Genomic DNA, 71142 nt, shown 5'->3' on the forward strand with positions numbered 1-71142 from the left:
GACCTTTCATGATAAGCTGTAGGCCTGCTGCTCCTGTTTTGGTGGCTAGAATCCTAGTCGATCCGGCAGCCGACTACCGACTGCTGATCATGCTGAACTTCTTTACAGTTTTAGTTTACGTAGGCACATTGATAATATTAGATTACATGATTGTACTAGTTTCACTCAGTCAGGGTATAGCCAAGGAATACACACCAATCTACATGTATATCCGATGCACTAGTAACGCCTCAGTCTTCTTTCCTGAGCAAACCAGCTACGATCATTTTCTTCACGTTGTCATGCGATCATGAATTTGATTTTTATTACTCTCCGTCTGAGTGACTCTTATATTGGTCCTTATTATCGGAACATGTTTTTACTTGTACATTGCTGACAGCTCGTGCTTATGCATCCCAGTACATGCACTGGTGTTGCCACAATCGTTTCAAAAACTGTCACTTTCTCTCCACCGACTGGCTCGTGATGATACCTGTGTGATCATGAGTGTGCGGTGTGGCACACTGGTCATGCTTTCGAGTAATCAATATCTCGAGAACTCTCTCACCGTGATGAGCTCAGAATTTAGCTTTTAGGGCATGACAGGTCGACTTAATTAAAACCGGAGGAGTATTTTGGGAGGGAGGAAGAGAGAGGGAGAGACAGAGGGGGAGGGTGGGAGGGAGGGAGCGAGGGACTCCGGAGGGAGGGAGTGAGCCGGGAGGGACTCCGGAGGGAGGGACAAAGAGAGCGGGAGAGGGAGGGAGGAAGAGAGAGAGGGAGAGACAGAGACAGAGAGAAAAGTTGGCACGGTAGTCGGGTACGGTGAGGGAGTGAGTACAGTAGCATGCTATAGCAATCATGTTAGCATAGCATAGCCTTAGCATAGCCTTAGCATAGCCTTAGCATAGCCTTAGCATAGCCTTAGCATAGCCTTAGCATAGCCTTAGCATAGCCTTAGCATAGCCTTAGCATAGCCTTAGCATAGCCTTAGCATAGCCTTAGCATAGCCTTAGCATAGCCTTAGCATAGCCTTAGCATAGCCTTAGCATAGCCTTAGCATAGCCTTAGCATAGCCTTAGCATAGCTACAAGTAGAACGGGACAACGCATACAGTACAGTCATGTACTACTACCGTATTTCCCCGTAAGTTTAATAGTACGTACTGAGTACTAACTTTCGAACTTAGCAGCCACATGAGTACTAACTTTCGGGGGTGGTACTATCTTTCGGGGAGTACTTTTTATCGGGGGGGGGGGGTAAATGACACGCAGTGGGAAGCCTGCGGCTGCGCACCTCTACTACATATATAGTACATTATAGTGCTAGTGTCCGTGCATATGATGTACATGTACATGTATATACTGTACGGTGTCTGTACAGTCATGTAGGACGGGTACGAACTTTACTATCTTTCGGGGGGGGGGGGGGGAACTGTCAATTCGGGGTGATAACCTCGGCAGTGGAAAGTGTATTTTTTATAGGGGGTACTAAGCAGGGAGTAGTAAAATACATTATTATACGTATTTTACTACTCCCTGGTACTAAGTGACAGTAGTAAGTAAAATAATATGCTCTTTATTGCACTCAGAAATATAATAAGGCACCTATTTTGATAGTCCAGGGGATCCGGATGGCCCACGCCTGGTAAAAAGAATAAAATACACGTGTAGAAAAGAATCATAACAAGTACATGAACAGCAGTTCATGACAGTAGTAAGTCATTGCCATTGCCATTGGGGAGAACTAACTTACTTACGGGGAAATACCGTAATAATAGACACCCTTAGCAAAAAACGTTATGTTGTAACGGTATTATCGTAAGGGGGAAAATACCGTGATTTGGGTTCGACCTTTAGCAAGATGCACGCTATTTTTAGTACGCTGTTGCCACGAGAGTAGCTTTGATTTCGCGCGGTACAACCATTTTTGTCACCATATACGCGATACAAGGTGAATTGCGTACGGACTATGCAATATTTGGCCAAAACACGTACCGTTGGTCAAAACGATAAATCAGCCCCCATAACGTTTATACGCTGCAGCTTCAACGCTATTTGGGTGATCAAGGTACGAGTACCGTAAAAAATAGCGTTACCGTTGTTTGCTAAGGGTGTCTATTATTATAGTTACGGTATGTGGCATAGATCTACGGGCGGCGATGAGTGCTAGCTATCGCTAGTGCGGTAACCAGTGGTAACCGGTAGCGCAGGTGGACGCTGCACGTGCGCCCAGCGCCTGTCACAAAAATGTGTCAGGTGCCAGGGAAAAATATTATCCCCAGCTAGCTCAGGCGCTAGCTACATACTGTATGATCTTGATCTACTATACCTCTCATGCTCACGTCATGTCAAGCAGCGAAAAGACTAGATCTACCATTCCCAATCACTAAAATTTTTTTTTTCTTTTTCTTTTTCTAAATTAATGCTCATTAGCATTACTAGTATTGGCATTAGTCGTGTTATTATCAGTAAAATAGTACCAAGACTAAAGAGTATAACCCCGGGTTACATAATTATACTCTTGATAGTACTAACAGACGCAGTGCACGTAAAACTTCTTGCACTTCGTGAAGACATGTCGCAGGATGGAACAGAGCAGCCAGAGGAAACTCACTGGGAGTTGACTGGCGAGTTGGCTCCACCACCTCATCCAACTGTAATGTATGAACATGCTAATGCTGCTGCTGCTGCTGCTACTGCTACTGCTGCGACGCTACCTAGACCTAGTGCCGCTGTGGAACCCAGTGTGGCAGTGGCAGGGGCATTGGTCGAAGACTGTGACCTTGACGTGGAGTCAGCGGGGGGAGCTGGGCTGGCAGCAGCAGCAGATTCGGGCAAGCAGTTGAAGCACAGCTCACGTCCCGGGCGTAAGGAGAGAGCGTCAAAGACGTTTTCTCATTTCGTCGCTATTCCAGTTGTCTCCAGGCAGGCAAGTGACCAGTTGACCACTGTTCCACGGGGCTTGCATTGCACCATCCAGAACAGTCACCGTTAATTCAGCGGTCTAGTCATGCGAATTAAATAAATGAACGGTGACTACAGGACAGGAACATGGGGATGATGACCTCACAGATCAGTCATTATGTACTCAGTGCAGTTCAAAGTTGGTTCATTACATTGGTTTGGTTACTCAGGATTTTGCATCATAATTGATGCCTGTGACCCAACAGGGAGTGCAATCAAGTAGCTGATTTTTTCACATGGCAACCGATGGTGTGAAATATGATCGCACGAGCTCTGCATGAGACCCGTAACCATTTTAGTTAGAAAACCGTGTGACTACCAAGTACTTCGAAGTAGGTCTGTCATACTTTCCACCACAGACCGAGGGCCCCCATGTATGCCAACTGTTCGCTAGTTCAATGGATGATTGAGTCATCTTCCCAAATTTCCTCAGCCTCGGAATCTGTCTTCCCTCTAGCTCTGCCAGGTGAGGGGTCTCGGGCCATGTGGCCAGTTTCTGGCAGTGCCGAAGAATGATATGTGTGTGTGTATGCGTGTGTGTGTGTGTGTGTGTGTATGCGTGTGCGTGTGTGTATGTGTGTGTGTGTGTGTCCACATAATTATATCATTCTGTTTGGGGAGGGGGGGGGGGGCATGCACGTATATGTGTGTATGTGTACGTGCATTGGTGTATGTGTACGTGCATTGGTGTATGTGTACGTGCATTGGTGTATGTGTACGTGCATTGGTGTATGTGTACGTGCATTGGTGCATGTGTACGTGCAGCATTGGCTTATCACTTTGCACGTCTGTTTATAGGTTGAACATTGTGTGCGCGAGGTCCAGGAGGGTCTGATCAAGAAGCGCAGTTGGATGAAAGACGTTGTTGTGCCGCCAGTCAACTTGAATATTCTGCTTCTTTGCATGAACCTGACCGGTCCCGGCAGTAAAGATGAACAAGATACAGCATGTACTATTGCTGCTGGTCCGGATGTCATTATAAGGTGAGATGTACCAAGTAGAGATGATACCTGCGTCCAGTCACCACTCATTCAACTCAGTACAACTATTATGGCCTCAGAACTCTGGTGACTATTGCGCACTAGGATTCGAAACATGTGGTGTCACTGAGTAGCAGTCGTCCAGGCCAAGTGATCGTCCAGGCCAAGTGATCGTCCAGGCCAAGTAATCGTCCAGGCCAAGTGATCGTCCAGGCCAATTGGTCATTTGACCAGGCTTCATCTGTACAGTGTGTGTGTGTGTCTCATATGGTGCAGTGGTATGTTCAGCGATTTCCAATCGATAGGTTGTGGGTTCGATTCCTGACGATTATGGTCACACACGTCTTTCTTCTCTTTCTCAGACTTCACCTGACTGTTCTTTCATTCTCCTGGGTGGTTACCAACAGCCAGTGCATGCCGGAGTATGTGGTGTGATGTGTGTGCGTGAAAAAAATGAAAAAGACCAAAAAGTAGGGATTCACTGGCCAAAAAAAGCCACTTCATAGCTGTGTGGTGTAGACCAGGCTGAATAGTGGCGGTCAATTCTTCAGCCTTGCAAGCTGTTGAATGGTGGAATCCCAGCACAAGCTGCTATGGCTTCTGCTGTAGCATCGCTATCATCGCCTCTGGCGATGGGCGTCCAATGGTCCAATGGTGTGTGTGTGTGTGCGTGTGCGCGTGCGTGCGTGCGTGCACATGTGTGTATGTGTGTGTGTGTGTGTGTGCGTGTGCGTGCGTGCACATGTGTGTATATATATGTGTGTGTGTGTGTGTGTGCGCGCACGCGTGCGTGCGTGTTTTTTCACAGAGCAGAGGCAGCTTTGCAAAGTTGTGAAGGTGACATTGCTGAACTGCTGACAAGTTACTCTCAGCCTCCGCTGTTACCGCTTGGCACAATCTCTAATTACGGACACAGTGACCTGTTCATATCCTCTCCCTCTGACCATGCTTCTTATCACTTGATTCTCAATCTGCAAAGTAAGTTATACACTTATACTTGTACTTCAGAGTAGTAATACGCAGGAGTAGTAATACGCAGGAGTAGTAATACGCAGGAGTAGTAATACGCAGGAGTAGTAATACGCAGGAGTAGTAATACGCAGGAGTAGTAATACGCAGGAGTAGTAATACGCAGGAGTAGTAATACGCAGGAGTAGTAATACGCAGGAGTAGTAATACGCAGGTTTAGCAAGGCGATTTTCATGTTCAGGTTTGCACTCCCAGGAGAGTCGAACTCCATGATCAAGTTCGCATTTCGGAGAATATCAGCAAACAGAATTGCACTTGCATGACGTTGACGGTGTGTACAGACAGTGAAACGTACTTGAAGTAGTAGATTTATGACTGTCCAAAGACGAATCCGATTCGTGTTCTGGCTGCTTTTTTAAATGAAAAGTTGCTTAGTCCATCCATGCCGTGCATATCCTTCAACACCAGAAATAGATTATAGACCTCATAGTTGGTCTATACAGGATATATAGACCTCGTAAAAGACCTCGGGGGACCTCGGTCTATATATCCTGTATAGACCTCCTAACCGGTCTATAATCTATACATACGGGGAGTCAGAACTATACATTTACACTTCCTCCGTTCTGTGTGCGGCGGATTGGTAGTGCTCAGTCTTGGCGGGGTCCTGCATGTTCACGTCGCGTTCTTGTTGGACTGGGTGTTTGCGCTTTCTCTTGTGGCAGAGGTTATCTTGAGACGATTTCAAGAAGTTGGTATCACCGCTGAAAGCAACGATTTGCAGCATTACCGTCCACATGTACCGTTGGTTAAGGACCGCTCTCGTCGCCTCTGGCATAGCTTGTGGAAGTCATGGGCAAAGGAGAAGTTTGGAGACACTCCATTGCTTGCGGTGAGCTCAGGATCATGAGTTATGATTGGTGTGGAACCTGCTTCCAGTTTGCTGTGTGCACACGTGTGTTTGTATGTATGTATGTATGTATGTATGTATGTATGTATGAATGTATGTATGTATCACCGGACCTTCCGCTCGACTAGCGGCCGGACACACCACCGATGCAGCAGGGTGACTAGTACCATTTGACCTGTCCTGTTGGGGACTGCGTAGCCATACTTGCAAGCAAGATCAAGATCAAGATGTACATGTACGTGTGTGTGTGTGTGTGTGTGTGTGTGTGTGTGTGTATTCATGTGTGTATGTATGTATGTGTGTGCATGTGTATGCGCGTGCGTGTGTGAACGTACCGCAAAGTACCATGACAGCGCTCCGCCTTGATTTACAAACTGTGAAAGAAACCCGTGTGGCGGAGTGCAACTAATGTCTGAGTGTACCAAGGTCACAGTCCAAGGCTCTGCACTGTAATTGTAGCTCACTGTCTTTATATGTAGAGCTTGCTTCCGCTGGGGGGGGGGGGGGCAAATGAGTATGATTTGGGGAAGTGTGTCTTGCTCCCTAGGTGGGAGCTTGCGCTATTCCTGCCGACTTGAATTCTCACTTGACTGACTCACGACTGCCATCCAGAGAAGACGAGAAGTCCATCGAACCTTCCACTCGGCAAACCTGCAAGAAAGCAACACTCCCTGCTCACTACACAGTGTTTCGGGGAATTCACCCCTCATCCGTTGAGCTTGAGTAGGCTGAGGAAGATTGTGCCTGAAGAGCACCACATATATAGTGCTCTCCAGGCACAAACATCACCAGGGATACAAACTTACAGAGACGCTCCGTTTCCAGCACGACAAACAACTCGTGAACACCAGATAGCAGCGTGAGTCAGTGTCGCTCATGGAGGTGCTGAACAAATGCTGAGGACCGGCAGGAATAGCGCAAGCTCCCACGTAGGGAGCAACACACAATTCCCCAAGTATCGCCAAAGTCGCACCAACCTCTTCTTCACATGATTTGGGGAGTTGGTGAATTATTTGATGCACAACATGCAATGTGTGCACGGTGTACATGCCATAATGTTCAAACAGGATTCACTCGTCCGCTCACCTTCAAAGCATGACCCCGGTGATTCATGGTGGAGGTGGCGATGGTGGCCTTGGTGGTTGTGGTGGTGGTGATGGGGGGGGGGGGGAGGGGGGCGGGGTACTGGTACTTCAAAGTACATCTACCTACAATAGTCGGTCAGATTTGATATATCAGTGTTCTACTGTCCCAGCTTACACACTATTTTAAATAGACATACATACACACATACATACACACATACATACACACATACATACACACATTCATACACACATACATACACACATACATACACACATACATACACACATACATACACACATTCATACACACATACATACACACATACATACACACATACATACACACATACATACACACATACATACACACATACATACACACATTCATACACACATACATACACACATACATACACACATACATACACACATACATACACACATACATACACACATACATACACACATACATACACACATACATACACACATACATACACACATACATACACACATACATACACACATACATACACACATACATACACACATACATACACACATACATACACACATACATACACACATTCATACACACATACATACACACATACATACACACATACATACACACATACATACACACATACATACACACATACATACACACATACATACACACATACATACACACATACATACACACATACATACACACATACATACACACATACATACACACATACATACACACATACATACACACATACATACACACATACATACACACATACATACACACATACATACACACATACATACACACATTCATACACACATACATACACACATACATACACACATACATACACACATACATACACACATACATACACACATACATACACACATTCATACACACATACATACACACATACATACACACATACATACACACATACATACACACATACATACACACATACATACACACATACATACACACATACATACACACATACATACACACATACATACACACATACATACACACATACATACACACATACATACACACATACATACACACATACATACACACATACATACACACATACATACACACATACATACACACATACATACACACATACATACACACATACATACACACATACATACACACATACATACACACATACATACACACATACATACACACATACATACACACATTCATACACACATACATACACACATTCATACACACATACATACACACATACATACACACATTCATACACACATACATACACACATTCATGTAGAGGCGACGGTTCGATACCGGAACGGCTTGACAGCAAAATTGTGTAGACCCAAACCGATCATCAGCGTGGATTGTTTACTCGAAATATGTTTGTGGAAGCCTGGGAAGCTGGCATGTTGAAGTTTGCTTTGAGGCCAGAGTCGATCGATCTGAACCACTCCTTTGTGTTGGCTCGTTGCCTCCAAGTTGCCCTCAATTGTTGGTGTTTATAGAGGTGGCTCCAAACTGGAAAGGTTTTGGATTGCACGTCAAGTTCACTCCGGGTTCTGAAATTAGGTAATTGCTATCACTCCACGACGGCCAGTACAGAGCACCAATAAGCCTTGTGTGTGCTTCCATTAGTTTTCATTGGTATACGGTGCTTTATTGGCGAGCTGTTTACCTGCGACAAGAAGTTGATTTTTTGAAAGACGTAAAACTCAAGTCGCAGTGGGAAGCAACACGTCAAAAACTCAAATGCTTGGTGTGGCGCTTCTGGTCATCGCAGAGCCATGGAATTTTGGCGCTGAGTAAAACACATCGTAGTCTCACTGTGACATACGTTTTCTAATCAAAATACCAAGGGAGAAAGTTAATATTGAGACCATTCCAGTTTGCAACCTATTTCCTATTTGAAACCGTCTACTCTACAGTACTGCATTAACATACAGAACCAGTGTACACTATAACGCTCCAGGATTTAAAAAGGTGTGAGAGAAACTACTGGTGTTCAAGTCCTAAATGATAATTTACAACCTGATGCATTCTCAAATTTTGCTGATTTCCTAGCCCGGTGTTGTGCTTGGGTAGGCCGCAGTGTGTCGCAGTGTGACTACTACAGTACATTGGTACCTCTTGTGTTATTTCCCCTCTGCTTAGGTTCAGCTGCTTGAAGCCAAGTCTAATAGGGAGCAGCCTCACTCGATTATCGCGTCACTTTCGTTGGGAAAATGGCCGGACAACACACTCGTTGTGGAAGAGGACATGGAGGAAGTGTCATGCAGTCTCGGAGATCCTCTTGCCTCACCATCAGCAGCACATAGCCAAGACAGTGCCTGCGGCAAAGCCAGCAGTGACGGTACTAGCATGCAGGTCTTGGATTGTATGGAAGAGGAGGAATCTGTACCTGGTACGTTGGTGAACACACCTCTGCTGTACCGTGCTGCTTCTACAGCGGGGCTTGTTGAGTGGGTTATTCGTGGATCATATTCTCGGTTGAATCCATGGGTAATCATTTAGACTTCGTGATCAGTGGGTGTCTGTCAGGCAATGTAATTGCTGTCTACACACAACCACAAGGTACCGTATTCAGTTCTGGCGTATCAGCCGCACTTTAAACGCATAGAAACTCTAATATTGCCCCGCTAGGCTGTGGCTTAGACTCCGAATGCTGGATGTGAATCGATCAGCGCTACAGCGGTTCATGCATGTATAGTGTCATTTGACTGCTTTTCATGTAGTGCAATCCATCATTTCACAGACTACACGAAGATTCTACGTGTAGTCTGTTCCGAGTAAAGGACAAGCTAGGAAACTTTTGCTGGAATTTCAGTATTGCTTCTTAATTCTTTAAATATTGCTAACGTCTTGTATGTACCGGTACCCATTAAGCTAGTTTGTATGTACCGGTACCCATCAAGCGGGATTCACAGAAGCTTTTTTGCGACGCGACACGCGATGCGACGCGATCTGCGACGGACGCGTGTGATGCGAACTCGCGAAATACCATCCACAGAAGAAGTCAGCGATGCGACAAAGTCTTGCTGATTTGGGTACGTCACCATGATATTCGCGCGGTTTGGTACAACCTGTACAAATTTATAGGCAACTCTTGAACCTTTGTACAACTTTGCTGTAGAAAAGGTCAAAATCGTATGCCAAATCGCTTGTCGCATCGCATCGCATCGCAAAAGTTGAGCCAAGCTCAACTTCTGCGATGGCCCAGTTGCGGCAGTTGCGTGGGGTGCGACATGGCTGCGATTTGGGGTTTTCCCAGTTCCGCGCCTGTCGCATCGCGTGTCGCATCGCAAAAAAACGCTTCTGTGAATCCCGCTTAACTGTAAAACGGGTAACTATTGCAACGTAAAAATGTTTGCGAATTTTGCGAGAGGCCCCAAATCGCAAACTTTGGACAACGCAAACTCGTGCCACGTAAAGTTCAGTGCAAGGGCTGACTCGACTCTGTAGAACGACTGTAGAACGACTCGCAAACATTAAACAGCGCAAGCCAGTCTCAATTTGTAAAACGCAAACATTTATTGTCGCAAACGTTACCCGTTTTACAGTAAGTTAGTTTGCGAAACAAATTCAATGTCTGGCATGCGCCTTGCGCCTTGTACTCCAGTGGTTGCAATGTCTGGCATGCGCCTTGCGCCTTGTACTCCAGTGGTTGCAATGTCTGGCATGCGCCTTGTACTCCAGTGGTTGCAATGTCTGGCATGCGCCTTGCGCCTTGTACTCCAGTGGTTGCAATGTCTGGCATGCGCCTTGTACTCCAGTGGTTGCAAAGTCTGGCATGCGCCTTGTACTCCAGTGGTTGCAATGATTGTGAGGAATCAGCGGAAATGAATTCTTCCAAAATGCTTGGTCAGAAGTCATTCACCTGACCATTCGAACTCAGTTGAAAATTTTAGTGGCGCCCCGTTACCGGAGAATGGTCCTTAGGGCCGATTCCCACGACGGTACCTGGAGTTGCGTGACAATCCTCATGTGGCACACTCATCTCAGCACTGCAGGAATGTGCCACACTCATCTCAGCACTGCAGGAATGCAGTTCATCCACACAGCATACGTGTACACAAGGATGCAGTGTGACAGGGTCTCACTAGCAAGCTACGTAACAAAAATGGAACTCATAAAAGAGCTGTCTGTGTGCAAGAAAAACGAAAGACGGTATACATTCGGATTCTGCATATTGTGTAGGACCAAACAGAAATGCTATTCACTCACAATATGCGAAACAAACCATACATGGCAGGAGAGAGGCCACTCCTAGCAGTTACTGAGGCCAATCACCATCTTCGGATTGGTATACTGGGACCATTCACCAGTGTAAGGCATAGCCGGCTCTTGCGCACCTCTAGGAACTGAGTTGCGCATGCTTGTAGCTGCATAGCCAGCATTGAAGGACGATTGGCACGGGGTGTAAGGATGGCGCTGCGGCTGTTGGGTAGGCTGGGGTTGAGGCATCATGAGGGCCTCCAACATTTTGAATCCACCCGCCATGTTCTCGGTCATTTTCTTGAAATTTCTTCATATTCTCCGTCAGGGTGTTCATTGTTGACCGGTTCTCATCATCAATCTTGTCCATCCTCTCAATGAACTTCCTCTTCAAGGCGATGTCCTCTTGTGCAAGAGCCAGGGCCTGGCTATCAGTGGAAGATTTTCTCCTTAGCTTCTCCTTGTGCGTTTTCAGGTTGTCCAGCAGCGACCGCCTGTCATTGATTGTCATGGTGCGAGCTGTTGCCCTGGTCTCAACCGTGGTATCTGCCACACCTGCAACGTCTACACAGCCCAAGCAATCACCATCCGAAGATGCTGGTGAAGGCGCGATGATACTGCTGACAGACTCTGGTGGTGAGGCTGGAATGCCAAGGGGAGCACTCTCATTCTCAACAAGAGCTACGTCGACCGTCTCGATTCCACCTGATGTTTGGGATGTGGCTGGACTACCACCCCACCCCAAAGTTTGGGATGTGGCTGGACTACCACCCCACCCCAACCACCCCAAACCCCAAATCGTCTCACAGATATCATAATATAATGTGACTACCCGACCGTGTCCACTTCGTCGGCCGTCTACAACTGCTTCTCTGTACTTGATGCGTACAGCCTTCAGTTTAGAAGCCAGCACCTCCTTCGTAATGTTCCTCCCATGCGTGAGTTTCTTTCCAGACTTTTGGGCATCCTCTGTTGAAGGACACGACTCTTAGTACAGCTCGAGAATATCAAAATACTTAAGACTTGATACTCTCTCAATCCGTTCCTTCCACAGCTTTTGTTGTCTTGTAGTCAACAACACAGGAAAGCAGCAACTCGACTTCATCGTCCTCCCTAACAATGTTTTCCTTTGCGCCGTTTTCCTCCTTCCCTTTGCTTCTCTTTTTGGTACCACTTCTACTTCCGTTGCTTGCCACAGGTAGGCGGTTGTGGGTCCATTATCTGGACTTGACAAATCAACTTCAGCCATGCTTGACTGATGAATGTCAATACGCAAAATTTCCCTGAAGGGGAAAAAAGACCTATTACGAGCAACAAATCGACAAGCTAAGCAGGAAAGAGAAAGCCAAAACTTCACTTGGCATCGCTGTGAGTGTCCTTGTGCCATTCTTGGATCCGCACGTGCTGATTTCGTATTTTTGCGCCGAAAATTCACCAGTGTGGACTGCGTTTCCGTGCACGCAGAGCGTTCTTGTGTTAACACCCGAAAACGCTGCAGCGTTCTCGTGTAAACTCCCGAAAACACATGCAACTTCGCGGGATCGAAAACGCAAAAATGGTACAGCGTTGTCGTGTAAACGCACCCTTAGACCCCAGTGCAGTGGAGCTATTAAATACCGCAGAAAATACGGTACTTATAAAACCATTGTCAGGGGTGTAGCCAAAGCGGCCAGGAAGATGTTTTTTTCTGCGACGCGATGTGTAAGGATTGTGTTGTCCACTAGACTTCATTGCGATTGGGTCGACTAGTCACTTTGAGCGTCGCAAATGAAATCCAGCAAGGTCGAAACAGTTAGCTGTCCGGAGATTGAGCATACATGTACATGACTGTTATTTCAAGATACTTTGAAGTATATGAAGCAGGATGGATTATTTGAGGGACAGAAGGACAACGGCGAGCTCTATCTCCAGTGCATCTCCAGACAGCTAAAGGTTTGACCTTGTTAAGTCACGTCAGCGGAGCTCAGAGTTACTGGCCGAACTGATCGCAATGAAATCTAATGAACAACAAAATATTTTTAAACCGGCTGGAAGCGCTAAAAAGTCGTCGGAGTGCTCCAACTGCAGTAAACACTTGCGAGCTGTGTACGAGGGCAAATACCTTTGATGTTAACCAAAAAGTGTGCTCAACCAAGCCAAAGCTAGGGAGCGCAATTCATGTATACTGGAAAAAATACTTCTTGAAGTAGCAAGCACACATTAGAAAGTAGTTTGAACTTGAAACATACACGGAACAAAAACAGAGACTTGCTCTTCTCATCTGCGCTCTAAAGCTCTGATCTTCCTATGCATTTGTAGATGGAATTCATGGAAGATTGTCCACAGCAAGCAAGAGGAGGAAGCCGGCAAGAAAGACCAAATCGGATGGGCCCAGACCACCTAGACCCACGCATTTTCTTGGTATCGCACTCAAATCTATAAAGGTGAGGTGTCATAATTTGTGCTCGGGCTTACATCAGTTGCCTGGTCACCGTGCCTGCAGGCTACAACTTTCACACCAAGGTTCAACTCAAAGGTTCAACTCAAGTGACAGGAACACTGTAAAAGTTGTAGCCTGCGGGCACGATGACCAGGGGACTGGTGTACGCATGAGTACGTGACCGTTTTCTCACCTGTGTTCGATTGGGAGTAAGGGCCCAACGCTGCATCGCAGCCTATTCGGACCAAAACCAGTCGACTCAGCGTCCAAAAGACTACAATGTATGGAACAATTGCGGTCATCCGTGTTTGTTATAAGAACAAAATGACGCTTTTAGTGACATTTTGCATACAAATCTCCATCTCATACGGCATAGTTACCCAGTTTCGGTGGAAGTGGGCGAGTTCGATTGGGAATAAAGGAGGAAGGAAGCGTCTGAGCTTCCTCGGACCAAGACCATTTGACTCAACACCCCGAGGACAACAACTGGTGAAAATTTGATTTTAGAGGGTATACTTCCCCTTCAAGTTGCAGAGGATTTCCTTGAATTTTTGCATTTCCCCAGAGACCTATCGTGTTGAGACCAACACAGAGTTTTTTTTTTTTTTACTGAATACCACAGTACCATCAGATGCTGCACAGCGGGGGCGGTGGCATATTGGATGGAAGTGGGGGCGGGGCAAAAGTAACTCCTCCGACCAAAGGTCTCGGAATCATCGTTACTCCTGTGCGCCGATACATAGGAGAAAAGAAACATGTGCATCCAAGAGGGGAGCACCGGCTTTGCAATCGATAATGGGGAGAATTTGAGATTGGGAAAGGACAAAACAATAGTAAAAGCAGTGCACCGTAGGAAGATGGAGTGAACTGATAATCGGATTTTAAGGCTGAGCGAAGGGGATCAAAGAGGGGTAGAAGGGAGCTGGAGTGCGGTCAGTATAATTAGGCTGGTGTGTTGGCAGAGATCATAGCCTGTCTGTGGCCCACTCCCACTTGCTGCGCCGCAAGTGGTCGTTGACGTTTTTCTTGAACGTGTGCATGCCTCTGCGAGAAGGGGGAGACTGCAGAAGGGTAGGTGGGAGCTGATTCCACGTTGGGATGAGGGAGTGGGGAAATGAGCGGAGCGTGTTGTTTCGTGCCTGAGGAGGAAGGATACTGGTGAGTTGCGATGGATGATGTGTTGCAGATCTGGTTGTCTCACGAGTAGGCATGCGGTGTTGCGGTGCGGCTGCTGATGGTGGCAGAATGGCTTTCACCATTTCCGGACCCTCCACAAAGTGCAGCTTGTACAGAAAGCAGAGCCCTGCTACGGTACGGCGAATGTCGAGGCTCGGGAGGTATGAATCATCTCCAATTATGTGCAGGGCACGGCGCTGGATGGCAGTGAGGCGGGCCAAGGTGGTGGGGGCTGCGCTCATCCACACCAGCATGCCATACTCTAGCACAGGGCGGACAAAGCCACGGAGTGAGTACTCTACTATGTGAGTCTCTGACATAGAGTATTGTATAGCTTGCTGATCGGGAACTGTTGGGACTGAAAGCATGTGTCCTGAATGTGGACGTGCATGTCCTTATGTTGACGGAGAGTTGTCCACTCTAGTGAGGTGTCAGCTGTACCGAAGTGTCCACTGTAGTGAAGTGTCCACTGTAGTGAAGTGTTCACTGTAGTGAAGTGTCCACTGTAGTGAAGTGTTCACTGTAGTGAAGTGTCCACTGTAGTGAAGTGTCCACTGTAGTGAAGTGTTCACTGTAGTGAAGTGTTCACTGTAGTGAGGTGTCCACTGTGGTGAAGTGTTCACTGTAGTGAGGTGTCCACTGTAGTCAACTTCTTGGAACGCCACCGTCTGCTGAATACTCGTCAGTACGGTTTTCGTCATGGCACCGGAGCTGCAGACCGCCTGACTGTCCTACAGTATGAGTGGGCCTATGCCATGGCACAAGGTGGAGCTATGCAAGCAGTTGCCATGGACATAGCGGGGGCTTTTGACAAAGTGTCTCATGCTGGCGTACTTTACAAGGCCCACCAGCTGGGGATAGGGGGGTTCACTGCTCGCATGGCTTACCCACTACCTGCAATGTCGCACCATTAAAGCTGTTGTTCATGGCCAGAGCTCATCGGTGCACCCTGTCCAGTCTGGCGTCCCACAAGGTAGTATCTTTGGACCTACTTTGTTCCTCATGTACGTAAACGACATTTCAAGCTGCTTGTCGCATGGCACAAACCTCAACACTTTTGCTGATGATACCACTTTGTACTCCCTCCTTGATCAAGCCTCGAATGCCTCACTACAACGCAGCCTAGATGAGCTTCATGCCTGGGGCAAGAGATGGAAGATTGCGTTTGAGCCATCGAAATCGCAAACTATCACTCTGTCGCACCAGCGGAAGGATACAGTGACTCCCCAGCTGTCATTTGGTGGAACTCCTCTCCCACCAGATGAATCTGTGAAGGTGCTCGGAGTGATGTTTGATTCTAAACTGAGCTACAGACTCCACCTTCGGCAAGTTGCATCACGTGCTAAGGGCCGGGTTCCACTGCGGCTCCGCTGCTCCGCGGCACTTGGCTGCATGCAGCGGAGCAGCGCGGTTCCATTGACACTCGCCATTCGTGGTACCGCGGTCGTGGTCTACACTTTTTGATGACGTTTGACCTGCCTGCGCGCGAAAAAAAAATTCTCATGTTCTGGCCTGCGCAACGAATTAAAATTAATTTTGAATTTTAAAATTCTGGCGTACGAAACAATGCAAAGTACGGGAAACAGGTCGAGCCGCGACTGCGGCTCGCAGTTTTTGGTCAAGAATCGTAGCAAAAGCTCGCGGTGAGCCGCGGCCTCGCTGCTCCAGCTCGAGCCGCGGTCACTATGGTAATGATGACGTTTCAAGCCGCGAAAGACGAGCAGCGGAGCAGCGGAGCCGCAGTGGAACCCGACCCTTAGCAGCGGCTGGGCCTCCTGCGGAATGCAGCACCCCTCCTCAGCCACGCGGGCAGTCACTGTCTACAAAGGATTCATCCGGCCAATGCTGGAATATGCCCCCCTTTGCGTGGATGGGATCAGCTCCCTCACACCTGGCCATGCTGGATGCTGTCCAGCTCCGCGCCCCATATGTCATTGGCCCTGGTACCATTCTTCCCAGCCTCCTTGTTCGGCGAAAGGTCTCTGCTGTCTGCCTCTTGTGCAAACTGATGTGTGGCCATGGTCTGCCTCAAGTTGCAGCCATGTGCCCCCCGCCGGCTATACCGCCACGTTATCGCCGCACACGAGCAGCCCAAGCACAGCACCATCCCCACCAGCTTCAGCTGAATCTCTCGCCACGAGCTTCTGACTACCTTCTGCGCTCTTTCCCATACTGCATCGTGCCAGTGTGGAATAGACTGCCACAGCCTCGGGCAATTCTGGACAAGCAGCCAGCCCGGAAACACCTGCAGAGCTTCAAGATTGCTGCATACCGTCACCTGCAACAGAGTGACTGGTGCTCTGCTCATGACTGGTGCTAGCCATGCACATGTATCACACTGGCCTGCCATCAGTGGACGCAAATCATTATGTTGACCCTCTTCTAAAAGTAGCATTATAGTCATAGCGACGATATGCCGCAGAACTCTTTCTCTCTCTATACTTATATCTCTCCACCTCTTTCTCTCTCTTTCCCTCACTTACCCATCTCTCTCTCTTTCTTTCTCTCTCTCTCTCTCTCTCTCTCTCTCTTCTCTTCTCTTCTCTCTTGTGCACTCTCTCTCTCTCTCTCTTCTCTCTTTTGCACTCTCTCTCTCTCTCTCTCTCTCTCTCTCTCTCTCTCTCTCTCTCTCTCTCTCTCTCTCTCTCTCTCTCTCTCCGCCATTCCTCTCGCCCCCCCCCCCCCTCTCCCATTGTGCTTGCTGTGTATGCCAATCCCGAGACCCTTGGTCGGGGGAGTCCACTGCATCTCACCAGCGCAGCTCATGTAGCGCCTACACACCCATGGTTTTTTGGGTTTTTTTTTGTTGTCTTCGTTTTGTCTCCCCTTGTCTCTCCTTCTTCCGTAGGTATGTGCAATGTGATAAAAAAAAGTGAGGTGTACACTGTAGTGAAGTGTCCACTGTAGTGAAGTGTCCACTGTAGTGAAGTGTCCACTGTAGTGAGGTGTCCACTGTAGTGAAGTGTCCACTGTAGTGAAGTGTCCACTGTAGTGAAGTGTCCACTGTAGTAAGTGTTCACTGTAGTGAAGTGTCCACTGTAGTGAAGTGTACACTATAGTGAAGTGTCCACTGTACAATGTAGTTAGATTCTGTTCTACAATCATGTAGTTTTGGCTGGTGCTAACTGTGCAGATGCTTGTCGTGCAGGGAGGACAGACGTGTGCATTTTCTTCTGCTGGGAGGACAGTTGTACATGAGAAAATATACCTAAAGTCCATTCATCGGAATCTGTCCCGCTGGCTTTTGAAAGTCGGATTTGGGCCTAATTGAGGATCAAAAACCCACTTTAAATCTCAAAAATTTGGGTTTTGGATCTGCTTCTCCATACGTTTTGCTATGGCATACCTGTCCTAATTTTGTAAAACCTGGCTGAATTTCTATTTCCCTGTTCTTGGACTTTTCTGGCCTCAAATGTGGAAAGGAGTAATTGCCTGGGTCACACAATGCAGGATGTACTGTTGTTTTCATGATATCTACAACTATGTGATAGAGACACCAAAAGGTTAGGGTGCCAGTTTCCAATGAATGGACTGTAAAGTACGTGCTTTCATTTGCCAGGCTATTTTTGGACATGGCCCCTGTAGTGTTTACAAATTACACCCCATGCCCTGCTCACACTTCAGTCTGATACAAATATGGCTAGTGTTGCAATTAGCGTTAGCGCTAATTGCAACACTAGCCGCCATTATAGTTAGCGGCTAGCACTTGATCGTCGCTATATTCTCCTGCAGGTTGGGTCTATATGCTCAGTCTTTTTCTTTGCCCATTAACAGTATCGAGCACAAAATGAACTGATAAGAGCATGGCTGAAAGCACTCAAGTATGAGTTCTTTGGGATGGGATAGCCATTGCAACCAGAACAAAATAGAATTCTTGCTGGTGTGTTGCATCTTGCAGGTACGCAAGGCTGTGGAGAATCTTCAAGCGGCAATTCTTGCTGAAAATGGACGCTTAAAGTTTGCCGTGGAGAATCCTGTCAAGCTTCACGTTACATTCTTCATGTTGACACTGGGTGATGGGATATCGGAAGAGAGTCTAGCAAAGATTGCCAGGTCAGTGAAGGTGGATTTCTCTCTGTTGTGTCCTGCCCCAGGTGGGTTCTACTCGGACTCATCCAGCTCGATCACACACACACTCGAGGCCATTACAGATTTCAGTACATCTCAAACTCCATATCCGAAAAAGACCCAGCTCCTGTGCGAGCATGCGCACTACATACATTATGGTCCATGTTCAGGACATGACAATTTCCCCTCACTAGTTGAGGCGAAGCATCTAGAACTATGCAATAGTAAACATATCAAGATGCAATCACAAAACTCAAAACTGCCGAGACATAATATTTCATGATACACTATACACCATATTTACACCATAAATATATAATTATATACAATATCCAGCAGAGTCCAAAATATATCATTAAAACTCCACAGACTAGAATAGGTCTATATGAACTGTGTGTTCTGAACGTCAATCCTTGAAACGAACTGGTCGAACAGTAGCGCGGGTTGACCGTCGTTCAGCTTGCGGTGACGATGTCTTGCTGTAGCTGGCACGTGAAGTGCTAACCGACGCAGACTCACTCGTACCGGTTGTTGCTGAGACCGGCGCGCCTAGCTCCGCTGCCGTGACACTGGCGTCGTTGTTGCTGAGTGACGGCTGTGCCTGGGCTGTTAAACTTGCTCCACTCTGCTCAGACACCCCTGCATCGAACTGAGGGATTTGCCGAGGACGGAGCTGGTTGCGATGGCGTTTCCACATTGCATCACCGACTTGTATCTGATACGTCATCGGACTGAGAACAGCCGTGACCACGGCTGGGGCCCACTTATCTCCTCCTTTGCCGAAATTCAAAGCCAGGACAGCTTGGCCGCACTGAAATTCCGGGGTCCCATTGCCATTCAGCAGATTTCTTCACCAGATTGTACAGAGGTACCATTATTGTTGCGAAATGAGGTATGAACCGTCGCAAGAAATTCGCCGTTCCAATGAATGATTAAAGCTCGATAACATTCGAAGGAGCCTTAGCGTCCCGCATTGCCTCAATCTTATCCGCTGTAGGAGCCACACCAGCACTAGAAATCGTGTGACCCAGGTAGGAAATCTCATCCATCATGAAATGAAACTTACTGGGATTAAGCTTCATCCCGACCTCCTGTAGTACCCTGATCAGGTTGTTGTGGTGTTCATCCTCATCCTTCCCAGTAATCAGGATGTCATCCACATAGACGATGCACCCAGGCAGATCTGCCAATATGGATTCCATTGTGCGTTGGAAAATTGCCACTGCCGAGTGAATGCCAAACGGCAATCTCACGTATTCATACAACCCCTTGTGAGTAGAGATTGTTGTGTACGGCCGAGAAGCTGGATCAAGCTCCAGTTGGTGATAGGCTTGGGAGAGATCCAATTTGGTGAATTTATCTCCCCCCGACAATTTCGCTAACATTTCCTCAATAGTAGGTAGCGGGTAGTGCTCCAAATCAGACTTGGCATTGATTGAGCGAGAGTAATCAGCACAAATTCGGATACTACCATCCGATTTCAGTACTGGCACAGTAGGCGATGCCCATTTGGAGTGCTCAACTTTGCGAATAACTCCCTCTGCTTCCAATTTCTCCAAAGCCTCCTCGTACTTCTCCGTGATAGAGAACGGTACGGGACGCGCCTTGTGGAAAATTGGATCAGAATCATCCACTCTCAGGGTGATTTGAGCCGACCTCAGCTTGCCAACCTGAGTCGTATCGAATAGCTCCTCAAATTCCTCAATGAGAGCTCTCCTCCTACCATCCATTTGAACATGATTGACATTGACAATCTGTTTCCACGGTAGAGTAAATTGGGACAACATATCCTTGCCCAACAATGACGGACCACCATTATCCACCACACGGAGTAGTGTTGGTTTCTCCACACCATCAATGATGACATTGAACTTCCCTTCACCAATACATTTGATTTCTGCCCCAGAAAAACCGGTCATGCGTACACTCGGCCGCGCGCGCAGCCGATTCCTGCGTCAAAGCTAGTTTGACGATGTCATTGAACGACTGTGCCGAAGTATCTTCTTTCGTCAATAAGAAATTTCGAGTGGATGAGCTGCTCAAGCCAGCAATAAACTGGTCTCGAAGCGCTCGATCGAGGTGATCAGCAAACTCACACCTCACAGCCAATCTCTTCAGACGAATGATGAAATCCGCAGTCGACTCATTTTCCTTCTGCTTCAACTGATGGAAATTGAACGTCGCCGAAACTTGCGAAATTGCAGGTTGAAAATACTTCCTCAAAAGATCGCAAATCTCCGACAGTTTCTTGTCAGCTACTTTCGCTGGCAGACAGAGGCTCCTCAAAATCGAGTAGACTTCCTCAGACAGCAAACTCACTAATACAGCCTTCCTTTTCTTGCTGGCAGCCAACTTGTCTGCAGCATTGGCCGAAGCAGCCACAGTTCCAATATCATTGGCAAAGAAATAGAATTCAAGTCTTTCCTCAAACTCTTCAAAGTCGCCGCCGGTAAACGGCTGAAGCGATGATATCCGAGCCATATCTTCGTCGCCAGTTGTTGTGTCCTGCCCCAGGTGGGTTCTACTCGGACTCATCCAGCTCGATCACACACACACTCGAGGCCATTACAGATTTCAGTACATCTCAAACTCCATATCCGAAAAAGACCCAGCTCCTGTGCGAGCATGCGCACTACATACATTATGGTCCATGTTCAGGACATGACACTCTCCTACTCGCTTGACTTGTTCAATACATGTACGGTGTTGTGTTGTGATCCTGTAGTACATGTACGGTGTTGTGTTGTACATGGACCTGCCCTGCACAGCAATCAAATCATGCAATCATACATTATTTGAAGACATTTCTCAGAATGATGCATACTAAATTGCATCAGTATGTTGTGTGACTCGCTGTGCGGACCAGGGCTAATGAGATCTTGCAGAGCTGCCAGGAGGATGTGTACAAACTTGTGCAAGCCTACCCTGGAGCAAGCGAGGAGCCTCCCACAGTGAAACTCGACGGTTTGAACAATTTTGGCCGACACGTCGTATTTGGAGACTTCCCTGAGGATCACCCTGGCCTGGTGATGCTGAGGGGTTTTAACGGTAGGTCAGTCTGCTCAGTTTTTACAGTGCGCGGTATGTGCAAGTGGAAGAATGTAATCATGTGCATCATGGCTCCGCCAGTTGGGAATTTCAAATTACAGTGTAGTAAAAAAACCTGCGTTTGCGGATAAAATTAATGGTGATGTTTATTTTCCAGGCTGTTTGTAGTGTTGTACATACAAATGAGGCAGTCTTTGAAAGTTTTGAAACACATTGCTGCCCGGAGGGAAAGCAGCAGATCTCAGTGCAGATCTTGAAGGAGAGACTGGATGGCATAACTATGACCATAAAAGGCTTAGTAGTAGAGTGTAGAGTGTACAGTGTACAGTGTTGCTCAGTGCAATCCGATCAAGCGAGTCCATACCACGCCAGGCACGGTGCGCATGCAGCTCTAGACCAGCGAACACTGGTATGGTGATCCGTCACAGGGTGCAGACTTGATTCAAGCAATCAGATTTCATCGCCAATGAAATCTGATCGCTTGAATGCTGCTGAGCAGCACTCTACTTGCACCTAGACTTACATTATGCACCGGTTCAGCAACCAGATACATATACAAGTAAAATAGCTCACATTGCAGCTCAGACTTTAGTACATGGCCCTGCCCCCCTCCCCAAGCCAGTGATATTGGCAGAATGCACTATGTGCTGTGTTGCTGAATGCTGGCTGCAGAGGTACTCCGCTCCAGATTCACAGAGGCAGGTCTACTGGGTGAAGGCGGTCATGCCTTTCGTCCGCATGCAACCATATTCAAGGATGGGCGAAACCAGATAAGGAGGCATATGTGGGAAGACTTCGTTGACACCTCGTTTGGCGACTGTCGGTTGGAGGAGGTGAGTTTTGTGTGGATTGAAGCCTCATATGGTGCACTACAATCTGAGCTGCAGGGTTGTAGCTAAGCTGAGAACCCTATGATGGCATCCATTCCAGGCTAGTTTCCCCAGTTTCAAAATGGAGAGTAGCACTGTTTCATGCACGGCTTGATATGCCAACATCGCCAATCTCCCTATTTCAGACACATTGCCTTCATTGAGAAATAATTTGAACTGTTCAATTGTACGCCATAAATAATGTTCAATTGTGTACAGGATTCCCCATCGTCTTCTCAAGTTGCCTGTTGAGGGGTCCCCGTAATACTAAAGCCATACTAAAATGTATACAGCAGACCAACAAGGGTAATCCCCCCCCCCCCCCTCAAGGCTTGTTTGCTGCTACTTTTAAAAAGTGTCATGCAGTTTCGCAATCAGAGTCAGGCAACATGAGGATGGGGTACCGACCATGCCGGTATATATGCCAAGAGAGGGTGGGTCTTGTAGCGCTGTGTGCATATATGCCAGGAGAGGGTGGGTCTTGTAGCGTTGTATGAAAAGCTGAGTGAGAATGTGGGGGCTGTATAGGTTTCAGGGCTAGCGGTTATGTTATTGTAGGCAGGGGGTTGTGTGCAGAGTGTGTGGTTGTTGTAGGCAGGGGGTTGTAGAGGCAGTGATATGGCTAGCAGTGTGATGTTAGTGCAGAATGTGTGGCTGGTGTGGGCAGGAGGTAGTGAGCAAGGTGTATGGGTGTTGTAGGCAGGAGGCCTATGCATAAAAATGTTTAACAAATTAGTACCGTAATGACGCACATAAAGGCACATGCGCTTATGAGTGAGTTTTTGCGTTTTTTTGCTATTTTTTGCGGGTCGTTCTGTCTCGCACATAGGCGCATGCGCTTGAGTTGCTAGCGCCCCGGTACCTTACATAACTATGCACATAGTGCAATACCGCAATGCACATTAACTTTATGAACATGGTGTTTTGTGGTGTCTGTGTGTCGCAGATGGAATTGCATTTAGGTTCACTTATAAGCCCATGTGCTTATTTGTGAGGGTGCGCTTATGCCCGGGTATAGGCACATGTGCTTATGCCCGGGTATAGGCACATGTGCTTATAAAGTTATACATGTATGTGCGTCACTACGGTAAACACAATAGTTGAGCAAAGAAGGGGATGTAGAGACAGTGCAGTGCAAAACACTGACCTTGAACCCAGTTGTGCAGAAGGATGACACTACAAGTGCAGTGAAACTCGCTTACCGGCAGTACGTACACTTGCTTGGTACGTACACTTGCTTGGTACGAACACTTGCTTAGTATGAACGCATCATGGTCTGGTGTAGATGTGTATTGCCCAAGGTCTGGTGTAGATGTGTATTGCCCAAGGTCTGGTGTAGATGTGTATTGCCCAAGGCAAGGGCGTCGGAACCGCACTGGCCGTGCGCCGCCCCACTTTTTCGGCCGTTTTTTTTTTTTAACACTCTGCAACAAAGCGCGATGATCTCAGCGCAAACGTGGCAAATCCTTGTCCCCGATCGTGGTTTGTTGCAGAATCAAAAGTCCATGTACGTTGAAATGGCACCAAATGCCTGGGAATGCTTGCAATTGGCTTCAATTTTTGAATTTTTTCCCGGGGGAGGGTAATGTTTGTCCCCGATCGTAGCTTCTTCTTGGTTTTTTGCAGAATCAAAAAGTCTTTCATTGTAGCTACCGTACACTGAAATGGCACCAAATGCCCGGAAATGCTTGCAATTGGCTTCAATTTTTGAATTTTTTTCCGGGGAGGACCCCCGGACCCCCTTCCATGGCCGCCCCACCTCCAAAGTCGGTGTGACGCGCCTGCAAGGTCTGGTGTACATGTGTATTGCCCAGTACTCTGAAGTATGTTAGGATTAGAAGTACCTGGGATACTAAGTGCACAGATTCCTGTTGCCCATATAAGGGTATGTCCTACCCTGAGAGTTGCACTGTACACGTGCAGCAGAAGATGAACTTCTAAACAAGATACTTCCTCCGCCCAAGCAAAATGTTCGCTTATCTTTGCACTTTTTACTGATACATTCCAGGTTCTCAGAACGGCTTATAACGACTCAGAATGAGTTGAGGAGTCGTTGAACATCAAGAGCCGGAAACTATCCAAGTCGAAAAATGTGGAAGTCATCCTTTGTCATCAGCCGACGCAGCACTTGTTGTCGGGTAGTACTTCGCACTTTCCAGAAGCGCAAATATTTCGTATCGACACTTTTCCAAGCGCTTCACCTCCTTCATGAGTACATGAATCGGTCGGGTTTCTTACCAGCCAAAGCTGATGAGCTCAGCGTCACTTTGCAGGATCGTTCACTTTGACATCAGGTGAATGAGCTGGGTGAGTGGCAACCCTATCATCGAAGCCTTTCTTTCCCCCCTGTTTTGCCCTGTACCGGTTCTGGTTCAGTTTTGCAGTATGTGGGCGAGCGTCGCTGAGTGGCTTTCTCAGCTTCAAGCTCACGTGCATTTTTACCGTACACACATCTTGTGCCGGATGCAATCAAACACACTGGCTTTTCGCAGCATGACACCTCTGCTCTGTACTCCAGTGGTACTCTAGCAGCACCCGCCTTGACCAGTGACTGACCTCGTGTTTTGTTTTACCAGTTCACTCGCCTTCAACACGCTCTACTCCTGTTTCTTTACTCCTTGGCGACTTCGCCGACTTGTTTGGAACTGGTACGCCTGAACCAGCAGATTTGTATGATCATGATGGTGAAGTGCACAAGATGTGAAAATTCCTGTCAGACACCTGACATTGGGCTGAAGGAGATAAGGGAAATTTTGCCTGGGCGGAGGAAGTACTATTATACACGATGACCATGGTGCTGCTACAGATGTTAACAATCATCAGACAACAACATTCACTACTGGAGTGTTTGCTAGCGGGCCTAGATATCTGGTGCCGGTGTAGGAGTTGGCGCCGCATAAGTGGTGGCAATGGGACAGTGTTATTGGGTCAGAAAATGCTAGTAGCGCAAGAAGTATAGCAGGAGCAAAAGCTCAACTAAATCTCACGTACCATTAAACTTGGCACATGCTTAACTTGTAGACCTAAAAAACACCACCTTGGTCCAGTGCTTGACAGTCACAAGACGCACAACCTATTATAATTTGTGCGTGCGTGCTTGCTGCAGATTCAGGTACTTAAAATGGGAGCACCGAAAGGAGAGTTTTACAAGAGCGTCGGCTCCCTTCTCCTAGGAGAATGGCCAGACGTTATTGATGAGGACCCGGAGGAAGAAGCAATAATGAGTGGTGGTCAACCTTCCGCTGCGCCATCTGCTTGTGTAGTTGATGGTAATCAGCCTTTGCACGTGGCTGATGGAGACACCGAGGATCAAAGCTACTCAGGTAAACTAGCCGAAAGCGTAACGGAACCTTTAGAGGTGGTGTCTGCGAGTGCATGTACTGAGTGCTGACGGAGAATAGGTGGCCTTGGATGTTGAGGGCAAGGATGACTGCAGCAATATCTGGACGCCCTAGTCAGTCCGGTGAGACAGATCATGTCCTACCGGTCACAGTAGCCGCTCTGTCCAGCTACACTGATCGAGTACAAGCTGACTCTTCACTCACATTTCAATATTTGCACCGCATGTACAGTGACATGAGGGGGGTTTTAGTTATAGAAAATTCTGAAGTATCTTGCATTCCACTACCTTCAGAGCTGAAACCTGTCTGAGTGCGAGACATCACCAGGAGTATTATTTTGAGTTCCATTGCAACGTTGAGGAATTCCAAAATGTTACATGGATACATGTATCTGAGAATTGTTATAGATTGATCTACTACTATTATTATTATGTCTGCCGATCCACGTTCCATTATGTCTGCCGATCCACGTTCCATTATGTCTGCCGATCCACGTTCCATTATGTCTGCCAATCCACGTTCCATTATGTCTGCCAATCCACGTTCCATTATGTCTGCCGATCCACGTTCCATTATGTCTGCCGATCCACGTTCCATTATGTCTGCCGATCCACGTTCCATTATGTCTGCCAATCCACGTTCCATTATGTCTGCCGATCCACGTTCCATTATGTCTGCCGATCCACGTTCCATTATGTCTGCCGATCCACGTTCCATTATGTCTGCCGATCCACGTTCCTTTGAAGCACTATGATGTACTGAAGTACGCATGACAAATAATGACGATGTCTTACCTCATTATGAGTCAGTCTTCCTTTGCATTATGTCTGCCTAGCTGCCTAGCTGACGTGCCTCTTAAGTGTAATATAATAATCTTACTGGTTTGACGAGTTCTAGGCTGTCATGTTTTAACTCCATTATGCCACGACAGCATTGACATGTCTCTTGGCGTATACACGGGCTTTTACGGTATGTATCCGCATCTGTTTGACTTGAAGCAGTCAATAAAATGATTGTATTGTGTGTGCCGTGAGGCAGCCTGGACCCCGTTCAACCTCGCCTGTGGTGTCGTAACTTGTTTTCTCCCCATGGCGGTAGCAGCAGGTGCCGCTTATACATGTACTAGTAATAAGTATATCACGCTTTGTGTGCCATGCATCCTTGGAGTTACTTCAACTATACAGGTGGCCAGTAACAGAGATATACTGTACAGTCACCTACCTGTGCCTATATATTTGGCATGGTGCATCCATATGTAATTTGACCCCGCTTCCTATTTCACACCTTCGCGTACGCACATGCACCAGCGGTAACTGTTGCGTGCCTGTGCTGTTTACATGCCTACTCTGTTCCCCGTGTTCTCCACTTCTCCTTCTGTCTTCATCAAGTGTAGTTTGTAATTCCTACCGGAGTGTGATGGTTGTGTTGGACTGAGAGAGTGTGCATGGGCATTTACCCTTAGTGCTGTTGCAGTAACGCAACACTTGGTGTCAGAACTGGTACCCCGAACCCTCGCCACCGGACCCGCTCGCCATGGCGAAATTTCAGCCCCCTGAAAGCTTCGACTTTTCCGCACCTGAGAATTGGCCCCGCTGGAAAAGCCGATTCACACGCTTCCAGATTGCTACCAAACTCTCTTCCGAATCCGCAGATGTCCAAATCTCCACTCTCATCTACTCTCTGGGCCCAACTGCGGATGATATCTTCCAGCGTGAGTTGTCCTTCGCCCAAGATTCCGACAAGGACGACTTCGATAAAGTGGTCGATGCTTTCGACAAGTACTTTGCACCTGCGGACAATGTTATCCACGAACGGACGCAGTTCGCTCGTCTCCGCCAGCTCCCCGGTGAGTCCGTAGCCACGTTCTCAAGCCGACTCCACTCTGTCGCGGCGAGATGCCGTTTCGACAAGCCGTCAGAACGGATCCGCGATCACCTCGTCGCCCACATGGCTGATTCTGAAGTGAGTAAGGCAATGCAGAAAAAGGACATAGGCTCCCTCACCCTCGCCGATGTTCTCAAGGAGGCCAAGGCAGCTGAGACCCTCGAAATCCAGCTAGCCACTCAGCGCTCCGCAGCCACTCAGCCCTCCGTCGCTGCCGCTGTCGCTCGCGGACATCACAAACAATCTCGTGGAACTGGCAGACCGAAGAATGCTCCGGCTGCATCTCGCCAGTCCGCGCCTAGCTACTCGACACGTGGCCCTCCAGCAACCTCTGCTCCGCGCGCTCCCTGCTCCGGCTGTGGCTCATCTAGTGGTCACTCGCGCCGCGAGTGTCCTGCTTGGTCCATCGAGTGCCGTAAGTGCCAGCGTCGTGGTCACTTTGCCAAAGTGTGTCGTAGCTCTCGTCAAGTGGGCGCGAGCGAGATGTCTGACCATCCGGTGAGTGATTCTGCTAGTGCTAGTGCGAGTTGTTTTATGGGTAGTGCTTCATCCGAGTCACAGGAACCCAGTATCTGTGTTTTGAGTTCAGTATCCATTCCTGACTCAACTGAACCCTGGCTTGTTGAGCTCCCTATCAATGGCCAGTCAGTGTTGTTCAAGCTGGACTCTGGCGCAGACTGCACACTCCTGTCACTGCCGTCCTACAATAGCCTCAGTCCTCAACCTAAGCTCACGCCGATCTCCACTAAGGTCACTGGACCTGACGGCCAACCTCTACCCATACACGGCGCATTTGTTGCTGCCAGCTCCTGGAAGGACCGCAACGTCACTTTCCGTGTTATTGTTGTTGATGGCCCCAGCAACCTCCTGAGCCGCAGTGTGTGCCAGGACCTGAACCTCCTGTCTTGCGATGTATCCGAGGCATCCGCAAGCCCTCCGTCCGCTCCTCCTGTCATTGGTCGCATGTCCGGTCCTGCAGCTACCATCGAGCTGCAAGACAATGCCCAACCATATCACTGCCAGACCGCACGACGAGTTCCCATCCACCTGCAAGCCAAGGTCAAGACCGAACTTGACCGGATGGTCCAGATGGGAGTCATCTCTCCAGTCACCGATCCGACCGACTGGTGTGCGCCCATGGTGCCCGTGCTCAAGAAGAATGGCTCCGTCCGCATCTGCGTGGATCTCAAACGCCTGAACCAGTCCGTGAAGCGTTCACACTTCACTCTGCCGACCATCGAAGACACCCTGGGCAAGCTGTCCGGAGCCAAGGTCTTCTCGTCGCTTGACACGGCGTCTGGGTTCTGGCAAGTGCCACTTGCTGACGACAGTGCGTCACTCACTACGTTCATGACACCGTTTGGCCGGTTTCACTTCAACCGTCTACCCTTTGGTATCACCAGTGCGCCAGAGGTTTTCCAGCGTCGCCTACTGGAAATCGTTGGGCACATTCCCAACGTGGTCGTCTTCATGGATGACATCCTCGTGTTCGGTGCCACTCTAGCTGAGCACGATGCTGCCCTCACTGCTGTCCACGCAGCTCTCGCTTCTGCAGGCGTACTCCTCAACCCCGCCAAGAGTCGCCTCCGTATGAAGTCCCTGACGTTCCTGGGTCACCTCATCGGTGCTGACGGTGTCCGCCCAGACCCAGCCAAGGTGTCTGCCATCCAAGCTCTGAAGTCACCGACCAATGTGCCTGAGTTACGCCGTGCTATGGGTATGTTCACGTTTCTGTCGAAGTTTGTGCCAGATATGGCCAATGTCAGTGCCCCGCTCCGTGCTCTACTGAAGGCCGACACCGCCTGGCAGTGGGACACCCAGCAAGAAACTGCCTTCTGTCGCCTCAAGGAACTCGCTACTACTGCTCCCTGCTTGGCACTGTTCTCGCCCGACCAGCCCGTCCGTATTAGTGCTGATGCCAGTAGCTACGGACTGGGTGCTGTCCTCCTGCAGCCTGATGGCTCCCGCTGGCGCCCTGTTGCCTATGCGTCCCGCTCTCTATCACCTACTGAGCAGCGCTATGCCCAGATTGAGAAAGAGTGTCTCGCCATCGTTTGGGCATGCGAGCATTTCCACCACTACATCTACGGCGGTCCTCAGTTCACAGTCGAGACTGACCACAAGCCTCTCGTGCCTCTCATCAACTCCGCTGATCTCGCCCGCTCTCCTCTGCGATGCCAGAGACTCCTGATGCGGCTGATGAGGTACAACCCAACCGCTATCCACGTGCCTGGCAAATCACTCGTCATTGCCGACACCCTATCCCGTGCTCCGCAAGAGTCCTCGCCTACTAGTGATCTTGCTGATGAAGTACAGCTGCATGTGTCTGCCGTCACATCGCATTGCTCCACCGACCCGCTCTTGGTCGACGTTCGGAACGCGACCAACGCTGATGCCGACATGTGTCGCCTCCGTGCCCTCATCCTCAACGGGTGGCCAGCCAAGCCCACCTCGGTCCCCGCTAGCCTCCGCCCGTACTTCGCTGTTCGCGATGAGCTCTCAACTGCTGATGGTCTCATATTCCGTGGCCAACGTGTCATCATCCCTGCATCCCAGCGCAACGCCACCCTTGCCAGTGCTCACGAGGGTCACCAAGGCATTGGTAAGTGTCGTGCTCGTGCGCGTGCTGTGATGTGGTGGCCTGGTATGTCTACGGACATTGAGTCGTATGTGATGTCTTGTGCCACCTGTGCCAAGGCCCGTCCTAACCCAGCCGAGCCGCTCATCTCGTCCGAGTTCCCATCTCTTCCATGGTCAAAGATCGCGTGTGATCTGTGTGCAGCCAAAGGATCCACTTACCTTCTTGTTGTCGACTATTTCTCGCGCTACATCGAAGTCAAACAACTTACCACTACTACGTCTGCCGCTGTGATTGCCTGTCTCCACTCCGTGTTTTCTACCCATGGTATTCCACACACGCTAGTGTCTGATAACGGTCCACAATTTGCTAGTGCCAGCTTCCGTGCATTTGCTGCCGAGCTTGGGTTTGCCCATCGCACGTCAAGTCCTCGCTTCGCCCAAAGCAACGGCGCTGCAGAACGTGCCGTTCAGACAGCCAAGCAGCTCATCCTCAAGAATGATGACTTGCCTTCCGCTCTCTTGGCCTACCGGTCTACGCCATTGGCCAACGGTTATTCACCGTCACAGCTGTTGTTCGGCCGCCAAATCCGCTCCCGGCTACCAGGACCCCTCCCTGCTCCAGCGTGGCCTGATTTGACCGCCCTTGCCGACAAGGAAGCATCTTCCAGGTCTCGGCAGGCTGATCGCTACAATCAACGCCACCGTGCTCGACTGCTGCCTGTTCTCGCCCCTGGTGCTCCTGTGTATGTCCCCGATATGGACAAAACAGGACACGTCCAGAACCGCCTGTCCGAACGCTCTTACACGATCGACCTCACTCCTGGGTCATCTGTCCGCCGAAATCGTCGCCACATGCGTGCGTTGCCATCGACGCCATCCGCGTCAGCCAAACGCCCTGTTCCCTCCAGCTCATCCTCCTCCATTGAGCCCATGTACGAGGTTGACTACGGTGTTCCTGCTCCCGTCCGTGTTGCCCTGCAACCACCAGCTAACTCTACTCTGCCGCCTCTTCTGCCTGTGCCGCAGTCTCCTCGAGTTGCTAAGCCTCTGCCACCCGGTCGCAGACCACCATCCAGCCGTGTTCGCCATGCGCCGCAACGCTATGCTGCCAATACCTGAACACAGTAACACTGTTTACTCCATGTGTTCCAGTTGAACTATGACTGTGTTCCTTTCATGTTTTTTTTCTCTCTATCATTCTGAGTAATGCTCACGTTGGTACCCGCTCCAGAACTGCTATCGCTCCTTTTCCTCTCTCCTTTGCTCCACACTTTCTCGTGTCCCTCCGTTCGCATTTTTTTCGGGGGGAGATGTACAGTCACCTACCTGTGCCTATATATTTGGCATGGTGCATCCATATGTAATTTGACCCCGCTTCCTATTTCACACCTTCGCGTACGCACATGCACCAGCGGTAACTGTTGCGTGCCTGTGCTGTTTACATGCCTACTCTGTTCCCCGTGTTCTCCACTTCTCCTTCTGTCTTCATCAAGTGTAGTTTGTAATTCCTACCGGAGTGTGATGGTTGTGTTGGACTGAGAGAGTGTGCATGGGCATTTACCCTTAGTGCTGTTGCAGTAACGCAACATATACCACTCAGTGTCTGTCAGGCTGTATGGCAGAAGTCCAGGTAAGCTCCAGTTGAACTAAAACCCCAATCCGGCCTTATCCTGCTGTGGCTGAACTCTCTACTGCTCCAGGGCTAATCTTCCCAACCGTCAATCCTGATTGATTGATGCTGTGCTAATAGCTATACTGTTGTCACCCGCAGTGAACAAACTGCTGACCAGTAGGGGCATGCTATCAATAGTATCAAGGCTGGTGTCAAGGGCCTGGGTAACCACATTTATGTAGAGTCGATGGTGCACATGTCACCAGGCTGGCTTGCCCATCCGTGGCACTGAGCCTGGCGTCACCATGCACAGGGTTTGACCAGTCGCTGTTTGGGAATGTCCTAGCTAGCATGCAGGGTGTTCTGGTGCAGCATCAACCAGTTACCTGACTGAACGGGATTATGCCCGGGGGTTGTGAACGGGATTATGCCCGGGGGTTGTGAACGGGATTATGCCCGGGGGTTGTGAACGGGATTATGCCCGGGGGGGGGGGGGGGGTAACTGTAGAGAGACTGGTTGTACACTGTGTGACTGTTTAACAGCGGGTTGAAAGACCTGGCTAGCAAGATGGCACTGTCACCTACACCGGCCTGGTCACCAGTGACTGGCAGAAGCAAGTGATTCATGTACGTGTAGGTATAACATTTGTGGTTGCCAGTCAATACTTCCAGACAGTAGTTGTGCAACTTCCTATAATAACTATAATATTTGCATGAAGTATGGAAATGAGAGGCACACCATTGTTGTTGGACAGTTGAGTTTGCGACTCTAATCCCTACACAGCCCGCGGGCTACACGCATCATGTCCTACAAGTGTATGCATGACTAATATGGCAATGTAGCATCAGGGCCAGTCGAGTCAGGATCATTGTACTCTTGCGTCTTGAAAATATGTATTATGGGGACATTCGCCATTGTGCTGTACTGTCCCGGCGGGATACACACGAGTACGTAGACGCACCATTTTGTGTGTTATTAGGTTTCCATCCGTTTTTTCGAGCAAGTCTACCATGACAAAACCCGCGTAATCCATGAGAACTTCAAGACGATGTACATGTTCAAGAAGAAGTATAGGACTGTGAAAATATACTACGAAGCTGCACGTGTGCCCCAAAAAGTTGTACTTTGTTCTAGCTCTGGGATCACATGTACAAAGAATTGACAGGAAAGTCGTAGCTTTCCATGAGTACGTACATGTATGTATGACAAAGTTGTAGTGTAAATACTAATGCATGAGAATATACAATAATCCTTGTACTTGAAGTACACTAAAGTTGTACCTATGGCAGATACTCCTTGCATAGAGACAGCATAACTGCTTTTTTAAAACAGCTAAACCTTTTTTTAAATTACCAATCATGCTGCGTAAATCAAAATAATGACCTGTTTTTGCCCGCATACTTATGTGCATAATTCGAGGAATTTGTCCACTTTCTTCTGTGGTGACAGAATGTGCAGTCGTGTATGCCTGGCTCACAAATACAGTTTCACAGCACAGTAAAAACCTGGGAATTTAAAATTCACGCATGCACACCACAAATGACGTCATTTACTCTGTACCGTGGTGTACATGTCCGGGACCCGTCGCAAGGGGAGCACACACACACACACACACACACACACACACACACACACACACACACACACACACACACACACACACACACGCACACGCACACACACACGCACACGCACACACACACACCTTCAAGTGCGCTGGGAGTGCATGAACTGATTTTCTCTTTCTCTCACACACACACACACACACACACACACACACACCACACACACACACCACACACACACACACACACACACACACACCATGTACCATGTATACGCCCGTCGCAAGAGAAGCACGCAAATCTGCAAATGCACTGGATGTGCAACCACAGATTTTCTCTTATAGCAACGATAGCGAACAAGATCTGATTGAGACATATCAAGACTTGCGCCAGATAACTGTCTAATCCACACAACTTGCAAAGCCATGTGAATCGACCACCAATGCACACCTGGTCTACACCACACGGAGTACATCGGCATAAAACGGCCAAGACAGTTACCTATGCACACCCTACACTTGCTGGCCCGGGGTGACCAGTATAGACAGCACGCTGCTTTGATAGAAGCAGACACTAGATGCACTGGTACCTTGAAGTGAAATTGGAGTTACTTTAGTTACCAACCAGCCTCGGCTACTGAGTACTGGGAACCCAGAGCCAACAGACATACCAACAACCTCAGCCATGAAAGCTATTATAGTAACGACACACTGGATTGTGGAGCCGACACTAGTCCAACTTCCAAATGCTTTGGCAAGAAGGTAGCCTTCCAACAGGGCACACACACACACACACACCTCAGACCTCAGACACACACACACACACACACACACACACACACACACACACACTTGTACTTGTACTTGCTCACTGCCAAAACTGGTCACGTGGGTCTCCCCGGAGAGGGGAGAGAGACTCAAAAGGAATCTTGGAAAGATGACTCAATTGGCCATTGAACCACCCAACGGCCGACACCCCCTGAAATCCCCAAACTAGGGTGGACTTGAAATGATCCCACTTATGGGCTCACCACACCTCAGTAAGTGGGTGAGGACAAGGTGCAGAAAAAGGATTGACGGCATCAGGGTATCCGTCCCGGGATCCAACTGCAGGTACCCCTGCCCCCAGTGAAGGTAATACTTGGTACTAGTGTGGGTGGCTAAATCAGAGTGGATTTGATATAAGCTTCACTAGCACCATTGATTACACAAGAGTTAATCTAGCCGGAAGCAGTCCATGGTTAACAGGTATGTATACTTCAAACAGAAAGTATATGAACCCTGAAACCAACAAAGGTGGTAGGTACAACAATACACCTTGAAGCAGCCGAGCCCATTGGCAACAGGCCCAACACTATCTGGCATAAGTGCACCCACCAACCGAACTAGCTGGCCACACACACACACACACACACACACACACACACACACACACCATGTACCACACACACCATGTATACGCCCGTAGCAAGAGAAGCACGCAAATCTGCAAATGCACTTATATGCACCTATAGATTTACACACACATACCGCACACACACATACACTCACAGTCAGTGTATAACAACACAGTAGTGCAACAACCAGATACAGCTGTAGAAGGACAGAAGATGGACTGGCACATGAGTGATGAAAGGACTGGACAACCACAATGATCAGATGATAGCTCTGGAGCGGGGCACAATGACTATGTAAGCACTGACCTGCTCCAAAGTTTGGCCTGGCCTACTTTCTTGCATCCTGCACTCCTTGACAAGTCAACTGACAGTTCAATGTTCTATGTGGAGGAGTGATTCATCTCACGCCACAGCTGGATAATCCCCAATGACTTGATGACTGTATGACATTGGCCATCATCACGTATAGTGTAGACATGGTGGAGTAGCCTGATTGATCATCTGTCCGCAATGGAATGCTTCATTGCCATGTTGTCTGTCATATTATCATGTCAAGATTGAAGAATGGCAAAGTCGATCTGATTCTCTCCACTCAGATCTCTCGTCCAACAGGTCACCCCACAGCTGCATGTTGTTTTTGGCCAGGAGCAGGCTATTACTCTGTTTCTGGAAATCCCCAGCGCGCTAGCGTCCTGTGGTCTGCAGAGTTGCTCGCAAGGTTTTGCACCTTGTAGCAGATTTCAGCGCTTCTGGCTGCTTCGTGCGAGTCCGCCATGTGCCAATTTGCAGATTGCGCTGACGCTTGTGACAGATGAAGGACACTGGAGACGGTAATCAGTGTCACTGTCAAGCCCAAGGAGCAAAACCTTTCCATAATCTGCTCGCTGATGCAGCACTGATCCTCTCCAGTGACTTGCTCTGCTTTCGCCCAAGGCTCGATAAAAAGTACGGACATATCAGGACAATGACCCGGCCGGGCAGATTACAAACAGGCAGCCAGCTAGGGACTTGACTCACTCGCTGTCTGTAGCACCACCAGCAGCAGCATCGAGTGCTGATCTTCCAAGCTCGAGACGTGTCTCTGCGCGGTTAGTTTTTGCTGCCAGCATGCACATTCCACCTATCGCAAGCATAGCGGAGAGACACTCCGATATAAGCGAGATGAGCAAGCGAGAAGCTGCTGAGTTCCAGGATTTCTTCCTTGCGCACAAGTCGAGAAATCCAGCAGTTCTCAGCGACCTGATCCAGGCAAAATGAGGTACTCCGTGCTAGTCGCTTGCCTTCTTGGCAGCTACCTTTCTACTTGCTCTGGACAGGATCGGAACAACGTCATTGAGACCGAGAATGTCGCTCCGGTCACCGACGACCTCCCTCCGTATATTCGGGAGATGTTCGGCAACATCAAGGGCTTGGAAGTCGGCAACGTGGTGAGTAAACCATGGATATGGTTACTAAAATTAATTATAGTAAATGCTATGTTCCGGTTTATGAGCAGCACACACTCATCGTAGGTCAGTCGAGGAGTGGTCTGTTGCGTAGATGTACAGTCAGTAACCATGGTAACAATGTTACCTTACATGACTGTCTGTAGACTTGTGGGAACGTAGGCCTTTGCTTGAGTGATTATTGATAGTGTTTGCTGTCAAAACGCCAAGAAGATAAACCCGTTTTGCTCCTGCTACATTAATATGGGCTGACTCCTGACAGACAGAGCTGCACATTGTCCATCGGCCAAAGTCCATCAGTCATGGATATCAAGGTTCTAGCCAGGTCAGAAAATAGTTGGGGGGGGGGGCAGGGTTACCCCCGGTAACAGTTATATGTAACCTATTTTTTCCCTTTTGCAAGATAATTGTCTCGCTATGCAAAATGCAACGTACAGGATCGAACCCTCGACTTCACCCAGACTGCATTTTCGTTTGAATTGCCTGAAAAATCTCAAAAATTGACAAATGAGTGAGGGGGGGGGGGGGGAGGGGCTCAATCACTCAGAGTAGGGGGCGCTGCCCCCCCCCCCCCCCCCCGCTTTGCTAGAACCCTGGATAATTTATGGTCCACAGAGATGGGAATTTTAGCAATGATTTCATTCAAGTGACGTATTTCACCAGCATGGCGTAGCCGGGTAGCTCGTGGCAGCAGAACTGTATGATTATTCGCCGCCATGTCAGTTCCAAGTGATGAGAACTGTTTCCAACACTTCTACGGCATACTTGTACTTGTACCTTATGCTGACCTTTCGTACAAACTTCCAGTCAACTTGCCCATCATGCTGGCGGTTTATACTGGGCATATAAACCTCATACAAACCCCATATAGACCACCACCATACAAACTCCTTTTTAGAGATTGAGAATGTATGAAGGTCAGCATAAGTATAATACATCCCACTAGTACGCTTGTACGTGAAATATAAACCATCATACAAACCTCGGCTTCGCCTCGGTTTGTATGTCGGTTTATATTTCACGTACAAGCGTACTGTTGGGTTGTATATACATTATTCATGTACAGCACTGCACTTGTGCCATGTACTTCACTTATGCCATACTGCTGCTGAATCCCATAATTATTATGTATCTATGGGCCTGCATAATCATAGTGCAAGTATCTACTTCGTAGTTGAATCGCAAATGTTCATGTGGATGGATAAGAACATGCAGAGCCTCTACAACAATGCAGGCTGCTGTGCCCACAACACCTTACACAGTTGTTACGTCCAGGCAGTGGGCTGATTCGGTATGATGTGTACTACGGCTCAGCGTACTGTAGTATTTGTGCGTCGTATAGACTAGTGACTCAGATGTGCAGTACAAGAGCCTGAGTGGTCTAGGAAACTGCATGCATGCATAGGCTTGCATAGTGCTGGACAAACATGCAGCTGTAGGTGCACATAGATTAGTAGAACACTTACAGCCAACAGTAGACAAACCGAACAGCTTCTCACAACTCTGATTCAGCTTCATGCAGCCAGCCAGTAGCTGCGGAAAAGCCGTCCTTGTATGCTGCTGTGTTGCCTATGTGCCGAAGCTCTGCCATACACTGAAGTGATTGAGCACTCTGGATTCACTCAGACTTATAACTCAATCAGGTGTAGCTGATATGTACATATATCTGTGTGGCTATGTAACGTTATCCTGATCTGCATGCTATGTAGAACCCATTCAATGTTGGCGGTGGCATGCCAGGTGTCCCAGGAAAGAACGGATTGCCAGGAAGGAATGGCCGCAACGGCAAGCATGGTCCCCAAGGGCCAAAAGGTGTAATGGGTGAAATGGGAGCAAAAGGAGATCCTGGTCTTCCTGGAATGAAGGGTGACAGCGGACCCATGGGACCAGCGGGTCCAGAAGGCATGAAGGGTGATCAAGGTGATTTCGGGATGCCCGGTCGGCCCGGCATGCCTGGAGCTCAAGGCCCGTACGGCCCGAAGGGAGAGCCCGGTGATACTGCTGCTCATCCACAAGCACTCTGGAAGCAATGTGCTTGGACGGAAGAAAGCAATATTAACACTGGAGTCATAAAGGTAAGGGTAATACACCACTAAATAAAAAGAACGCTGTTCCGTTGCAGCCATTTAATATCTCTGCATTGTGTCATGCTATTCTACACAGAACACTGCAACAAGGGCCAGCAAGGCTAGTTTGTCGGGGGGGGGGGGGTATCATTCTATTATACCCGTGTCCTGTGTGCCTCTTGTCTTGCACTGAATGCCTCTATAACTACATTGTTTATGGGTATACATGCTCTTTTAAATCGGAAAGAACAAGCTTCAAGCTCCTCACAATCGACTTCCTCAAAGCCCTTCCATTAGTACAGATACTTTTTTTGCCTTTCTCATCAGGTGGAAATCCCCGTGGAATACATGCAGGCAAGAGGGTGTCTCCAGGGGTCTCCAGGGGTCTCCACTCCAGGCTAGCGATGTTTTTATTTTTTATTTTCACGATTCCAGTGTCGTCGGGGTTTTTATTGCCTCGCACGATAGCCCTTCCGATTACTCTCGATATCTCATATCACACGGACGCCACACTCAGAGAACAGAACTGATTATTGTTGTTGCTCCAAAGAGAGTCTCAAGAAGAAGGCCACAAACGACAAGAATGCGTACAATAATATGTAGACATGCGCAACCTGCGCAGTCCGCACACCGACCACGCGTACCCAGCACACACGTGCCAAAAGGGGCACATGCCCTCCAAAAGGGCAGGGACACGACACCAGCGTCTTCGTTCCTGTACTTGTACATGCACATTGTGCACAGGTACACAGTCACTGTACACACAGTGTTGCATGGAAAAATGGTGCTTCTTAGGTTACGTTTGGTTGGTCACATTCCCAAATGGGAACCACTTGGAATCACTCGGAATCATTCTCGCCCGTTTGGTTGGTCAAAAAATTGCGTTAGGTTGGTCACATTCCACATGATTCCAGAATGGGAATCGCTGAGAATGATTCTTTTTGGAGAATGATCATTCCACCTCACATGCTGGAATGAGCATTCTCATTCCGGAATCAAAAATGATAATGGCTTCGATGAGCCAAACAATGTAGCAACAGGTTGAAGTGCCTCAAATCATGCACTCAGAAGTACCTTGACTCTCTCAAGGAAACTAGAGTCGGGTAAAAGAAAAGACAGCCGCCGTTCCACAACGACATCATGGAATTGCTATGTCAAGTGATTCCTAATTGATTCTGGCGCGTTAGTTTGGTCAGGTGATTCTTGCCGATTCCCATTCCAGAATGGTTCTCATTTACATTCTGAAAATGCCCAACCAAACGCAACCTAAGGGGGCGTTCGAATTGTCTTCATCAACTGTTCGAACAAATTTTTAAAAGAGATTAGTTGAAGTGTCCCATTAGAACGGTTTCTATCATTGTTAGATTTTTTCAGTGGAATTGTCATGGCGATGATGACATCCGATCAGTTTGACCATCTCCACATACTACGTGACGTAGCTATTCCAAACTCTTCGGAACTAATGGTGATAATCCACCTCTCCCATCGGATGAGTTTGTGGAGTTCGAGGAGTTTTGTTTTTCTGAAGAGGCCAATAAGGCCATCTCTTCAGAAAAACGAAACTCCTCGAAAAGTCAAAGAGTGACAATTCGAACGCGCCCTAAATCTTTGCTTCCAGCTTGGCACAATGTCACTGTAGTCTAAATCAAAGGGAGTTCCTGGCTGAAAGTTTTGATTTTCCTTGTTTGTTATTTGTGTGTGTGTGTGTGTGTGTGTGTATGTGTGTGTGTGTGTGTGTGTGTGTGTGTGTGTGTGTGTGTGTGTGTGTGTGTGTGTATGTGTGTATGTGTGTGTGTTATTTACCCATGCACATGTGCAGTCATGCCAGTTTTCAAAGACCAGTCGTGACACACACCTGAGGGTGGCCTTTGGTGGCAACCTGCGCGTTGGTGGCTGCAGCAACTGTTGTCGTCGCTGGTTCTTGACTTTCAACGGCTCTGAGTGCTCATCTCCCACGCCTATTGATGCTGCCATGTACGTTATTGGACCTGACAATTCCAATCCGCTGAGACCACGTCACATTGAAGGGTATTGTGGCGGTATTGGCGCCGGCCCGGTTCGCGTTTCCCTGAATGTGGGCAATTGTCCCGGATTCGGAGAGGCCGATGCCTTCTCAGGCTTTGCATCTGCATCGAGAATCATGATCGAAGAAGTTGCACCTCCTCAGCCATAAGCTCAGGGCTCATGTGAGATTTATGTCCGGAATATGCATGACTTTGACCTTGCACTTGTCACATGACTGACTTGCTCTATGGTAGTCTGAAGATACGGTTTTTGAGACTACAACAGTAGTGATCAGTTTGCATTACAGTTCCCCTCCAATGCCTGTTGCCCTTTCACAATGCGAGCTAAGTGCATGGCTATCATCTGCTGCATTGCAGCCGCCGCCGCTGTTTCTGCAGTCATGTATAGATCACACCTGCAACACTGGGTACATGTACATGTATACCGACATCATGATGTAGGTATGCCGCTTATACAGCGCTCCTCCATTGGCTGTGCCAGACTGCCAGATATCCTGGCTGCTGAGCCAGTCTGTGGAGCATTGCCAGAGTCATAGCCATAGCCATGTCATCATTATACATGATTGTAGTGCAATGACGTTGACTTTAAAAAGAATAGTACCGCGCCGTGTGACGCATGTGTCCACATGATCAGTTTATAGAATATAGCACGTTATGGCCGGGAGAGGCCGCCCATTCTGATGCCGCATCCACAGCCATACTGGCTTTAAAGCTAGGCAGTAGGGAGCCAACTTCTACTAGGCTTCAGCCAGTACAGGGTGTACGTGTGGGGCATTCTTGGCCGAACCAATCGAACATAGCTTGACGCAACTATACTGATTGTTGGCAGGGTCCTGAAAGAATACCTGTTCTGGTGTGGTTTAAAATATAAGTTACATACCCTGTAAGTAACCGATTTAGGCTAACACAAGCAAGTCATAGCAAGTAACATAAAGCCACTGACTTACTGTGACTTACTGTGACTTAGGTCAGTCACATGCACATGCACATAGAGTCGCACCTCTGCCGCAGACTGTACTCTGTACTCTGTCGATCATACTTCAAAGACTGTCGGCCCTGGCCCTTTCTGCCTGTACGTGTGTGTGTGTGTGTGTGTGTATGTGTGTGGTGCGTGTGTGTGTGTATTGTGTGTGTGTGTGTGTGTGTGTGTGTGTGTGTGTGTGTGTGTGTGTGTGTGTGTGTGTGTGTGTGTGTGTGTGTGTATGGTGTGTGGGTGCGTGTGTAGCTGTGGCTGTGCCATGCCATGCATGGTCGACATTGATTTGTACATGGTGTCATAATAATAATAATAAAACAGGTCGCGTAAGGAAGCAGCATAACGCGTTAGCGATGGATGTGCAAAGTCATGATGCCTGGATAGATGTACAAAGATAAGTCATGATGCCTGGTCCGCCTGGTAGATCTACGACATGGTCCGTGTCATGGACATGTTTTTATGTGCACTCACTTCCGATCCCCCCCCCCCCCTCCCGCACTTCATGAAGCGGTCTGTACATGCTGTAACATAGTCATTGTAGCCAATAGTAATGCAATAGTATTATACGCAATGACAGCGACATGACTCGGCGCGGCGTAGGTCTACCATGGTCTACGCGCGTGTGGACAGCGCCGGACGGATCGCCTCGTACTCGTACTGCTATAGATCTACGCGATCTACCCATGTCTACTGCCAGTGCGGCAGTGGCAGTAGTAGATCTACTAGTAGATCTACTGCTACAATGACGTAGAGTCTACCATGGTCTACTGGTCGTCCAGTCCTTTCCAGGCCAGCGCAGGTTAGTCCTCCGTACTTTTCCTGGTGTATGTGTAGGCAAAATAGCGTATTTTTGTGCTATCTGGCTAGCCGGCTAACGATTGGAGATCTGCGGCCTGGCCTGTGACTGTACTTCTTTGACTTTGGCTTGGCTGGCGTGAGTGCCATGGTCCAGCTGAGGATTCATGTCTCTATTTTCTACTGCAGTTACTGTAGAATGATGATCCCAAATGGCGAAATTCCTTTTCCAGGAAAGAGTATGAGACGCTCTGTGGAATGGACGAACAAGAAGAGCTATGAAGAAAAGCATGGCCAGCTAGCGACTGTACGTCGTTTGAGATGAGAAAGTGACTTGGCTGCAGTGGTACTGGACGGACGCAGTGGTCATCACGGTGATCAGCGGATGGTGATATGGACAGGCAGCACTCAGCATACAACGAGTGAGGATTACTAATACTAGTAATGGTATAGTAGTAATAGTACATCATGGATGTGCAGACTCGACTGGGACTCCAGTGTGAGCCGTGTGGCTGTGACCCGCATGGTGACCGGCTCAGCCTGGTGAGCTAATGACAATGTGACGGTGATGTCTAGTCTGCAGCTTAGACAGTCAATGGAGGAACAGTACGGCGTCCGTTCGCTATGAAGCCTTGAAGGTTATGTCACAAGACAAACACGTCACGAAATACTGAAATATTGTAAGTTGTAATCAAAGGCTACATTCAGCCATTCACATGTTGTATGAACTTGGGTTTATATTAGTTTGTGTGAGCCCGAATCACAAGGCAACCAATGCTGTACATGCTTCAGGGCAAGCTGCGTTCATTTCGGAAGGGGGGAGGGGGGCGAGTGTGAAATGAACGATGTTCGTTTCAGGGACGACAACAAAACGTTTGCGACGACCCCTTACGGCCTTAGTTTCTCGTTCAAAAGAAATTTATGAACTCACCCGACTGCATCATTTATGGAACACACACAACAGAGGCGAAAGGCTGTGTTAGCTGTAACTAAAAGTTTCACGCATCGGAGCGATCATCAGACAGCAGCATTCACTATCGAATTCTCTACGAGCAGGCCTAGATATTTGATGCTAGTGTGGAAGTTAGTGCATATGTGCGAAGTGAAGACGTGGCATTCTGGTGTGGTAGGATGTAAGGTCCTCCGACACAGCACACACACACACAGCAAGGTCAAGTCTTTATATATAGTTATGATCCATTAATCTTACGCGTTTCTGCCTGTAAGGCTTCGTCAGAGACAAGGATGAAATGATATGAATAAAGACTAGTAGTTATATAGGGCTTGATTCTATGTGCCAGATGGGTGCTTGGGCGGTAAATGCGCTATCAAGCAAGTTTAAAGGCGCAATAACTTGAGTTGCAGACAAGTGTAACAAATGTCAAAAAAGTTGTACAAGTTGAACTAATGTACTAAACCGTAAGACTGGGGGTCAAAATATGCGGTCATAGTACCAGAATGTTTGTACAGAGTCAAGATCATGCAGAATCAAAAGAGAGCGGGAAAAAATGGGCGGGAAAGTTTAGGTGGGAACCAGAAATTTCTGGTTCCCACCTAAACGCAGAGCGCTGTGCTCTGCCAGTGTCAGTGATTTGTACAATAGAATGTAAGCTTAGTACTACATGTAGTAGAGGAATCTAAATTGTACAAGATTAATAGAACAATTGCTTAGTTCTCCTGAAAAAGATTTTCCCGTCTTTCATAAAGGATTGTTTAATGAGAGCTTTGTAATCATTAGTAATGAAATGCGGATGGTACTGAGTAGTAAATACAATAGTATCAGATTTAGGCTTGGGAGTTTTGCTTTCTATAGCATGATTCATTACAGTAGGCAAAACATCAGTGAATGAGCTAGCCAGAAATTGCGGAGGATAACCTCTTCTGCGTAAACGTTTCCAGAACAAAGATCTTACATGTTGAATGTCAGCAAGTCTTGAGTTTGTTCTGTTGTAACGCAGCAGCTCAGCCTTGATGAAAGCACGCAGATTAGCTCTTGGGTGATCGGAGATAAATGGTATGTAAAGGTATGCGTTGCGAGGTTTCTGGAATGTACGAAACTCAAACACACAGTGATCATTGTTAGATGTTTTGAAAATGTCCAGATCCAGGAAGATGCAAGAGTCCGAGGGCAATGTCCAATTTAATTTGATACTTGGAAGCTCACTGTAGAGAGACGCTTGCAAAGCTGCTAAATTAGCAGATTCTTCGATCACTAAGATAAGATCATCAATGAATCTATTGAATAAATGCATGGATGACTTGAATGTGGTAATAGACTTCATTTCATGTACGAAAAGGAAAGCGTTGGCCACATTTACGGCCATTGGGGTACCCATGGCCATTCCGAACTCTTGGTGGTATAGAATGTTATCAAAAATGAAGTAGTTGTTTTCTAGAACAAACTTTAACAGATCTAACAAGAGATTTCGAAGTGGGTGGTTGACTAACAGGGAATCGACTGCAGCTATAGTGTCATGCCAGTTCATGTTAGTGTAAAGTGATTCCACATCTGCCGTGAGAATACGGACATTGTTTGGAAAGCTAGAGGTTTTTAAACGATTTGTAAGCATTGTTGTATCTTTAAGAATTGTTGTGTCTGCTAGGGAGAGCAAAACTATTCGTAAATGGTGGTCAACAAAACGGGAGGCAGGAGATGTGCAGTAATTAATACACGACACAATAGGCCGTCCCTTTAACCCACACGGACCTAGAGGCTTGTGTAGCTTAGGCAAAAGGTAAAACTTAGCGGGTTTAAACGGAAAAGCAGCAAACATACAAGAGCGGTCCTTAACATTGAGCAAGTCATCATGATCATTGCAAATGTCTAGAAGTTCGTCTTCCAGGAAATTAACTTCTGGTACAAAACGAGTAAAGGGTTCGTTTATACCTACTGGTACGTGGGTAACTAGACGGTAGAACTTAGTGTCATTCAGCTGACGGTGGCCTTCTGAAAGGTAATCAGACTTATTAAGAACAACAGTTCCCAGATTCTTATCTGCATCACAGATGATAATATCGTTATACTGGTTGAGTTGGATGATAGCATTACGTTCTGATGAGGAAACATTTGGCTTTCGTTTCAACCATCTGCTTTGTGAAACGTTGTTAAGGAGCTCAGTTTTAAATTCCGCTAATGCCGATTCAGACGCAGAGGATGCTTTGGGTGGCTGGATATTTGACGGCTGGTGGAATTTTGGGATGAATAGTTTAGATGAGAGTGGCTGTTCTGGTCGATTCATGAAGAAGTCGGACCAACGAATTCTTCTCTCAAAAATGGTGATGTCATTTAATAAAGTGTCAGTAGAAGGCAGTGATGAGGTAGGTCTAAACTTAGAACCGTAACCTAGTACTTGCTTCTCAACTGCAGTGAATGAGTGGTCAGAAAAGTTATGAAATCCAGAGTTGCTAGTGTGGAAGTTAGTGCATATGTGCGAAGTGAAGACGTGGCATTCTAGCATCAAATATCTAGGCCTGCTCGTAGAGAATTCGATGGTGAATGCTGTCTGATGATCGCTCCGATGCGTGAAACTTTAAGTTACAGCTAACACAGCCTTTCGCCTCTGTTGTGTGTGTATACTGCTCTGTACATTCGTACATTCAATGAGCACTCTACCTCGAGCTTCCTGGACCGGCCTTGTTTGTGTCATTTATGGAACGCGTAGTTTTGTCACCCGACAGCCCTTTTGCAGAGCATCTCAGCTACTCATACTAGTACTTGAAGTACCGGTATACAAAGTGATGGGTGACTGGCCCGAAACGAATGACGCCAATATATTTTGGTTTTGCATTTTGCTGGTATTCCACCTGACAAGGAAGTATACTTGTGGGGTAATTAATCAAAAGTGGCTGGTGAAGAGATTGAAGATTGTCCTCTTCCTAGCATATTTGTGTCCGAGGAAATACTTTCCAATCCTATTTTGAACAAACGGCGAGGAGACAACAATCTTAGAATGGCAATAAGGAGAACCAGTTGCCAGTGGATGGACGTGTGAATACCTTATTTTAAATGCTGTCAATCGATAGATAACATGTGCCATGACAAAAAGGAAAGGAGATGCAATAGTGAATACAACAATGGATAAAGATTCGAACAAGCTTTCGTTCAACACTCGTCAGGAACCATCATTCAACTAATGAACAATGCAACAGAAATGGACTTTATAAAACAGCCAAAGAGAAGTAACACCTTGTGACAGTGCTGAAGGCTACAAGTGTGTTTTGGAGGATTTTTGTAGGCTAATTTGGTGTAAGTCAGCACTTTATCCATTCCGTGAAAAGACCCAATTTGAAGAGTTTCTAGTTGACAAACCACCCTTGCTGCCATTAGTTTGTACTGTAACTCCAGTACAAATCACCGCCCTTGAATCTTTTGTTACAATTAGACTTGAAACTTGATGAATTCTTGGCTCCACATCCGAGTCCAGTTACACTTCAGGTGATATTTTATTAGTACAACCACACCTAAGTCCTGTGTATTGGGACCGAGCATGCACCGAGCATGCACAGTCCAGCCCGTACCTCAGGCTTGCACTGATCTCAGGCCAGCCCATTCTGCTTATCCAGATGTGTACATGGACATACTTCAGAAGTAATATGTAATATTATAGTTTTCATACCTGAGACGCCCACAAAAGACAGTTGAGTGTCCTGCAGAATTGGAATGTATTACATACATATCATACAGTCGTCCCTCTCTAATCCGGCACTTGTTTATCCAGCACCCTTGCAAACCAGCACACTTTCTGGCAAAACGGATTTTTTTTCAGTTCATTTTCTACGCTTTAATCCGGCACTTGAATTCCGCCTACTGCAGCGATTTTCTGAAGCAAATCACTCAAACTGTACATAATTCGATTTTCTAATCCAGCAGTTGTACATCGCACACTGTCAGGGAGCATTGTAACATACACAAAAGATGTAACATACACTTGGGAATATCCTATGCCACTGTGCAACTCAGAAGCTTATGTACATGATTGTGCATTGTATGTTGTGCGTATTCCCTGTAGAATTCAGGTAGATACTAGTAGCGCTGCTCTCAATGATAGCTTGTTGCATAGTTGTCTAGCATGTGCATGCTGGCACTTGGACTTCTGTCGTCTGATGGTGAACCGGGTCTGTGAACGAAAACTCTGAATCACCACCGCAAGCCCTTGTTCCATTACTGATTGGTCGGGAACTGTTTCCCTTGTAGCATATTGATCACAGGCCAGTTTGGGCATGTTTGTGGTGGCTGTTCGTGTATGAAAAACGTTGTAACGTGGTAGTTACGGCAGCATGAAGACGTACAGAAACAGAGTCTTGCCGGTGACCTTTTAAGATGATAGCTTGCATGCCGTCCTACCGGTAGGACCACGGGTGGTCTTGCTGGCAGGACCCAAGAAATCGTGCTGCTAAATTGCTCTTGGTTGAGGCATACGTTTTTGAGGTGACGAGAAACATAGAAATAAAAACGTGTGGCCTTATCAATTGTCAAAATGGCCGTACATGTTCCTGTCGGAGCGCTAGCAACTCTGTCCAAAGTGAATTTTGACCATGGCACATCGATCGGGGTGAGGACCTAATGTCTTTCTTAGCCTTCCATGGCAGTCAGTGGAATGCAAAATTCCATACTCTGTTTCCATGGCTACCATGGACTGTTGCCATGGAGTTTCGTAATATGCCTTATCCGATCGCTTCTAAAAAAATTGGACTCGCCCCTTAGCAACAGTTTAGGGTCAGGTTTTAGGTCAATGTTAGAACAGAGGCCGTGCAGTATGTTTGTGTATTATGGTCGTGCCGGTAGGTCCTACCGGTCCTAGGACCGAGGTCTATGCAAGCTATCAGAATGGACTGCAGAAACGAACCACTGCCACTTGCACCACCCACAGATTCCTCAGTTGTAGCCGAAGTTATTCGCAGATTTTGGTGCAGGATGGTCAGAGTGTCTCCTGTAATTATGTACAACGTGCCTCTGTATTTCATGTGCACATATCCAGTCTAAATTCTATTCATTCAGCATTACGTACAAGAACAAAAACAAATCACTGAGGTTTGCTGACCAGGCTACACAGGGGCCAGTGCTCTTTTGATTGCGCTTCACATTCGTACGTGTTGCCACCCCCCTCTCCCCCGCGCTTTGCCATGATTAGTTTTATTGGCGTTGAATTTCGTAGTAAAATGCGATAATATAATATTCTTGACATAGGGGTTGGAATTTTGTTTGGATGTGTTATGTTTTCTGATCTCTGCATCCCTTTCTATTCCACGTTTCGTGCACAGTATGGTTTGCCGAGCCGGGATGACTCAGGCCTGGTGATGGATGTCATGCTGGTGATGGATGTCACGCTGGTGATACTTGAAGCACTGCATGGTCACTGTGGTTAATGTGACCAGTCCAGTCTGCAGCCACTACACACACACACACACACACACACACGCACGCACACGCGCACACACGCACGCACACGCACACACATACACACGCACGCGCGCACACGCACACACACACACACGCACGCACACGCACACAATGCTCATTGGACTTCCTGGTCACATCAACCCATAGTCCCATACCCAGTATCGTTCCTACTGCCTCGAACATTTATAATTATTATACTCCCAGCTTCCTTTCACCACCACCATCACCGGGTCTGGTCTGTATTCGCAGGTTATCAATAGCACTGCCTGCTTTTGTACTACAGCAATACCTACACGTCTACGCAGTGTATCATCATTGTGCAGATAGGCCCCGTTGAAATGCAAGCCCTTTTGTTCATGCAGATTAATTCATCATCTGGTTCCTGTTCCCATCATTGTGTTCTATGATACTTCGAAGTACTTCTTTTGAAGTACGTTGCTGATAGCAGTGTTCCTGCAATTATGTTCATGAGCCTAGTTCTTGTATGTTTGCATAATCTCCACACTTGTAATCTTGCTTGGGGTCCAACGTGCGATCGTAGATGATTTCTTATCTTCCGCCTTCCGCAGTCATTGCCAATTTGAATGTTTGCCCCATTTTAGTCTAGAGCTTAGCCTTTTCTTCGGCGTTTCCTCTCCCGTTATGCTAGTACTGTTTTGGTTGCATTTCCCATAGGTCGGCGTGTGCACTTTATGTTAGAGCCTGGATCTTGCTCGGCTATATTTATAGAACTGGTAGATGTCATAGCCGCTTCAGCTAAGCTTCCTCAATTTCTGTTTGTGTGTTCTGCCGTGTCTCCACTCCTGTTCGTATTGCAGTGGTCTGTAACTTATACTGATTTGGGCATATTTGCAGCTGCCACCGTAGTTTCACGGTTCCATTGCATGTTGTGCCGACTTTTGCCGGTGCATTCTTCTCTGGATACGGTTCAGACGACTCGTGGAAGATCTTCCTGTGCTGATCATAGCCTTTCCCATTTCTGTGCACATAATTGACCGATCGGCCTTTTGCTATCAGTTGGACAGTGGTGTCAATACTTCCACACTTCTCATGACCATTACTAAAACCGAATCGGCATTTTGAATTCTCTCTCATCATTACAAATTGTTCCGGCCGATATGAATTTGCAACGGTTTTAACGTCGCGTGTAAAATTGAGTAGTGTTTAGGCTATCTGAAGATGTTTTCATTTTGGTTTCCATTTTCAAAAGTCCACAATATCTAGTAATTGCTTCAACTGTGCAATTGTGGTTTCAATTTTAGATCAAATTTCATAGTTATTTGAATTTGAATTTGGCATTATTATGGTGCAATGGACAATGGTCCACGTGTCATGTGATGCACGCCCACGTGCTGACGTATTTGGATAACCCGTACACATTCTTGGGTCACGTGTCACCCGCCCTGGCAGCTGATTGGTCAATTTCTACAATGGGGTAAATGAGTTTCTGGGGAACCTTTGTGCCTCAAGTCTCTCGTCTCTTTTGCCCGCCATCTTTCCAGGTCGTTTTGGAAAGTTTGAAAGTTAGATTTACACAGTTCAGGTGTTTCGATCCATCTAAGTTATTTGGCGAGCTGACGATTATCGCCGGGACGCTGTACGAACATCGTAGACTGTGGATGGTGGCACAAACATGCAGAAAGACTCCGTCGTAGAAGAAGGTGGGTTGGCTGATTAGTCGTGTCTTCAAGTTATCTTCATTCTGTAAACTCGAAAACGGTGTTCCCCCACTAGCATCTTCACTTTCACCAACTTTTTTGTATGGACTCGAAATATTTTGGAAATTTTGTTTGTGGGTCAGCGTATCGCGCTGGTTGTAAAATGCTGTTGTTCATGTCTGGTGTCAGGCGATTCATATGAGCGTCGTGTTGGCTGCCTGTGTGTGCGAGATGTTGCCACACCGTAGCCTTCCTGTGCCGCATTGGTCAGTTCCACCACCAATTCAGGCATTTGGAGACCTCCACACGATGTCACAAAGTAGCTTTCGCGAATGATCCCACTCTTGATTTGATTCTGAGAGATCACCATTCGAAAAAAAAGAAGAGCGCCGATCTGATCTTTGGCGGCGCTCGGCGCAGTGTGAGACATGCATTCGTATCATTGCCATGCATGCATCATCCTTTTCAGTCTTTTGTCATGATTTCCAGTTGTTTGATGCTTCAGTGCAATCACGTGTTGTGTGCGTACATGGCGTATTGACTATTGACATACTAGCGCCGGGTCAGGATTGGGCCAGCGCTGTTCGCTCACCATTTCATGTCTACTTGTCGATGGTATGCTGAAACAAGTCTCAGTTGCTGTGCCGTTGAAGTAATTAGTAGCAGGCCCGAGTCACGAGTGTTGTTCGAAAAAGATTTCCTTTGTCAACGTCGCTCGCGGATGTTTGTGGAGGCGGGAAAACGCGACTACTTTTTGATGGTTCGAATGGAAGTCAGCCGTCCTAGGTAGACGAATAACAGCATGCTGTTGCAACGAGAGCGCTCCGTTTGAGACGACCATTTCCCAGCTCCCTGTTCTCCTGCTCGTTTGTGCACATAGGCATTTGTCTGTCCATACGCAGCGTTATTCTTTTTATGCTACAGTAACACCGAACACATCCCCAATCCCTGAGTCTCTGCAGTACTGTTGCACATAGTTACTAGTACACTGTACAATCATGATCCTTGGCAGGCTGTACGTTGTGCTTGGTGCAGCGCGTGCTGTGTGTGTGTGTGTTTGTGTGTGTGTGTGTGTGTGTGTGTGTGTGTGTGTATGTATATGTGTGTGTGTGCGTGCGTGTGGGTGTGTGGGTGGGTGTGGTGCACGGCAGTGTGTTAGCTGTACATGGGCAATACTGGCTGATGCATGTCAGAAGAGTGCAAGCGCGAGGGCATGCATCAGCGCCGGTATTGCACTTGCAAACATGTGAAGAATACTGAATCAGCGCCGGTATTGCACTTGCAAACATGTGAAGAATACTGAATCGTAGTCTTTATTTTGTGCTGGGTGCTACACGACGTGTTACCCTTGTCGCCAGTACTGCGTACTGTATGTACCAGTGGTATCCCTTCTTGTTCATGCTCACATCTACACTGTCTAGTCTGTCCTTGCGCTGATTTGCGCACACATAAACGGTGAAAAATGCAACGCAAACAATTTCACCCTCTCACAGTAGTCCCCTAATTTGACCCAAGCACCAAGATGAAATTAATGACTGTCTTGGCAATGACAGTGAGGATTTAGCAGGCCCATGCAGGTTGTGGCGGCGGGCTGGCGTTCTTATGTTACTCACCAGCACTGTTTGTAGCAGTCAGGACTTGCATGGCCACTCCACCCCAACTGCATACACTCGAGTGGTGACGTGTATGGCATGCTCTGGTGATGCCTTTCACTACTGCTTACACGCAGTTCTGTTGGAGTATCACCAGCTATGCGTGTACAAGTATGCCTTTGTGCTTGTTGGATGTTCTCCTACGTTGCAAACTTGGCTGCTTCAAAGTGCAGTTGCGCTAGGTGACATCTGATCCGAAGTGCACATCTGGCGCACTGGACCCATTCCCCGTACACATCAGTGTGTTGTTGGTACATGTTTACGTCCAGCAGCAGTCGTATCACTTCCAGGGCGCCAAATCTGCACTTTTTGTCAGATTTCGCCTGCTGTCGTGGACATGAAAATCCGGTCGAATGACCCGGGGCCGGCGCCCTCAGCGCGTACTGAACGTTGCATGCTGTGCACGTGTTGATCGTATGCATACTCATGGCTGCATGGCCAGCGCCCTGGGCCGCTTGACCTCCGACCAGATTTCTATAAGCACGACAGTAGCACAACTATAGTTTAAAAGTCTGGAGGCCAGCATGCCTCTAGTAGCTCTGCTGATCAGCAAAGTTAGACTGTACTCTTGATGCACTAGTGCCTGGTGCTTTGTCACTATCAGGTCATGTTAGTTGATGGCCAGTAGCAAGGTTGCTTCTGTGTGTGTGTGCATGCATGCGTTTATGTGTGTGTGTGTGTGTGTGTGTGTGTGTGTGTGTATGTGCGTGCGTCTGTCTGTGCGTCTGTCTGTGTGTGTGTGTGCGTGTGTGTATCATGCGGTGTCACTGTATGTTACAAAGACTCTGTGGCTCAGGACACAGCTGGCAAGTCAGTTTCTCGCAAACGCAAGCGACCACAGCGCTATGTTGACGTGAGTGCACCCTGGGTTTTCATGCACTCTGGGCATTTCTGTGTTCTCCTGTGGCTTCAATAAATACACCAGCTACATCGCTTGCCTCACAGCTACATTTGTATACATTTTGATACCTAGGTACTGTATGTCATTATCCTGATCTCAGGTTTGTAACGATTGGCAGGTATGTTATACGTACTGTGGCCAAGTCTGAAACCTTTCAGTAGATATCTGAGTACCTGCCTTCACGGTTGACTGTGTGCATTGCCTTTGTTTGGATCCTGTGTTTATATATGTTTTTTTCTATGCTATCTGCTTTGTATTGATTCCAGAACGATGGCGAATCCGACGAAGCCGGGAGTAATGTGAGTTGTACGCAGCTAGTATTCATGTATGCGTCGTGTACAGTTGGCCATGGCTTGGCTTGTGGTCACGGCACACAGGAAACACCTGCAATGTGCATATGGGCTGTCGAAGTGCCTACGTCACGCTGCCTGAAAACTCGTAGATACACGTAGTTACAAGGCCAAGTGGTGACAAACAAAAGTCGCGTCACCTGCACTTGTTCTGTTTCCAACGGTCACGACATCACTTTGGCTGGAGCGCGCTGGTGCAAGATCGCAAGTTCAAATTATGTTTTACTTCAAGAAGTTTCTCCTTCGCTCTCAAGCCATCATGACGTGTTTCCTGCTGAGTGTTCACCAGCACCTGAGAGATAGGAGTTCTGATTTTCGCTTGCTGCTGGACAAGTAAACGAGCCCAGAGTTGGTTGGTCTCAGAACTAAAAGAAATCAGCGATCGCTGCGATAGAAATAACAGAGACCCCCATCATTGCTTCTTGGTCGGCGACTACATGTAAAGCCGAACGACAGTACAGGCACAGCAGTGGCCAAGCAAAACATCAGCTACGGGTTCTCCTTCTCTACAAAGCGAAAACTACAAACTCGGCGACAAGTACACTGTAGCAGTTTATTTGAAATAAAATAGTCTCACTCGCCCGCTCCTCAGTCAAAATGATGCTGTAGCTGTGTTCACTGCATGCTGCTGCCACTGGAAACACGACAAGTGCAGGTGACGCGACTTTGTTTGTCACCACTTGGCCAAGTAACTACGCGTTGTCAAGAAGCTGTGACGTCAGACTTCGACGGCCTATTCTCAGGCTCACTTCTTTTTATTCATTTGACCTTGCAACTGTACAAAAGAAGCTGCTGCTGCTTGTGCTGCTGCTTCTGTCTCATGTGTGTTGACGGCTACTAAATACTGTCACCAAACAGCTCTCTGAGCCGGAGAGTTGAAATTGATCCATGCTTGATAGTATTGTTACATCTACTTGGGAAGTAAATTGTATTGATTTTGTTTCTTCTTGTTTTACACGCCACCCCCCCCCCCCCCCCTTAGCCTGATTCGCTGAGTATCAACAGCCCTGTCGACACGAAAGGTGCGAATGGTACTACTGCCAGTGGACATGCAAGGAGTCGTTCAGTGTCACCGGCTGTTGCGAAGGGAGCTACAACAAACGGTGGCACTGAAGCCAGTGACTCTGACTCAGCCGATCGGGAACTGCCGGATGAAGCTCTGCGTGCCACCAGCCAGCCAGACTTTGCTCGCGTACGTACAGTGTCCACCCTAGCAAGTAGGGTGGGATGTGTCCGGGGGCTAGATCCAGTGTCAATCTCTGAAGTAGGGTGGGATGTGTCCGGGGGCTAGATCCAGTGTCAATCTCTGGAGTAGACTGGGATGTGTCCGGGGGCTAGATCCAGTGTCAATCTCTGGAGTAGACTGGGATGTGTACGGGGGCTAGATCCAGTGTCGATCTCGGGAGTAGGCTGGGATGTGTCCGGGGGCTGGGTAGGACTACTGTGCATGGCTTGAGCTCATTATAGAAAATTGAAGTGCATTCAGCTATTCACACACGCCACCATCTACTGTAAACCCCCCAAGTAATGTTTGCGCTGTAAACATGTTTGCGATGTTGTGCAGGTGCCAGGTTACAAACTTTGAACTAGGCAAACCAGTCTCATTTTCTGAAATACGAGCATTTCTTGCTGCAAGCATTTGACTTTTTACAGTTTGTCAATTGAGTGGACAAAAGTCACAAAACACAGTGTACGAATGTAGTGGTGTTCATCCAGGAACTTTTTCTTCAGTTTCAGACGTTAGTGACGTTCTGCCACACAGTAAAACGTACCAAAGTATGTATGGAAATCTCGCCGCGGTACGGGATCAATTTTCATACGGATTTTTCATACCGTTTTCCGTGTGAAGCGTGGACTGGTCTCCGTGTGAATACTAAGTGGACAGAGTACATGTGGCAGGGAGTTCGAGCATGCTACGAACAGCAGAGCCGGTGCGAAAAATCGAAAAACCCATGTCAAACTTCACTGCAGTTGACACGGAGTTTGGTACGGAGTGCCGTGTGGCAGAACCTCACTATTCACTCCTTCAGGTAATGGTGCTGTGTAATTCGTTCTCTCGAGCTGCAATATTGCTGTGATGCTGAGCTACCATTCTTTTATACTGAGTAGTGTGTGATTGCTGATTGTTGCTTTTAGATTGTCAAGCCCTGGCTGGCCAAGACCGTTGCCGGGCTGGAAGGCCGACAGCTAGATGACGCCGTTGCAGAGAGATGGGGACAGGTTACCGCTCAGAGACTGGATCGGTCATCCACTGCCAGTTCCCGACCATCTAGAGCCAGCAGGGAGAAGGCAATCCGGGACATTGCTATTGGTGCTGAATTTGAGAAAGCCTCGTCTCGCAAACGCTTCTACGAGGAGGAAGATTATTCGGCACCGGAACGTAAGAAGCGCCTTCCAAAGCCGAAAGCCGTCACTGATCTACGCGCGAAAGAACGTTCTCGCACCAAAGCGAAACAAGCATCTGAGTCTGAAATGTCTATGGTACGTTCTGTTTTACTCCATTGTCTTATTCTGTGTGTGGTGTACATACGTGTGTGGCGTGCGGATGTGTATTGTGTTTCTTGTGAATCTCTCCCCCTCTTTCGACGAGACCCACTTGACAATTTCGTGGTGTTTTCAACAAGCACAAATGTGGGCGTTGTGTTTTTGTGTATGTGTAAGTGTAAGTGTATGTATGCATGGAAACTGGCTATCTGTTTGAATGCATATTTCATCATAAGATTACTTGCGTGAGTTGATTGCTCTCTCTCTCTCTCTCTCTCTCTCTCTCTCTCTCTCTCTCTCTCTCTCTCTCTCTCTCTCTCTCTCTCTCTCTCTCTCTCTCTCTCTCTCTCTCTCTCTCTTTCTGTAGGGCTCCGAGTCTGAGAGTGACCAGGACACACAGTCGCCAGCACCGAAGCGCAAGAGCAAACGCAAGGCAGTGAAGATCAAAGAGACCAGCGTGGAGAGCAGTCGTGGAGGCACCGATCAAAGCGCTTCGCCCTCCGAAGCTGAGGCTGAAGTGGAGGAGTCCGAAGACGATTACGACGAATTTTGCAAGGTTTGCCGCGAGGGCGGTGACTTGCTGTGCTGTGACAACTGTCCATGTACGTATCACATGACATGTCTCAACCCACCGCTTAAATCAGTACCAGAAGAAACGTGGGTCTGCCCTCGCTGCTTGGTAAGTGCTAGCAGTGTGATTCTGCCTCGGTAGTGGTGGAACAAGGCAGGTGCAAACTGATGATCCAGTGCTTGAGGCAGAGCCATTGTGACGTAAATGACACACACGGTGTTTTCTCCCTCGTTGAGTACTATCAGTTGCCTGATGATTGATCTTGTACAAATCTGGAGTAGCATCCAGTGGACTATTTCTTCAGATATGAAAAAGTCTTAGCATGATGTATTACTTGTACCTAGGCAGCATGGCAAGATAGAAGTTAGTTAGTGCCACTCCAGTGACTTACAGCTATTCACAAGTCCAGTCCTGTACCATTGTACTGTGATTTGCCATCTGCTGCTGTCTGTAATATGCAAGGTGTTGCAATGGCGCAGAGTGACTACAGCAGGTTGATCTGTGTGCCATCATATTTGACTGAGTAACTGTTCAGCGTAGCACATGTTACCATGTACCTTCACTTTGCTAAGTTTGCTTACATGACCATATAGTTGTGCCGTTGAATGGTGTTGATGTTATCATTGCTTCACACGCTACGCAATGTTACCTAACTTCTCTTGTGCTGATGCTCACGATAAAGCATGTAACATTGCTGTTACATTGCCTTGTGCTTTGATTTCTTCCTCTACCTTGCAGGCAGAGCCATTGAAAGGGAAAATTGCTCGTGTGCTAACATGGAAGTGGTTCGATCCGCCTCTTCTTCCACTCAGTAAGCCAGTTCTACAGTTTTTTTACCGTTGCTAGCCTCCAGCTGCATCTTTTATTTTAAGTTTTACATCTATCATCTGGCCAATGCAGAAATATTTGTGGTGCGGGGCCAGGATTGATAGTGCGTTTTGTCATGTGGCTGCTAGAGTACCGGTATTCTCCTTATTGTGAATACGGTGCCTTCTGATTGTTTTCCCAGTACCAGTGCTAGTGTGCTTATTTCGAATTTGAATGTGCTCTTTCTACTTCTTTGTGCCATGTGTTTGTGCTGACCATTATATTTCTTGTCTTCTCTCCTTTCTTGCTGTTGTTTTGTTCAGCGGATGAACAAGTTGCAGCGGGTGTTCAGCCCCACGCTGTAAGTCTTCCTTCTGGTGTTGTTGACGCCTTGGCCTGCCTGCCTATGCATCTGATGCAAGCCTCGCTATTTTGCTGCCTGTCTCTATTCGACCAAGTGTTGGGCCATTGCATTCTTTGCCATTTCAATTTCTTGAGGTGATTCCCGTGAAAGCCTCCAGGCCAAATTCTTGGGATTCTTGTGAACATTCACCGAACTACTTGTATAAGGCCAAGTAAAAAAACAACATTGTTGATCGTCAGAATTTTCCGAAAAATCAGGGCGGACGGGAGAGTTTTATTTTTGTTTTATAACTTTTTTATATCTGCATCGACCGGACATCTTGAAATCTTAGCATGTATTACATCTATGGGGTTATGGGTGTACTACCATTGTTGGTTGTGACTGCTACCAGTCTGCCTGGGCACACTCCAAACACTTTGAACATGTGCAGTCGTACTCTTACTGCAAAATCCCCACGACGCAGCTCACCAGATCAAGGTGTGGGTCCTCTTCACTCAGAAGAGTTGAGTCGAGCGAGCCGCAACTCCCGGTGCCGAAAGGCGGGCTCACGCCCCTACATGGCTACTTCCCCTTGTCTAACCCCCAAGACGAAATGATAGTAGCCGACTGGCCGAAGAAAAAACAAAAAAACATGTGCAGATGACTCTGTGATACAATTTCCTGCTGCCATGCGGCGGGCACGCACACACACACACACTGCGCAGTTCCCATGAATGCAGGCGTAGATATCAGGTGGTACACTGTACAGACTACGGTGCCATCACGGTATTGTAGTTGCCAGATTTCACACAAGTACACTGGAATCACACTGCACTGCGTTATGTCGCTACGGTAAAAGCACGTTGAAGCTGTACATGTAATGTATACATGAGAGATCGCGTACGCGCGTACTGCTAAAAAAACTTCGCGTTTCGCTAAACACACGAGTTTTCTACCGTTGATCACGAAAATAAAAAATAAGATAAATCCCGGGGGACGGACTGAAAAATCGGGGCGGGCGCTGACGATCAACAATCAATTATTTTTACTTGGCCTTAACTCATACATCTTCACTATGCTTTGTAGTAGTCCTGTGAAAGTTCATGTTTGGATATGTACTGTTGGAGTGTTGTCGCCTGTCGGGGAATTTGAAGCACGTTACATTGCCTATGTCCTTTTCCTACGATTTGACGTTTGCAAGTTTTCGCTGGTACTCCTACGCATTTACTCGTGCGTGGAGTTTAGGGCATTGTGTTTTTGGGCTTGTGGTACACACCAGATTTCGTCACTGATACGGTTATATCCTGTCTTTTGCATGTGCATTTGCCACTGTGATCGTGTGTTTGTGGTGTTGTTGATTGCAGGCTCCTGGTGCAAAGCCTATTCGCCAGTTTCTCGTCAGGTACAAAGACTTCAGTTTTTGGGATTGCGAGTGGATCAGCGAGTTGCAGGTGGGTGTCACCTCTCATTGCTCTCCTTCTTGCAGCGCTTCTTGTTTCCTCTAAGCATCGCACATTGATGTTTGTCAAGTTCCTATTCAGCTATTGTATAAATACTGAGCAAGTGTAAAGTGTATTAAAAAGTGTCTCATTCATTCATCACTAATAACCAACACTAGCAATACTCTGCTTTGCAATTGTCATTCTTTTCTTTGTTCTGTTTTTGTCTGTCATGATCAGATGGAGGTACATGAGATCCACCAGTTTCGCTCATGTTCTCAAAAGTACCGGCGTGTAAATTTATGGGCCACTCCGCCGGGTCCTCAAGATCCAGATAATGTTGTCAAGGGGGACACTCTTGAAGCTGACTTGCTCAACTCTGGTGTTGCAGCTGACTTTCTCATACCGCAGCGAATCGTCAAGCACAGGTAAGTGTGCTCAGTTGAATCAGCAGTGCTTCTACCGTAAAGTATCGTTGATCCGCCCCCACGCCATGTCGCTTCCCAGCTGCTTTTTCGGCAGGGGGCGGGAATTAGATCAAGGCTATCAAGTGCAGTACTATGTACAACAACTTGGAGGATCAGACTCGATGTGCTAAATTGTGCACATTTTCATCCTGGATTGGCACATATTGTGTACAGCAGTGCAAGCGTCGGTTCAACATCGTATTTCGTTGTATACGCCAACATCGCTTCACAGGTAGAAAATCGACAGAGGGCGGGAATTAGAGAGGGGGCGGGAATTAGAGAGGGGGGCGGGAATTAGAGAGGGGGCGGGAATTAGAGAGGGGGCGGGAATTAGAGAGGGGGTGGGAATTAGAGAGGGGGCGGGAATTAGAGAGGGGGCGGGAATTAGAGAGGGGGCGGGAATTAGAGAGGGGGCGGGAATTAGAGAGGGGGCGGATCAACGGTACTTTACGGTATATGTAATGCGGTGTAATATATTCAATGGTAAAATAGAGATGGGTATTTGATTTTCTCCTGCACGTCGGTTGCTGATGAACGCTGGCCACCCCGTGTGACATTGTAACACGAGTTCATGGGCTCTCTCTCTCTCTCTGTCTCTCTCACTCGCTCACTCACTCATTCTCTCCCTCTCCCTTTGTTGACTGCCCCATAGTATAGCCATTAGCCAAACGTCGTATTAGCAAAGTTCCAAGATGTAAACTGCATTCACCGTTTGGAAGGCTTTGTGACTTTCGATTTATGCTGTGCTTTCTCATGCTTCTATTATGCTTCGTTTGATCACAGAGATGGCGAGGAAGGGGATAGGAATTACCTAGTCAAGTGGCGGGAACTGACTTATGACAACTGCAGTTGGGAGCGACTCGATGTCCATAGGTGGGCAATTATGGCAGAAAAGCATTGTGTGTATGTCATGTGTATGTGCAAGGTCTGAGGTGTAAGTGTGTGTGCGTGCGTGCGTGCGTGCGTGTGTGTGTGTGGGGGGGGGGGGGGGTAGGGATTCACTGGCCAGAAAAAGCCACTTCATAGCTGTGTGGTGTAGACCAGGCTGAATAGTGGCGGTCAATTCTACAGCCTTGCAAGCTGTTGAATGGTGCAATCCCAGCACAAGCTGCTATGGCTTCTGCTGTAGCATCGCTATCATCGCCTCCGGCGATGGGCGTCCAATGGTCCAATGGTGTATGTGTGTGTCTGTGCGTGCATAGTGATATGTGCAGCGATTTCCAATTGAGAGGTTGCAGGTTCGATTCCCAACGATTGTGGTCACACACGTCTTTCTTCTCTTTCTCATACTCCTGACTTTTCTTTCATTCTCCTGGGTGGTTACCAACTGCCAGTGGATGCCGAAGTATGTGGTGTGATGTGTGTGCGGGGAAAAAATGAAAAAGATCGAAAGTAGGGATTCACTGGCCAGAAAAAGCCACAAGCTGTGTGGTGTAGACCAGGCTGAATAGTGGCGGTAAATTCATCAGCCTTGCAAGCTGTTGAATGGTGCAATCCCAGCACAAGTTGCTATGGTTTCTGCCGTAGCATCGCTATCATCACCTTCGGCGATGGGCGTCAAAAAGGTCAAAAGGTGTGCACGCGCTCATGTGTCCGTTTGTCTTTGTACTGTTGCTGCTGGTGCTGCTGCTCTTGTTTCTTGCCGCTATGTTTGGTGTAACTTGCTCTCATCTCTGTTGTTTTCAGGTGTGTTATTGGCAGTTTTGTCTAACGGTTCTTCACTGACATTGTTTTCCTTTTTAGTGACATGCCCCGCTTGCTGGACAAGTACAATGATATCCGGTGAGTAGAACGCTAACTCTCACTCGCACTTTGACCTTGCTATTGTTGAATTCACACACAAAGACAGTTTGGGGTATCAGCATCAATCTTGTTATGACATAAGGGGAGAGTAGGCTTAGTACTAAGCTAGATTACGGTCGTGGGTAGCTGTGGCAAATATGGAGAAGGGCGCATATTCAGCTACCGGAGCCAATGTGTCTGTGTCTGTGGTGTGGCTCTTTGTGTATGTGTTTGTGTATGTGTATGCGTGATATGTGTACTATAATACTATGCTTTGCAGAGCACTCAACGACCCGACCTACAAGAAGAAGGACAGGAAGAAGAAGGAGAAGCAGCTGTCGCACTCCAAATCCGTCAAGATTGTACGTTGCATTTGCTTCTGTCTGCTTCCTACTGTCAATAGGTTGGCATGTGATCATGCTGGCTGAGATACATGTAGATGGGGGTGTGAGGAGGGTGTGTGCCATATACATGTACTTAGCGTCAGACATGTTCTAGTTGAACAGCATTGTTGAGCGTAGTTACTGGTTTGGCATGCTCACACTCAGGAAGTGCCTTGTGAGTATTCTCTGTATCTGGCCTGGACACATGTACATGTACACGTACAAATAGTTCGGCTGACCATGGCAGCATGTCCCAAGGCAGAGGAGCAGGTTAACCCTTTACTGTCCGTACATACAAGCATCGATCCAATGGGATCGATGGGGTAGGCATTTTGAAATTATCGTAACTTGCTCAAATCTAGGTCTTTTGGAGAAATCGAAATATGTAGGTCGAAGAGAAAAGTCTCAGCTGTCGCCTCGAACAATTCCCGAAGCGATAAGAACAGCGGTTGCTGAGTTATCGCACTCGTAATTCTGGTCCTGGGAAAAGTGCGTTCAGAGCGCGACGCGCATGTCGACGGCTGGGATTTTCCCTGTTTACGTCACCTGTTGGCAAGGCTACACCGATTCAAATTCAAAAGTAGGTTCCCGGGAGTCCCTACGAAAATATTTGAGCTCGATACGAGCAACAGGGGTGACATGGTGGATTGAGATCGATCTCGAGCGTGAGCTCAGCGCTTTTGCACGTTCCCTGGCTTGCAGCGCTGGACCAGTGCATCCTGTGGCGCCGAGTGTGGGCTCATTGCGTTCGTCTCGTCAAGACCTTTCCAGGATGCCCAAGATTGCGGAAATCGTCAAATTCAAACCAAAGTTACGTCTCATTTTAGTTTCAGATTTCGTGGTTGCGTGGGCTTGTATACATTTTAATCGGACAGTAAAGGGTTAAGGTACATGTATACTACATCTGACTACTAACTGGTGTCTGGTTGTAGTCGGGAACACGTCTCCTTACAACATGTCCTCCACCTTGTGATATTATGCTGTCATGCTCATACATGTATTTACTATATGCAGCACCTGTCATATGCCCCTTTCTAATGTGAGCAGATCCTGCAAAGGTCTTGCTGACGACGACGGCGGCCATGTAGCGATACAGACTACAGTCCTTGACTGGGTTTTTGCTAACACTGTCAACTGTGCTTGTCCACCTTGATAATCAGAGTTTGATAGCAGACCTGGTACATGTATGATGTGTTTCCCTTGTCCCTTGGCCTTGCTCGGTGCGCTTTGTTGTCCGGCCTTACCAGTTACTTTGGATGGTCATGTGATGTGTTATGTGCTTGTCATGTCACCACACAGAGTGAATTTTCTGTTATGGCTTATCATGTTCCACCATAGATCCTGGCAATGCTTTGTGTGAAGTCTATGGAATACCGCCGTGTGTGTGTGTGTGTGTGTGTGTGTGTGTGCATGCGGGCGTCCGTGTGTGTGTGTCCATGTGCGTGCGTGCGCGCGCGTGTGTGTGTGTGTGTGTTGCAGTGCTCGACAAAGTACGAAGAACAGCCTGACTTTCTGACTGGCACCCTACATCCGTACCAGCTGGAGGGTTTGAACTGGCTCCGCTTCTCCTGGGCACAGGGCACTAACACTATCCTGGCCGATGAAATGGGTCTGGGCAAAACCATTCAAACAATAGCATTCCTGTCTTCCTTGGTGAAAGAGGTTAGTTCATATTGCCAGGTTGTGTGGGTGTGTGGGTGTTTATGAAGGAGATGGGAGATTATGGGAGAGTGGTATTCTCTCTGCTGTAATACTGTTGTCCATGTATACACCGTGTTAGTGATGCTCAGGGTCGGATCCAGGGGGGGGGGGGGGGGTCTAACGAACCCCCCTGATTTTTTCCGACCATAGTTTAGGTGTGACCACTAACCCATGCTATGGCCCAGTCGGCCCAGGCCGGAGCGGTCCGCTAGCTGCAGCTTGCTAGATCTACGTATGTAATCAAGCACGCTCAGAAGGTCATGATGGCTGAATCTTGCCCGAGCCTGCAGCCCAAGGGCCGTAGGCCCGAGGGCTGCAGGCAAGGGCAAGATTCAGCCATCATGACAGACAGAGCATGCTTGATTTGATTTCTTACATCGCGAAGCAACATATTAGGGAAGGTCAAAGGTCGAAAAATTATTCCCGAAATGACATCAAACGGTCCGAACATTCCCGAAATGACATCAAACGGTCCTGATGGCCTGATTATGCCCGCGGCGGGAAGATCGCCTATTGGCCATGGCCCCGGCAACGATCACGTGTCATGTAAGAAATTGTAGTCTTGTACCGGGACCTGAAATGCTGAATGTACAAAGTAAGTACATGTACATGTACATTGTAGATCCGCACTGAATGTACAGCTACATTGTACCGGTACGCGTTCGCTTCGGAGAAAGAGCTGCACTTGTTGAGCTGCTGCGGAAACGTCGAAAGTAAGCTTCAAATACTAGTTTCTGAATGGTGGAGTGCCGTCGTGGCTCGTGCTTTGTGACCTGACTTAGAGTTCGTTGAAGCGTCTAAAAGAGGCAGGCTCAAGACCAGCTGCCCTTGAATTTTGGTGACACTCCAAAGAAAAGTGTAAAGGTAAAACAAAGAGCGAAACTTTGAAAGTCACCTTCAAGTTCAACGTCCCATCATCCAATAAATCAAAAATTCTCCGAACTGGAGACAATGACTAAGGCACGGCAGATGCAGAAAGCCTGCAGAAACCTACTCTAGTGGAGTCACCATCGGGCGGCTCGGAGTACAATATTATTATTGTTATTCCCGTAGCTATGCAGAAGACGTTACTTCAGTAACGTCTGGCGCTAGCCAGGGTCCACACAGCTTTAATTTGGTGTTTGTTTGTGTGTTTGTGTCCCGCCTGGCGCTATCCCGTATCTGTCCCGTACCATACCGTACCATCAAACACAGCTAGCCACGGCTGGTCACAATGCATATTCAAATAGGGCTTTCAAATACAAGATCATAACGTGAAGCAACTTGGAAGAATTAGTATGTATGCGAAGTGTATCGGGGGATGCATGCAGGGCGATAGTGTGGGTTCGAATCCCAGGTTATGTCTAAAAACAAAAAAGTAGAAACTTATAAGAATTTATAGCATCCCTATGTTTTTTTTGTCTAGGTCATCAAGGCAAAAAATCATAGCGTAGGGCCCTGAGCTTCCAAGCTCTCTCGTAATTATACGGCTGACAATTTTTATAGACGATCTGCTGGAGAAAGTACCAATCAGCTATTCTGCGGCAAAGACATTGAAAATATTTCCTTGTGTCTTCAATAATGTTTAGCTGCAGAGTGTTGAAAATAGGGGTACTGAAGTAACAGTTACATTTGTATAGCAGCTGCATGCATGTTCAAGTAGTAGTACCGTAAAGTACCGCCAGAGCGCCCCGTCTCGCGAGAGCGCCCCACCTTGATTTTACAGCCAGAGAAAGGAAAATCGTATGGCAGAGTGCAACGAAGTTTATACGATGTAAGAATCTTAGTGTACTAAGGTCACACTTGGCAGGTTTTGTGTGGAGCTTGTGTCCGCTCGAAGGTACGGATTGACTGCAAAACGTGCTACATGTGTACAAGGTTTATGTCGTATGACCCACAGACAGCAGACCACTTCCACAATACGACCACGAAAGGATGAGATGGTGGGGCGCTCTGGCGGTACTTTACGTCAGTAGTAGTAGTAGTAGAAGAATTTATTATTTTACTAGGGAACTCCCAACAGGCGTTGCCTTTTTACTGGGAACCCTAGGAATGACTTGGTGCTTGTGACAAATGCAGAAAGGGGCTTAGCTTGACGACATCCAGGTGGAAGCATGTTCCATCTGTCTGCTGCCAAAAAATGAAATATCATTCAGGCCGTAAACGACGTAGCTCTGGGTAGGTTCAGAGCGGCTGAAGCTTGACCGCGGGTAGCAGCGTTTGTGCGGCATGATGCAGAGCGGGGGGGGGGGGGGGGGTAAATATCTGGTGCAACGAGATAAGACACCTAAAAACAAACACAAACAGCTTCAAGTGTACAAAGCGAGAGAAAGTATACAGGTTATATTTGGTGAGAATGAAATCGATAGAAGTATACTCATCATGGCCAAACACTCGCCTTAGGCACGTTTTGCTGGTTGACTCAAGTTTGTCTTGGAGTTTAGCAGACCAGCAGTGAACATAAGATGTGCTGGCATAGTCCAAGGTTCTCTGGACAATTGTCAGGTAAAACATGCGGCGGCCGGTCATGGAGACATCGCGGCGCCCGTGGCGGAATGAGGCAACCTTGCACTGTGCCTTTGCGCACACACGCTACACCTGCTGCTCGAAGCTGAGCGACGAGTCCAATAGGAGGCCAAGGTACAGAACATGGCTGGACTCGGGGATGACGGTGCCTTTGCAGGTGATGCTGGGGATCACGTCCAGGTGCGCAGCAGGTCGTCTGAGCAGCAGAGCTGAGACTTTTTGGGATTCAGCACCAGTCCCCGTTCGCTGAGGAAGTCCTCCAGATTCAAGAGATCTGTCTGCAGCATTCTGAGCACGGTTGAAGTACTGGATGCAACATGTACATATGGGCTCTCTTATCAATTGTATTACAGGTGGTACCGATGACGCGAACGTGTGAACTTTTTATACATGTTAATTGTATGTCATCAATGACTAATCATTTCGTCATTGTGGGTAGGGTGGGAAAAAATTGAACCCCCCTTGGAAAAATCCTGGATCCGCCACTGATGCTCTCCCTGTGTTAGTACTGCTGGTTATTGCATGCTAGCAAGAGTACATAACCAAGAGTGTGCAACTCGACGATCCCCTAGCCCACGGCGGAATTTTTTAATGACCAGTCTTTGGCGGCTGTTTGGCTCGCTGATGCCATCATGCGTAGCCAGAGATCAAAGTACAAAGAATTTGTACATCACAGCTACGGTAGTCGGAGCAGAACAATGGACGATAGATCGATGTGTCCTGAACCTGGTGAACTCTCACCGTATCTACAAAAAATTCGCGGGAAAGTATACGCACTTGATCATACTTCAGCCAAAGAATGACGCAATAAAAAATTCCGCCGTGGGTGAACCCATCACAGCTCGAGATAGGAGTTGCACACTCTTGGTTATGTACTCTTGATGCTAGTTATGTTTATCAGTTGTTTGCAAACAGTCACACATGCCCCCCACCACCACCACACACACACACAAGCAAGCACGCACACACGCACATACAGTGCTTTCACACTATAATTCAAAAAATTGTATTGTGTGTGTGTGTGTGTGTGTTCATTTTGCCAGGGTCACTGTCAGGGTCCTTTCTTAGTGTCAGCACCGCTCAGTACACTGATCAACTGGGAGAGAGAGTTTGAATTCTGGGCACCTGATCTGTATGCAGTGACTTACTGTGGACCGCAGGAAGCCAGGAGAGTTCTCCGGTGAGTTTGTTTATGCTTGGTTTTCCATGTGTCTGTACCTTTATGTTGGAGATGGTGGGTGGGTGGGTGCATCGGTGGCGGGTTGGGGGAGATCATGATTGTGTTGGCTGTTCATGGTTGTGCAGAGATAAGAAGACTAACCGGTATTGCCTCGCCTATCCTTCCTGTATGCTGCCGCTACTGTTCTGTACATATGGGTTGTTTTCTTTCCACCGAGTGTTGTGTTTGGTATGCTCAATATTTGTTTGAGACTTATCTCCTTCAGCCACATGCTCTCGATTATTGTTTGCTTTTTCAGGGAGACTGAGGTTTCCTTTGACGAAGATGCAGTTAAAAATAGCAGCAAGCTCTACAAGATCAAGGTAAGTAGTGGGTGTGGTCCTGTTCTTTGTGCACTGTGTATGGCTGTGGACTGTGTATAGCTGTGGACTGTTGTGGACTGTGTATAGCTGTGGACGGTGTGTAGCTGTGGACTGTGTACAGCTGTGAACTGTGTATAGCTGTGAACTGTGTATAGTTGTGGACTGTGTATAGCTGTGGACGGTGTGTAGCTGTGGACTGTGTATAGTTGTGGACTGTGTATAGCTGTGGACTATTGTATAGCTGTGGACTGTGTGTAGCTGTGGACTGTGTGTAGCTGTGGACCGTGTGTAGCTGTGGACTGTGTGTAGCTGTGGACTGTGTGTAGCTGTGGACTGTGTGTAGCTGTGGACTGTGTATAGCTATGGACTGTGTATAGCTGGGGACTGTGTCTAGCTGTGGACTGCGTGTAGCTGTGGACTGCGTGTAGCTGTGGACTGTGTGGAGCTGTGGACTGTGTGGAGCTGTGGACTGTGTGTAGCGGTGGACTGTGTATAGCTATGGACTGTGTATAGCTGTGGACTGTGTGGAGCTGTGAACTGTGTATAGTTGTGGACTGTGTATAGCTGTGGACGGTGTGTAGCTGTGGACTGTGTATAGTTGTGGACTGTGTATAGCTGTGGACTATTGTATAGCTGTGGACTGTGTGTAGCTGTGGACTGTGTGTAGCTGTGGACCGTGTGTAGCTGTGGACTGTGTGTAGCTGTGGACTGTGTGTAGCTGTGGACTGTGTGTAGCTGTGGACTGTGTATAGCTATGGACTGTGTATAGCTGGGGACTGTGTCTAGCTGTGGACTGCGTGTAGCTGTGGACTGCGTGTAGCTGTGGACTGTGTGGAGCTGTGGACTGTGTGGAGCTGTGGACTGTGTGTAGCGGTGGACTGTGTATAGCTATGGACTGTGTATAGCTGTGGACTGTGTGGAGCTGTGGACTGTGTGGCGCTGTGAACTGTGTATAGCTGTGTTGCCTTTTTTTGTTGTTGAAATTGTGCGATTGTCATGTGTTCAGCAATCAATTATTTCCATACGGTCCTGTTCACAGATAACGTCAGCTGTTTGATTCTTGACTTCTGTCCTTGTTGTTGTGTGCATATGCAGGCCGGATCTAACATCAAGTTTCATGTGTTACTGACCAGCTTTGAAATGGTTACTTTAGACAAGACACTTCTGCAGTCCATCGATTGGGAAGTTCTTGTCATTGATGAAGCACATCGCCTGAAAAACAACAAGAGCCAGGTATGGTCAGATAGCATGCTGTAGAAGACCACCTGCAGTTCTCATGCTGTACTTCGCCCTCCATTTTCCAGTCATCAGGTTGCCTTTTAGATTTGTGATATCCTGTTTGAGTGAAATGCATGTCATTGCTGTGTGCAGCGAATTTGAGTGCTTGAATTGTTTCTTCCTGTGTGCCTGCATGCGTATGTGCGTGTGTATGTGCGCATATGATTCGGACGGTTGCATTGTTGGCGGTGGTGTGTGCAGTATTTCAGGATCATGTCCGCCTACCATATAAAGTACAAGCTGCTATTGACTGGAACACCGTTGCAGAATACACTTGAAGAACTGTTCCATTTGCTCAACTTCCTATCGCCTGCTGAGTTTTAGTGAGTCCCTCTTGGCAACAAGTATTACAAGTTATACCGTAATTCCGCGCATATACGCCCATGGGCTTATATGTGAAATAATGCAGTTTGGGGATAAAATATCCAGTAAAACATGTTCGTTTTTTAGCCCATGGGCCAATATTCGAATTTTGAAGGTTCACGAAAAAGTACAAGTCCATGCTCATGGTCAGTCTACCATACTCTACTGGTAAACTGCACTGACCTGCTGTACCATGCTAGGAAGAGTCCATTATTATTTTTTTGTGAAAAATTCTACTTGACACGTGAGTTGCGTTTGTGTCTGTTTATTAGCCCATGGGCTTATAAACGGAGGTGGGCTCATATCCGGATATAGGCCCATGGGCTTATATGCGCGGAATTACGGTAACCTTTAGTTGCTTGTGGTTTTAGTTTTCTTCAGGGAGTCCTGGCATCTAGGTACTAGTAACAGTTAGATGACCTGTGCAAATAGCTTGTGAAACCATGTGAATTTCGCTCCTGGGTTGACTATTCCAATCGCCCTTGAAGCAGGACCGATTTATATATGTACGTGCCCATATATGGCCTCATTGGTCTGGGGGGGGGGGGGGGCACGGCTGTTACGCAGTGGACATCTAACAAGATGGCGGCGAAAAGTTTGAAATCGCTGCGGATTTACTGAAATCCTTTCGACTTAGTACAAAATGTATAGAATTATATAATTTCGCCGGATTTAGTACTTTCTTTCGGTAAAGTCGGTCTAAACCCAAATATTTTTTGAAACGACAAGGAAGTAAGAACAGAAGTCTTGCTGTCGAAAACATCAAGAAGAAGAATTATTATTGGAGGAAGTAGAAGTGAACAGTTAGACCTTACCTCTCTGGCTTTGCGTGTAGTCAGTGTTATGGCGGACTGGCTGGTTGATCTGCCTGCGATGGAGCAGTCCGCTGCCTCGATCGAACTTTGGGCCGTTGATCTGCAACGTCTGGCAGGGTGCATACGAGGTGTTGTTCTGCAACAGCATGCAGGCGCTCAAGCTCGCCAGGAATGGAACCGTATCTCTTCTCGAGCAGGTTGAACTCGGCGTGAATTCCTTCCGCGCCCTGTTCCGACAGTAGACCAAGCCCGACGTGCACTCTCCGCATCAGCGGCACAGTGTGTTCCTCAAGGAGGTGCAGCTTTGGAGTGATGTGACCTAAGCCTCTCTCCACCACCTCGCTCCGACATTTCTGTAAGAACGAGGCAATGGAGAGCTCCAATTGCTGCAGTTCCTCCTCTCCACATTTGTTGCAATGGCTGAAGGAAGATCTGCACGCTGCGTACTGGCTGAACAGGGACTTGTACCGCTCACTGACTACTTGAGCGTCATTCCGCAGAGCTGGGCACCGATCTCCAATGACAATTGCTGGGGCCTCAGTGATAGCTGTGATCACGGCGGGCTTGAGGGCACGGTGGATATGGTTCCCTACGAAAGCACCGCCGTGATAGGCCTGCCGATGGATAATGTTCTTCTGCAGTACTGGCTCTATGGACGCTTCGCACGGGCCGAGAACATCCTTGCTGCGGCGCAACTTGGCCAGTTCGTCTTCAGCAATCTTTAGCTGCGAGCTACACTGCTCTGTGTCGGCCTGTGCTTGCTCAACCTCCCGTTGTAGCACGCCTGCGAGTGCTTCTATCGCCATGCCCTGTTGCTGGCCAAACAAGACGATGAAGTGCAGATGATTCTCCAGAGCGGTGGCTTTCGCTGTTGCTTCCGAGAACGCTGTTTTGCAGCCAGACAACTTGTGATTTGCAGTTGACAAGGCTCTAAACCGTCCACTGTCTTGCTCTTCAGCGTCGCATTGTTCTGCAAGCTGCATGTCCAGAAGACGGACCTCGCGTGTGAATACATCAAAGATACACGGGAATACACCGAGGTCTGGCAATAGGACTGGTCGGATGGTGTTGTTATACAGCTTTGCCTTTGACAGCAGAGCACCTGCGCTAGTAAACTGTGCACAGTCCTCCGCCATCTTCTCTAAGGACCGTGCTCCATACTGTACGTCGCGGTTCGCTGGTGGGACCTGCATGTCTTTCTTCGTGCACAAGCAATGGAGGCAAGGCCTTACGCCACTGGAACCCGACAAGCCGTAGTTCATGGTTTGGTACTCGTAATCACCAAACAGATAAGGCAC

General features: G+C 47.8%; 5 protein-coding genes across 6 annotated transcripts in view; all 5 read left to right on the forward strand.

Annotated features, from left to right (window-relative positions):
- LOC135822123 (cytospin-B-like) overlaps positions 1-451 on the forward strand; it is an 18008-nt gene extending 17557 nt beyond the window's left edge. Inside the window, exon 8 of the mRNA XM_065334918.1 lies at positions 1-451. This exon is cut by the window's left edge and continues 924 nt beyond it. The gene's annotated coding sequence lies outside the window, so the exon portion shown is untranslated.
- Positions 452-2397: 1946 nt separating this feature from the next.
- On the forward strand, positions 2398-27092 carry LOC135822139 (uncharacterized). 2 transcript variants are annotated; one of them, XM_065334919.1, is made up of 10 exons: positions 2398-2910; positions 3744-3928; positions 4734-4903; positions 5620-5786; positions 9078-9327; positions 13437-13561; positions 18632-18786; positions 21668-21849; positions 22522-22682; positions 25825-27092. In XM_065334919.1, the coding sequence occupies exons 1-10, from the start codon at positions 2404-2406 to the stop codon at positions 26107-26109; spliced, it is 2187 nt and encodes a 728-aa protein (XP_065190991.1). In that variant the 5' UTR covers positions 2398-2403; the 3' UTR covers positions 26110-27092. The 2 variants fall into 2 exon arrangements, with proteins under 2 accessions (XP_065190991.1, XP_065190992.1); XM_065334920.1 differs by lacking the exon at positions 25825-27092 and adding an exon at positions 24727-25780.
- A 500-nt stretch (positions 27093-27592) lies between these two features.
- Positions 27593-31642, forward strand: LOC135827094 (uncharacterized protein K02A2.6-like). Its single transcript, XM_065339642.1, has one exon. The coding sequence runs from the start codon at positions 27593-27595 to the stop codon at positions 31640-31642; it is 4050 nt and encodes a 1349-aa protein (XP_065195714.1).
- Positions 31643-36270: 4628 nt separating this feature from the next.
- Positions 36271-41257, forward strand: LOC135822165 (collagen triple helix repeat-containing protein 1-like). The gene is made up of 3 exons (XM_065334922.1): positions 36271-36524; positions 38252-38617; positions 40428-41257. Exons 1-3 carry the CDS (start codon positions 36351-36353, stop codon positions 40779-40781), a joined length of 894 nt encoding a protein of 297 aa, XP_065190994.1. The 5' UTR covers positions 36271-36350; the 3' UTR covers positions 40782-41257.
- A 9010-nt stretch (positions 41258-50267) lies between these two features.
- Positions 50268-71142, forward strand: part of LOC135822181 (chromodomain-helicase-DNA-binding protein Mi-2 homolog) — a 40253-nt gene continuing 19378 nt past the window's right edge. The window contains exons 1-18 of the mRNA XM_065334923.1: positions 50268-50464; positions 52896-52966; positions 53281-53313; positions 54347-54556; positions 55501-55845; positions 56216-56527; positions 57158-57230; positions 57550-57587; positions 58934-59020; positions 59249-59436; positions 60259-60348; positions 61219-61257; positions 61538-61619; positions 63120-63302; positions 66890-67026; positions 67325-67388; positions 68484-68621; positions 68868-68989. Of these exons, the coding sequence (XP_065190995.1) occupies positions 50437-50464; positions 52896-52966; positions 53281-53313; positions 54347-54556; positions 55501-55845; positions 56216-56527; positions 57158-57230; positions 57550-57587; positions 58934-59020; positions 59249-59436; positions 60259-60348; positions 61219-61257; positions 61538-61619; positions 63120-63302; positions 66890-67026; positions 67325-67388; positions 68484-68621; positions 68868-68989 (2240 nt within the window). The 5' untranslated portion in view covers positions 50268-50436. The remainder of the gene's footprint in view (positions 50465-52895; positions 52967-53280; positions 53314-54346; positions 54557-55500; positions 55846-56215; positions 56528-57157; positions 57231-57549; positions 57588-58933; positions 59021-59248; positions 59437-60258; positions 60349-61218; positions 61258-61537; positions 61620-63119; positions 63303-66889; positions 67027-67324; positions 67389-68483; positions 68622-68867; positions 68990-71142) is intronic.

The sequence above is a fragment of the Sycon ciliatum genome, chromosome 1 (assembly GCF_964019385.1).
Source record: "Sycon ciliatum chromosome 1, ocSycCili1.1, whole genome shotgun sequence".
Lineage (NCBI taxonomy): Eukaryota > Metazoa > Porifera > Calcarea > Leucosolenida > Sycettidae > Sycon > Sycon ciliatum.

Bases quoted from the DNA above. Each gene is read 5' to 3' on its own strand.
- LOC135822165 (XM_065334922.1), top strand. From the start codon at position 36,351: ATGAGGTACTCCGTGCTAGTCGCTTGCCTTCTTGGCAGCTACCTTTCT. The intron at 36,525-38,251 runs GTGAGTAAACCA...CATGCTATGTAG, and splicing joins GCTTGGAAGTCGGCAACGTG to AACCCATTCAATGTTGGCGG. The intron at 38,618-40,427 runs GTAAGGGTAATA...GCACATGTGCAG, and splicing joins TTAACACTGGAGTCATAAAG to TCATGCCAGTTTTCAAAGAC.
- LOC135827094 (XM_065339642.1), top strand. From the start codon at position 27,593: ATGGCGAAATTTCAGCCCCCTGAAAGCTTCGACTTTTCCGCACCTGAG.
- LOC135822139 (XM_065334919.1), top strand. From the start codon at position 2,404: ATGCTCATTAGCATTACTAGTATTGGCATTAGTCGTGTTATTATCAGT. The intron at 4,904-5,619 runs GTAAGTTATACA...CTCTTGTGGCAG, and splicing joins CTTGATTCTCAATCTGCAAA to AGGTTATCTTGAGACGATTT. The intron at 13,562-18,631 runs GTGAGGTGTCAT...TGCATCTTGCAG, and splicing joins TCGCACTCAAATCTATAAAG to GTACGCAAGGCTGTGGAGAA.